The 72,089-nt window shown below is 43.2% G+C and overlaps 2 protein-coding genes across 3 annotated transcripts; both read left to right on the plus strand.

Annotated features, from left to right (window-relative positions):
• The first annotated feature begins 20,641 nt into the window (after positions 1-20,641).
• Positions 20,642-31,333, plus strand: LOC147435701 (omega-hydroxypalmitate O-feruloyl transferase-like). Of its 2 annotated transcripts, XM_086488687.1 has the most exons (3): positions 20,642-21,279; positions 21,388-22,372; positions 31,147-31,333. In XM_086488687.1, the coding sequence occupies exons 1-2, from the start codon at positions 20,830-20,832 to the stop codon at positions 22,324-22,326; spliced, it is 1,389 nt and encodes a 462-aa protein (XP_086344813.1). In that variant the 5' UTR covers positions 20,642-20,829; the 3' UTR covers positions 22,327-22,372; positions 31,147-31,333. The 2 variants fall into 2 exon arrangements, with proteins under 2 accessions (XP_086344813.1, XP_086344812.1); XM_086488686.1 differs by lacking the exon at positions 31,147-31,333 and having other exon boundaries at positions 21,388-22,418.
• A 5,771-nt stretch (positions 31,334-37,104) lies between these two features.
• LOC147435702 (uncharacterized) lies at positions 37,105-37,995 on the plus strand. Its single transcript, XM_086487767.1, has one exon. The coding sequence runs from the start codon at positions 37,105-37,107 to the stop codon at positions 37,993-37,995; it is 891 nt and encodes a 296-aa protein (XP_086343893.1).
• The last annotated feature ends 34,094 nt before the right edge of the window (positions 37,996-72,089 follow it).

Below are 72,089 nucleotides of genomic sequence, written 5' to 3' on the forward strand. Positions count from 1 at the left end.
ACCTCTCTCTTCCTTTATCAACCTCTCTCACGGATCTTTCAAACTCTCTTGCATTGGCACAACTCTTGCTTCTCTCTTCTCTGCGTGCTTTCTTGCCATATCCATGGAAGGTGAGGGAGAGAGTGAGGATGATGGTTTTCTATGTGCCATAGCCATTGCTTGATACCTTGAGTGTGTGTGGGGAGTTTCTTGGTTATGGGAGTCTCTTCTTGCAATTTTCATGGTGAGAGTCCAAGCCTCAAGCATATATTTTGCTGCCTGTAACCCGGGTTGTGTGCATTGACAGCATGGGTGAGAGCCGTGTTCAGAAAGTTAAGGGAGCATGATGCCTTCATCTTTTTTGACCCTAGTTCTACTCTCAACTTCAGATCAATGGAGTTGGCCACCAAGTTGGGCATTCAAACTTTTGAGATGGGAGATGTTGTAACTTCCGATGCAGCTTTCAAGGGACAACAAGCCTTCGTTACTCCCTCGATTGGGAAGTTGAGGCTTCATGTCCAAAGCTATGTAGACAAAGAAGACTTCTTTATCTCTCCTCTCAAACATGAGGATGCTATCCTAGGGGTACCATGGTTCAACCGCATGGCTGCCAGCATGAAGTTCCCTGAATGGAGAATATACTTCACCTACAGGGGAGAGAATATGTATATAGATGCTAATGAGTCTGGTCGTACTATACAACTTGTAAATCCTCTCACCCTTGATAAATCAATGAAAAGCTCAGTTTCTGTGTACATGAATTTTTTCAAAGAATCCCTAAAAGGTCTGAATGTTTCATCAAAGGTGAATGGTAGGAATCAAGAAGAGCTAGACTTGTCTAACTTTCTAAAAGGATTCCAAGATGTGTTCATCGATGATATCCCTATGGACTTACCTCCAAAATGAGGGGATGATGACCATCGAATTGAGCTCCTATCAGGAAGCTCACCGCCTAACAAACCTCCCTATCAAGTTTCACAAGCTCAACAAGAGGAGATCATGAGGCAAGTACAAGAATTGGTAGACAAAGGAATGGTGAGGCCTAGCTCCTCTCCCTTTTGCTCTCCAGCCCTTTTAGTGCAAAAGAAAGATGGTACATACTACATGTGTGTGGACTATCACGCACTAAACCGTATCACTATCAAAAACAGATTTCCCATACCTCGGGTAGAAGATCTCTTTGATAAGCTACGAGGCTCTACCTACTTCAGTAGGATTGACCTTAAAAGTGCCTACCATCAAATAAGGATAGTGAATGAAGATATCCTAAAGACCGTCTTTCGTACAACGTTTGTCCTTTATGAATATCTAGTCATGCCTTTTGGCTTGACTAATGCACCAACTACATTCAATTGATTAATGGAGAAAATTTTTAGACCCTACCGCAAATTCTCTGGAGTAAGGAGCAAAGTGCTTTTGACAAGCTCAAAGTGAAGCTTATCTCCCAACCAGTCCTTATGCTTCCAGATCTCTCAAAGCCATTTGAGGTCCAATGTGATGCTTGTGGTGATTTCGTTGGAGCAGTCTTGATTCAAGAAGGGCATGCCATAGCATATGAGAGCCGAAGGCTCAGCACGGATGAACGGGTCTTAGGCATTTATGAGAAAGAGGTGTTAGTTATTCTAGATGCCCTAGACACATGGAAGCACTATCTATTGGTGACTCCATTCATCTTACAAACAGACCATCAAAGCCTCAAGTACTTCATGACACAAACAAAGCTTTCCGACAAACAAATGAGGTGGGCAAATTTTCTTTCACAATTTAATTTCCACATTGCTCACATTGCTACTAAAGAAAATCAAGTGGTTGATGCACTTTCACGAAGAACAATAGTTAATTCTTTGTCAATAGCAACTCACAATGATCTATCTTCTATGAAAGATGAGTACGCTACTGACCCTGACTTTAAAGACATAATGGCAGCCCTTTCTTTGGGGAAGAAAGAGGAACCATTCACCTTACATGATGGTTATCTTCTCCATGGCAATACGCTATGTGTTACCCACTCCCTTCGTGAGAAAGTCATGTATGAATCCCATGCTCCTCCCTATGCGCGGCATCGAGACATTCAACCTACTCTTCGAGGAGTAGAGACGTACTTTTATTGGCCTACCATGAAAGTGGACATACAAGAGTATGGTTCAAAATGTGTGGGTATGCCAAAAGACAAAGTATAATAGCGGGATGCGACCTTGATTACTCCAGCCATTGCCAATTCCTAATTCACCATGGGAGAGTATATCCATGGATTTTATCTTTGGATTACCAAAATCTATCCATGGGAATACGGGAATATGGACAATAGTCGACAAGTTTAGCAAGCAAGAACACTTTATCCCTGTCAAGAAGACTATTAAGACACACCAAATGGAACTTTCTCTTCATATCACAGATTTTCAAACACCATGGATTGCCAACATCCATCTGTCAGGTAGAGATCCTAGAATAACTAGTAATTTCTGGAAAGGTCTCTTCGAAACTCTAGGTACAAGATTGAATTTCTCTTCGGCCTATACAACACAAACGATGGCCAAAGTGAGATAGCCAATCTTACAATTCTTGATCTACTAAAGACCTATGTTACAGAAGTAGATCAACGCTCACAATGGGAAAAGTACTTACCTCTTGTAGAGTATGCGTATAATAATACTATCCTTACTTCTACGAGAAAAGCACCATGGAGGGAAGACTTAAAAATCCCTTGCTACTTAAGGTACATGGGAAGATCTTCGTTGCCGATGAGTATAGCCGTGACCGGCAAGCATCTTTTCAAAAGATTAAGGAGGCAATATCCATCTCTCAACTAAGGAAAAAAGTTGCTGCTGACAAGCACAGAAGGGCCTTAACGTTCAAAGAAAATGATTGGGTCTTACTTGAGTTTCCTAAGGCTTGATTGAGGCAAACGACGGGGAAAAATCCTACGGGCCATCAAAAGTACTATGCTAAACTAGCAAAAAGATACTATGGTCCTTTTCAAATTTTAAAGCCAATCAATGAGGTGGCTTATCAACTCAAGTTGCGTAACCATTGGCTCATACACAATGCTTTTCATGTGAGCCTACTCAAGCTCTACAAAGGAGAGCCTCCAAAGGAAAACTTTATTGAACACCCTCCCGAAATCGAAGATCAAGAAGATGTACTACAACACGAAGCTATCCTTCAGCATTAAGACAAGGTACTACGACATGGTAAAATTATTTGAAGATATCTCATTAAGTTCAAAAATTATCCTTTTGAAGATGCTAGATGGATGCAAGCAATCCAGTTTAAGGATAGTATGAACCTTGTCAACGCTTACAATGCTACATTAGAGTAAGCAAATGTACATTATTCTTTTTGTGATCAATGTTTTGTATTCTAAGACTAATTCTCTCTTTATTGTGCACAAATTTAAGTAATATGCATACTGAGAATCATGTTTGGGATGACGACGTCTCTCAAACACCATGTAGAATTTGTCACTCTACTTGCGAAGATGAAATGGACTAAAGAGCAGACATGCTTGCGGCAGCTATATCTCTCAAGCACCAAATGGATTAGTCATTCATCTTGGAATGATGTCGTAGGATAAAAAGGAGAGAGAGGTAATGTCATTAAATATCTAATATCTAACCAACCCAAATGATTTTCTCATATTAAATTGATCATTTAATGTGGGATAATAAACGGGAACAAGGGTTAGAATGTAGACATGTGCTTACGGATCTATCTCAACACATGGCCAATGGTAAAGGGGCCCAAATGAGAGATGGTCTGGCAAAGAGCAAGGTTAATTAATGGAGCTTAAAATACCTTAGGGTTAGCTTCATTAAAGAACTCCAATGGTTAGTGTTAAAAGTTCTTTGACCTTAAGCAAGCTAGGTCTTAGCTTGAGGTGGGAACCCGACCTAAACTTGTCTTTGACCTTAAGCAAGCTAGGGGTTTGCTTGAGGTGGGAACCCGACCTAAACTTGTCTCTAACCTTAGGCAAGCTAGGGTTGAGCTAGAGGCGGGAACTCCACCTAAGGTGCTTGTCATGCTTGATGACTAACGTACTTGAGGTACTTGTCATACTTAATGAGGAAGTTGCTTGAGAAGCTTCCTATGCATGGGGGGTAAGATGCTTGAGTCAAAAAGAGACCCTACACACTTAATGAAGAAGTTTCTTGAGAATCTTCATATGCATGGGAGGTAAGATGCTTGAGTCAAAAAGAGACCCTACACACTTAATGAGGAATTTTCTTCAGAAGCTTCCTATGAATGGGAGGTAAGATGCTTGAGTCAAAAAGAGACCCTACACATTTAATGAGGAAGTTTCTTGAGAAGCTTCCTATGCATAAAAGTCCCAAAGTTAGGGGAATCTTTGACTTAGCCTTGCACTCACCAAAGGGGCACCCCTTTTCCAAAAGGGCACATCGGACACATGTCACACTCTCACTAAGCTTAACCGCATGGTGTGCTTGAATGCTATTGGTTGGGCTAAAGAGCGATCCATTTATCTTCTACTTCCATCCAAAAAATATCTAAATATTTTCAAGCTCTCTCTCTCTCTCTAAGGGGTAAGGAGGACACTTGTCAAAAGACTACCCATGTACTTGACTGCATGCTGCATTGGCTAGGGGGAGAGGGGTCGAATGAGCTTGCAGCATGTAGAAAAGTCACCACTCGCCCAAAGCAAGGAGGGGGACACTCATTTTCAAGGGATTCTCACTTGGTGAAAGTTGAGGAACACCACCTCCTTCTCCAAGCTTGTGAGAAGTGAGAGCCTACATCAACACTCTTGGCTATGGAATGCAAATCCACCCAAGATCCATGCTTCAATGCTTAAGCTTACCATCTTCTCCATCTCCATTACTATGCTATTATGTATGCTAGCAAGAAGAGTAATGATAAGTGAGGAACTATTTCTTTCTCTTATGGAATATTTCTTCTTCCTCTTCCCTACCCTCATTCCCCGCTAGCTCTCTCCATGTTTGAAGGTGTTTCAGGCCTTGGAACTGAGGCTTGAGATAGTTAATGCTTTCTACAAGTTTATGTGATGCTTGTGATGCATGAATCTTTCCATCTTCATTGCATCACGTAGGTCACAAGGAACACAAAGATTGTATTGTACCAAGTCTCTCTTGATGGGAGAAACTATAATACAAATACCTATTGGAGGGGGGACCGGCTCCATATAAATCCGGTCCTCAACTATTGTCATGTTCTCTAAACTCTCTCTCTTGCAAAAGTATTTTTCATGCCAAGTTAACTAAGAACCATGTTTATGTTGCTACCATCAATTAAGTTCACCTGCTATGCTTGCAAAGTAATCGCTCAAAAGTGCTTCACCTAATTTTCTAATTCTGATACCGTCAAAGTTTATAAGCCATTTTCATTACACACACACACACACACACACACACACACACACACACACACACATACACACGTAGACTGACAACAGGTTGTCAGGCGTATAGTTTTGACTATTACACGTCGTTGAAAAAGGAAGTAATCGCATAGAATCTAAACTACTTCACTCAATTTTCAAAGGATCTTTAATGTGTCTATGGCAAGGAGGATGACCCAACAGGGACCCAACAACTCAATTTTGGTGTTGATCCAACAGGCCATGAAAAGTGACCCAAATACAACGCATGGAGGCCTTCTCCTTCCTTTAATTTTTCAAACTCCATTATAAAGAGTATAGATAACGGACTATTGAATAATAGAAAAAATCTATTGTGTACCCCAGTGCTCAAGAAAAACCTAGGTTTAGGATAATCCCACCTACAAATTTTCTCAACTATATCTAATGCACCTTGGAGGTCCTTGCCACGTGACATAAGGAAAGGGCTTGGAAGGAGGAGTGGGGGGGGGGGACCAGGGCAAAGAAAGAAAGAGAGTGGATTGGGTGCCAAGAAAAGGGTCTCTCTCTCTCTCTCTCTCTCTCTCTCTCTCTCTCTCTCTCTCTCTCTCCATAGGAAGGGCCACACACTCGTAACATTTGATTTGAATGTTAGGACACCCACAATGATTGGAGGAAAAAAATTAGGCTTAGTATAATCCCATATAATGTTTTTGAGATTTATGTCTAATTGTGAATGCCTTTTATCACGGACGAGGAAGCGGCTTGCTGAGAAAAAGAAGATAGGACCTTGATAGAAATATAGTGTACTTGCCAAAATGTTCAAGTATGTTTTGGGTCACAGTGTGCATATGTTATATTGATTAGAGACCCTTGTGCAAAGGGTATGTCAAGGTCTGCATGTTTTCTTTTTTAGTTAATTCAATCAAGCTCTTAAGAGTATTTTTTAAAAGAAGAAACTACAAAGGTTAGAGAACATAAATTAACGTTTAGAGAATCTACAAAGAGTAGAGAAGTTTAGTGCAAAAATCTTCAAATATAGTAAATTTGCCTCTAAAATGTTTGAAAAAAGGTATGGTGTCGTGCAGCTCCGCTCCCATGCTAAAAAATATGTCAAGAAGATGCAAATCAAGCTTATTGAAAGCCTACTTGATTAATGGTCAGTGATCAGGGCTTGATAACAAGCCAAGTTTAATGATTAATGTATGCCTAATGAGGCTTAAAAAGGCCAACATATGTCTTAATGATGTCAAAAACGAGTATGCTTGAAGTGAGCATAGATGGAAGATTATGATCTAGAACTGCAATGCTTGAAGTGCTCTACCAGCCTGTCTTTACAGCTCGTCGATTGGAGCTACGGTGAAGAAGTTATGGCAGTTTAAAGTTCAAGTCGATTGCAGATCCGTACCAGATTGGGCAACTGCAGCTGAGGTGACAAAAATGGATTGAATGCACGGGCCTGAAGTGCACACTTTGTGGAGAGCATGGGTATTTACAGATCAGCGATCGGAGTTCCGGTTGCCAAGATATTAGCCGAGCCGTTAAAGATTCGTCGGGGGCCGGCTCTGTACCAGTTCGATCCGCTCAATCGGTGTTTCGTCTGGGAATTTTGAGCAGCAACAAGGGTTTTGAATACAACAGAATAAGTCCTTGAGATAGCTGTGCTTTAATCGATATGTACGCCAAATTTGATGCCTACTGCATTACCTTGGCCGATATGTACGCCAATGTCCGCCCAATGTTGGCCGACGGTAGTCGTAATTGGCAATGCCTGGCTAGTATGATACTCTTTGACTGAATGTGATGTGAGACCTTACGTCAAATGCAATCACTTATACTTGAATCTTGTGGGCATGTGGCACTATTCAAGACTTTTACGACATCGAAATTCATGAAGGTATTGTTAGCTAAGGACTACTGGGAGAAATAATCTGTTCTTGGCAATGCTTTGGTCGCCATGTTTGCCCAAATGTGGTGCCTTTATAATATGAAAGCACAAAAAGCTCTTGATGAGCTTATCATCCGAAATGACGTATCATGGAGTGCATTGAGTGTAGAGAATTTGACTTTGCCGGCGCCTTGGTTAAATTGCATGCCAAATGTGGTACCCTTATGAATGAAGGGTCGCCCACCTATGAGCTTAAAGGAGGTTTGGCCGCCCAAGGGTCGCCCAAGAGTTGTTTTATAAGGGTAAGTGGGAAAAAGAACAAGGGGAAAAGAAAGAAAGCGTGCAGCAGTGACGGGCGACGCATGCAAGAGTCGGAGGAGCTCGCGTAGGCTGGCTCGGGCTTCAGACAATGTAGGCCAAGAAGGGAAAAGTGCTTAGAATCTCGGTGCGCTTCATTTCGGGCCAAGTCGCGGCGGATTTTGTGTTGGTCAGCTCCGAGCTTGCCACATCATGGCAGTCGCTCCCATGCCACGTCAGTCATGGCGCCGTGACTGCGCGGTGGGGCAAAAAAAAAAAGAGGGCTATTATAAGGGAGGGCATCAACGAAGGAAAATAAGGCTCGTAAAACGAGTAGAAAGCGAAGAAGAGAAGAGCAGGCAAGAGGGTTACGAGGGGGGAAGGCTCGGGAAAAATATAGCTCCCTCTCTCTCGCTCTCATGCTCGGCAAGCAAAAGCTCTCTCTCTGTCTCCCCCCCTCTCATCCTCGACTAACAAAGAAGGAAGGGAGAAGAAGGGTTTTGGAGGGAGCTCGACAAGACAAAGGAAGCAGAAGGAGCTTGCACAAGGGCGTTCTCTTTCTCTCTCTCTCAAGCTTGAACAAAGGGCTCGTTCTTTCTCTCGGCCATAAGCAGGTAGGAGGTAGGAAGGGAGCTCACTCAAGAGTGGACTCGGGCGACCAAGAAAAAGAGCAAGCAAGGTTCTCGGCATAAATCATTTCGTTCTCTAACCAAGGTATTACGGGAGGATATAGCAAGGGCACATGAAGCAAGCAAGGAAATTTGTGTGACAAGGGATACTTGAAAAGAGGTAATCAAAGGTATACATAGCTTGAAGGCAATAAAAATCAAGTCGATTAAAGAAGAAACTTGAAGCTCGTAAGCGGTAATTAAGGCAGAGTAAAGCATATAAAGCAGGGAGCATGAAAATTGAAGCAGCGAATAGAATTGAAACTTGTAGATTCCAAGGCAATTGAAGAAAATAATTCAAAGACAGTATAAAGTGACAGGAGGACATTTCCAAAACCCTCATCATATAGAGATTGAATTAACATTCTTTTAAGTCCGGTGTCGTTAACGGCCCGGTTAATTCTGTAAAGCAGGAGCCTAAACTCCTAGTTAGCAGATGATCCAAGTGACGGCGCTGTTAACAGCCCGCCTTGGCGTAAGGACTAAGTTGTACTCAAAGTAATATTCAATTAATTGATGATTGCGGTGATTGGCAGAGCTGTCATTGTCTCTTGTTCTCTCTCTTTCACACCTCCCACAGCCAGAGGTCCGGTGCCTGCCCAGCTCACGTAGCGAACACATATGCCCAACTCACGTAGCTCCTACGCCGCCCCCGCCCCCTTGCCCCCCCCCACCCAAGCTGCGGCCTTTGCCCGCCCCCGCCTCCGCTATCCCCTTGCCCCCCCCCGCCCTCCCCCCCCACCCAAGCTGCAGCCTTCGCCCGCCGCCTCCGCCCCCCTGGCACCTTGCCCCGCTCGCCTGCCCCCGTCTCCATTGTCCCCTTGCACCTTGCCCCACCCGCTCCTGCGCCCCCTTGCCCGCCCCCCCCAAAACCTCCGCCCCCACCCAACCTCCACCTCCGTCCCTACTGGCGGCCCAGCACGCAAAACCCGGCCGCCCATTGCCCTGGTCTCTCTCCCTCCGCCCCCCCTTGCGTTAGTGCCTTGCTTCTGTCTACGCAAAACGCTCCAGCCCGTGATCACACACACAGTCACAAATAAATATTTTGTAACCTTTTTTTTTAATATTTCAATGTTTTAATATTAATTTTTTAAATCAATAAAATAATATTAATTTTAAATTTATAACGGCTACTTATCAGACATGAGTATATAATCAATTTGCTTTAGCTTATACAATGTGATCTTGTGCTTAATTATTTGCTTAGCATATTATTATGGCTTGCTCTTTATTTTTCTTGGGTAAAGAGTTTTCTTATCCTTTTTACAATGGTAAATTCATAATATCTGAATCATTTCTTTTAGAATAAATTTCTCCAATGCAATTTACAACTTTAGATGTTGTTATCAAAGTAGGTGATATTGAAATGAATTTGCCTCTTGAGAGGACTCTCAACAATTTGGGTGAATTCATCTATGTATTGGATGAGCAGCTTTCACGTAAATACAAAGTCAACGTATCTCATCAAACACAGTATGCCGGCTCACCTAGCATGATTCCCATTTCCATTGTGGATAGTCCGTCAAAGATGCAATTCGGTCCAAAGGAGTTAATAGATCTATGTACCCCCCCCTCGAGTTTTGCCCTTAAACAGCTTCAAAAGGAGTACAAGACAAAAGCTCTTATAGGCCGAGAAGAAGGGCACATTGACAAAGCTGTTAATGCAAATCAAAGTAGTGGAAAAAGTTACAGAGATTCCAAGGTCTTACAATGGAGATCTCGTTCTAGAATTTCCACCTACCATGGGAAAGTTGCACCATATGGATGCGATGGAGCATAAGTATGATCCTCATTTGTGGTCGAAGCCTACTACATCCAATATTGTATTTGTAGGTGTAGTGCGTCTTAGTCATTGCATAGGATCTCTCAAGTGCATGAATGAAAAATGTGTCCGCTTGGTTAATTACCATATTCCCAATACAAGTCAGTTCAACGGGTACATACAAAAGGAAACTGGACCTGAGGAATATTGTAAGATTGGAGATAAGAGCCTTACATACCATTTTTGTAAGGCAATTTCTTTTTGTATTGCAACATGTGATTGTGTAGTATACTATGTCATGCCATCCGATGAGACTGCCACTAGAGTCATGATTCATTGTGGCACACATCGACACGATGTGCGCAGCGGCACATCCAAAACACTAACGGACAACACCAAGCTGATGGTGCAAAGGATTTTGACTGTTGATCCACACGCAGGAGCCAGGAAGGTTCAAATGTGTTTGACAAAAGAAATTATAAGTACAACACTTCTTCGCAACAACACCAACGAAGGTATTTTAGACGAGCAACAGCTATTTGCAATCACTGAGGAGTTGGGCCCATTGGTGCAAGATAACTGGTATGAGCATTTCCTAGATTCTTATTTCAATGCAAAACTCTATGCTAAATTATTTTTTAATCTAAACACTTTTAACATTGGCAGGTTTCGGAGGTCAGTATCTATTTTACGTAGAGGGGTTGACAAAGAATCTTTTGGCATTGATGCACTCCTAAAACTGAAGCGAGACTGCACATGTGAGTTTTTCCATGGAAGCCGGTTTCCTGGTCAAGGTATGGAGGGGGAGAAATGTTATGTCTTCAAAATGTCCACAATTGGTCCAGCATCTGGTGTGGACCTAGTCAACCGAATGAGACAAGATCGGGATGGTGATCTTCGACATGCATGGATCCAGTTTGATCACACCAGACGTGTTAACGATTGGGTGACTATGGCCTGTCATGTCTATGATCCAAGGTACATGGCCTATCTTAAGAGCTTTGTGGCTTTCCATTTACTCTCTCTAAAACAATTTGTTTGCAGCATGCAGGACCTTTCGACTATTGCAACTTGTGAAATGAAACAGGAAGACATGGAAACGCAATGTTTGTTTTGGGAGTGCCTTAATGATGTAATGATATCATGTGGGTGTGACAAAGCAAATTTCTTTGGCTACATGGCTGATGAAGCTCAAGCAAATTGGAATGCAATTCGAAATGTTTTCAATGGTGGTGACAAGACCAATACAATGAGCGGCCGAGAGCGTTCTTGTCTTTTCCATTGGAAGCAAAGCTTGAATCAACACACAATGAAGTATGTGGTGAAAGCTTCTCAACACACACACAAAGAAATGTGTGGGAAGTGGAGGCAAGCACCAACAAAAGAGGTTGTAGCAGCAGAGGCTCGTCTGATATGCCAATGGTGGCGTAACGGTCATTGCATAGACCGTAACATTCCATACATGGATTCATGGCTTAGTTGGTGGGAAATTCGTATTGCACATTGGGGTGGCATTATGACATGCGTAGAAAGTAGCTCTTATGGACCAAACACTCCATGCACTAACCTTGCGGAGAGAAAGCATGGCAGTTGGCTAGCAGGGGAGGGTTTCCGTAAACGCATATCATTATATGATGCATGTACAACCGACCTTGCACATTCCATCTTACAGAGCACAAAGGCCATTTCATACAGCCATGGAAAACACATTGGGAAGGGTCCATCAATACAAAAGCTTACGGAACGCCATGAAAAACGTCCTAGCCAAGTGATTAGAGCAGTGAATGCGGCTACTGAGGGCACTCCAATGTATAAACAACCAACTCCATTAACAGGAGATAAGGAGACATCAAGGCCAAAACGGAAGCCAAATGAGGTTATCAACATGGAAGATGATGCATCACGTAGGCTTGAGTACAACTCGGTCACCAAAGATCGCAAGAAGTGTGGAAGACCACGTAAGATCAACTTTGCAGAAGAAGGGATATCACAAACCCCAAAACTAAGTATAGGTTCTAGTGGGCAGTATGTAGTTGAGCGCAAGGTCAATGAGGCAATGTGGGCCATACGTCGAACTCCACAAGGTAGTAGGGTCACACGTAGCGGCACACCAAGAGGCGGACGCAGGTGTGGATGCAGTATAGCAGGTTCTAGCCTTGGTATACCAGCCCCATCGTTTGAAGGATATCGAAAACATCCAAATGGTGTGGTGCGTCAATGGTTTTGGTTTTGTCCGGATCATGTCTTGCATTGTCATATAGTAGACCAGAACATTGAGCCGCAGCCTCTTCATCCACCACACACTTGGCCCGTGCATGTGGGCACCAACCTATCGGAGGATGAGGTGCAAATATTGCATGAAGGAGGGTATCAAGTGGAGCTAAGCAAAGAAGGAGTATCTAATGTAACGCCAGTTGCTCAAGAACAAAATATGACAAACTCTCCTTTCAAGTCAAAAGATGCATCCACTCCTGAAGGCAGTGCAAGAGCCACAATGCGAGATGGTCTACGTGTACGGTATCGGACTTCCATTTCCGAGGATGTTGCTCGCAAGATCAGTCTAGCACTAGCCCTGAGAGCGAAGGTCGTAGAAGAGATATGTGCAGCAGATGGTGTTAGTGAGGTCTTCAAACTAGAGACGAACAGTGAAGATGGTCATGTCGGGATGTACAAAGTTTGTATTAGCAACCAGCCATCGTGCACATGCCCAGACTTCATGGAACGGGTGTCAAAGCAAAAACCATATCTTGCATGTAAACATTTGTATTTTATTTATCTGCGTGTGCTAGGGCTAAGCCAAAATGAGAACATGTTTATCCATCAACCAATCCTGGCAGATGTTGATATGTTCAGGGCACTGAGTCGAAGCCGGACTTATCCAGACATGGATGCATAGCATTTGACAATGCTCACTTTTTCTTAGTATGCTTTACCTAAACAATTGTACTACTTTCTAATTTTATCTTAGGATGGTCACATTGGGATACATTCATTTGCAACTTTTTTTCATATTTGAGTACTGGTTGTTTATGTGTCAAATCGTGTATAAAATAATATAGTATTACCACAATAGCTATAAATTGCCATAGCTTGAGTTATTTTTGTGAAAGCGTCCACTAGCTTCCTAGCACACCTCTCCTTCTTTCACGATGTCCGACGACGATCTTGAGAGTAAAATAAAGTCTGCGTGGGATGCCATGGAAGCCATTCCAAACGGAGAGGCATTGTATGGAGCCGACTGGTTTCGTCAGGCTCTCAAGGCAACCATCAACGTGTATCACCTCTATCAATGCCGCAAGGAACTCAATATGCAGAGCTTAATCAATTTGAACGAGACGGGACAACTAGCTTTCTCTTGCTGGAAGAAGATTGGGCTCATCACAGAGGAGGATGAGGAGGAAATGAGGCAGCAGCTAAGCAACGTGGTGAATCTTAATATGCCAATCAAAGGGAGCACATCAACTACTAAAACCGGGCCTTCCAGAAGATGAACACTTTTTGTTTATGTGATGCAAGTTTAATAAAATGTAACTTTTTTATTATTAATGGGAGTTCTTGTTTTAAGTACCCTTGTCTATATTGTTTTTGAAACAATTTGTCTAGCTTCCATACCTTTGACTCTCTCTCTCTCTCTCTCTATCTATCTATCTCAAAGAGAGAGATAGAGATAGTCCACAAAGAGGAAGAGGGAATATTTTTAGGAATCTGCTCACCTGATTCCTACAAAGCGCTTGCCGGAAACTGCTCGCCTAGAAATATCCCCCCCTCTAGCCTGCTCATTTTCAGCCCTTTCCTCATCAAGTACATCATGTACATCTGCATCAATAATAGGCTGATCTAAAACATTTTCAAAAACCCCCATAGGCTGTACATTTGACTCATTGGAATTTACATCCGTATTTCCACCACTGAAAGAGGCAACAAAGTGTCATAAATGTCATGTGAGCTTACATTACTGTCTCTAGTACATGACAGCAAGGGCTGAACAGAATCTTCCACAAACACTACATCCCGTGAAACCAGAATACGTTTTGTTTGCGGATGATACAATCTGTAACCTTTTCTTTCTGCACTATAACCAACAAAAATACATTTGACAGCCTTATCATCCAATTTTCTGCGCGCGCGGCACTTGTTGCACCAAAGCATATGCCAAACATCCAAAAACACGTATGTGCTCAATAGAAGGCTTTCTATCATGCCATGCTTCATATGGAGTAATAGACTGCAAAGCTTTTGTAGGACACCTGTTAAGTACATAAGTGGCACACATGATGGCCTCAAGCCAAAAAGAATGTGGCAAAGGTTGACTTTTGACCATACATCGTGCCATTTCCATCAGTGACCTATTTTTCCTCTCAGCAACACCATTTTGCTGAGGTGTATAAGGCACTATACATTGGTGTTTTATCCCATGACTAGCCAGAAATGCATTAAATTCATGAGACATATAATCCCCCCCTCGATCGGAACGGAGGGTGTCCATAGTACATTTCGAGACATTTTCAGCCATAGCCAAAAATTGTTTGAAGCACATTAAAAATTCGGACTTTGCTTTAAACCGAAATACCCATGCATGCTTGGAGTAATCATCAATGAAAGTCACGAAGTACAGGTAATTGCCCAAGAACGGAGTTTGCATGGGCCCACAAACATCACTATGCACAAGCTGCAACCTGCATGTGGCCCTAACTGAACCATCCTTTGGAAACTTAGAATGCTGCATTTTACCCAGAATACAGCCTTCACAAACATGTTTGACAGGTGCTTCAAGAGGCGGCAAAGAAGCAACCATATCATATTTTTTCAAACGCGGCAAACTGGCAAAATTCAGATGACCAAAACGTGCATGCCAAAGTTTTGCATCTGAAATAGCCCTTGAATCTGTAACAGCATTTGCAAAATTTTGTCCACACTTGTCATACAAAGTGACTTATACAGCCCACGGCACAAAAGCCCAGATGCAACAATTTCATCACCAAAACTGAGATCATGAACTGTACATCTGTCATCCACAAGTTTGACTACAAGTCCAAGTCTAGCAAGCGCGGATACAGACAAGAGATTCTTCTTGATCCCAGGTACATAAAGTGCATCAACCAGTGTGAAGGAACTTTCATTGGCAGCAGTGAACACAATCTTTCCAACTCCCTGAACTGGATAAGAAGCGTTGTTGGCACAAGTGACTGAATTCCCATGAGGGACAGACTCGAGAGAGGTAAACAATTCACTATGTGAGATAATGTGCTTTGTAGCACCACTGTCGAAATACCACACATGTGAATCTGCAGCAACTGACAAGCATGCATCATGGACAGCAGGATTGTAAGTGCACTCTGCGCTAAAAGCCCATTCTGCATCAACATCAGCATTACAGTCTCCTTTCACAGAAGACTCAACAATGGCTGCATTTGTAGTGGAACCACCCTCTTTCTTCTTAGCCTCTTTGGCCTTCAACTTAGGACACGACTTGATCAAGGGATCATTAGCTTTATAATAATGGCAATGCATCTTCTTTTTGCCCTTATCACCAGAATTGCCAGACGAAGTGCTGCCATAGCAGAAGCATTAGGAACAGTATTTTTGCCGCTCGCAGCAGAACCATAAGAAGTGGCTGCATTGCTGTTACCACCCTTTCTTTGAGAAGCAATAAAAGCCTGTTCAACTGCACGCTGCCTAGTCCTGTTTTTTCTGGAAAGTGACTCTTGAAACAGCAATGTGCATAATGCATCAAACTTGACAACTTCAGGATTTCCTTGGGTCATAAGTCTCCAAGTACTAGCAAAAGTCTGGTAAGAATCTGGTAAGGCATCAAGAATATTTTGCACAAGGGAACTGTCTGAAATGACTTCACCTGCAGAAATAAGTTGCTCATTGATATCCTTGGCACTAGCAAGGAAAGTGTCCATATCATCTTCCTCATGCATAATCTTCGACTCCAGCTCTTTACGCAGCAAAGCAATTTTAGCCTCATTGCGACTTGCATAAAGACGAGCCAAAATATCCCAAGCCTGTTTTGCAGATTTTGCTGAATGGATGTGAGGAACAATGGTGCGCTTCACAGACAACGCAATTAATGCATGAGCCTGCGCATCCTTAACATCCCAGCGAGCTTGTTCTGCCGTAGGCAAAATAACTCTAACAGTAGCAGTCCTTGCAGCAAGACCTGCAACATCCTCAACATCGCCTACATCTTCAGAACCAGGACGTACATCAATGCCCTGCACAATGTTCCAGACGCCCTTTGACACAAGAACATGTTGCATCATATAAGTCCACATAGGGTAGTTGTCCGCATCCAACCTCTCCTCAGCAGCAAACATCTTGAACACATCTGTGTTGTTGTTGTCAGCCATGGTAAATGTTGCACCTGATGTGAAAACTGCCCGAAAATAGGAGAAACGGAGCGAGAACAGCACGTGCTATATAGCACAAACCGCAGAAGACTATACGGCACCTGTTTTGCAAAAAATGGCACTGACAGAAATTCTACACAAAATGACAAAATTGCCTGTGCAGACCTGCCTGTAGTGGAAACGAAGGCCGGAACGAGCCCAAATAAAAAATCTGAGCAGACCTGCGAACGCTCGCCAAAGCTCACTGAAATCGGAGAAAGTGAGGAGGTGTGTATTTGGAGCAGCTGGCGACTAAGCCTGGGAGGACGCAACCTGCTCTGATACCAATTGTTGGAATTAGGGTTGTAGAGAAACACACACAGCTTGGAGAAGACAAAGGAAGCTCAAGGCACACAATAAAGAGTGTGTTACTTAGTGTGCAATGGAAAGATAGATAGCCCTAGAGTGATGGGCGTATATACAATGCATGGGGGAAAAAACCTCCTAAAGAGAGAAAAAATGCCCCGACGGTCCTAGTGTGTTCACACACATCACTACCACATGTATATGGTAACATCCATAGCAAGTTTCCGGACTCCTATCGATGAATTGTCAAGCTCAATGTACTTCATTAATGCAATGCAAATCTGAAAAGCCTTTGTGCAATGTGCCAACACCTCGGGAATGGCACATCGACTTTGTCTCTTATATTCACACACATCGAGAGAATGGTCTCTCTCTCTCTCTCTCTCTCTCTCTCTCTCTCTCTCTCTCACACACACACACACACACACACACACACACACACACACACACACACACACACAAATACATGCATTTAGATTTTGAACTTCGAGCATCGAGATCAAAGATCATTTACGACTTAGAAGGTCCGTGTAAACTCTCGAAAGGAGGTTCATTGAGCAACACATGGAGAAAAATTCTTTATGGCCTTCAAAATGTAAAGAAAATCCACCCTTCAAATGATTCTAAAGTAAAAGTCGTTGGTGGTCAGCCTTGAAATTGAGGGTTGGACTCTAGAGTGAAATGGCCTCCCAAAAATTATAGGCTTAAGGCAGGGTTCAGACTGCCGCGCGCAAGAGTCTTTTCGAGTAGGTAGACCAATGAAAATGCACGCCTCACTAGATGCGGTTCAGATTGCACACGCGACTTGGCTTGCTCTTCTCAGTTGGAATGCTGACTCAAGGCCAAGTAAGCTGCTCCATGTTCTGACTGCCCACCTTGCCTGTAGCTTGAGCTGCACTACTCCAGCTAATCAAAAGCCATAGCATCGTACAGCTGCTTTATTTTTCACGTTTGTGTGTGAACAAAGCAAAGGACAATCGAAAAGTTGGCTCTGCTTTCAGAAGGAAAAGGGTTGACGATGTGCAGCACAATGTGAACGATCCCTAAGTATTAAGAATCTAGATAGAGTACTAAGGTATTTTTGACTTTCCACTAGGAAGACTCCCTCATAGAGTCTCATAGAGTCATAAGTCTTTTCATTTTCTACCATCTAGTACTTACCCTTCACTTTTGCGTTTCCAATAAATGTTTTTAAAGGTTCTTTTTGAAATGAATCAAAATGTGACACATCAAGGGTCTCTCCTTACCTTGAAAATTTTAAGCTTGCTTCATATATAGTATAGATAGATGCCCTCTATAATTTCTCATTTGTAGGTTTTCCAAGTGTTTAGAAAGGCGTTTTCTTCGAGCACTTACATCAATGCTTGTTGACCCTCACTCCGCGTCTGATCTCTCTCCCTCTCCATGCCTTCTCGTTGAGACATAGCATTGCACAATACAACCCATACCCCACCTTTGCGTCCGATCTCTCTCCCTCTCTGTGGCTTTGCATTGAGACATGGCGCTCCACAACATGTAGGTGTCGTGGCCTAGTCGATTGTCTCTAGAGATAACCACCTCCTCTCTCTCTCTCTCTCTCTCTCTCTCTCTCTCTCTCTTTTGTTCGGGTGATGGCAGGCCTCAATTGCATTCTATCAGCAACACTCTTATATCTCCTCTTTTTCCCCTAAAAGTCTATGCAACATGTGGGCTCCTTCGTGCCCAGCCCTTGCACGCCTCCCCCGTCAACTTTGCTACTCTGCAACTTCATGCAGTCTCGACATTGATGCCACCTCCATTAGAACGCGCTTGGTCGCTCGCACCATTTCCTACTACCACCTACCAATCGAACGAGTCTCACAAGCTGAAGACGCACCAAAAAAACTCCCCCTTCGACTGTAGAATGCATGCACCCTCCCACCATTGCTTACTTCCATCTATCCATCGCACGCAGGCAGATGCAAGGCTCAAAACTTGAAACACCAAAAAATCTTCCTCTATTGCCTCTCAAACGCACATCTCCCCCCCCCCCCCCCCTCTCTCTCTCTCTCTCTCTCTCTCTCTCTCTCTCTCTCTCGTTTCGAGCTCCCACATGGCATCCCTCTCTCTCTTCCACTTGTTTTCACCTCACTTTTTTCTCCTCCAAGGCATAGGAGGATCTGCCTCGATTCCTCTAAAAACAATGGGTTTCAAAAATTGTGCACACCTATGGTCTACCCTACAGACCCTCGTAGTTGGCAACTGTTGCAAGTTGCCTCAATGCACATTCCCCTCGATTTAAAAATTGTGCACACCTACGGTCTACCCTACTGACCCTCGTATTTGGCAACTGTTGCAAGTTGCAAAGAGATGACTCAATGCACGTTCCCCTCGATTTTTTGGGTTGATCAATAGAATTCACTCACAATTGTGAGTTTTGGAAGGAAAAAAAAAAGTAGATTACTCATCTCTCCCTGTGAAAGGTCCTCGCGATCTTAAAAAAAAGAAGAAAGAAAAGGGCCGTCCGTTAATTTTAAGTTTTAAACGTTATTACTGGGAAATCTGTTATTATATTCGTTTCAGGCTAAGTGGATTCGAACTCAGCTCCAAACTGCGCCAGTCTACATCGTGAAGACGAGAGACCTCAGCGGGGGTTTTAAACATTATATTATATTTGCCACTGAACCTCCCACCACATCAATTCCCTGCGCGCTGTCCTTCTAGATCCTTCCAACTCTTACTGTGACCTGCGCAGGCAATGCTCCTGCTTTCCAGATCGAGGGTATCTCGGTTTGATTCCTCGCCAAAGACGAGAGACCTCAGCGGGGGTTTTAAACATTATATTATATTTGCCACTGAACCTCCCACCACGTCAATTCCCTGCGCGCTCTCCTTCTAGATACTTCCAACTCATACTGTGACCTGCGCAGGCAATGCTCCTGCTTTCCAGATCGAGGGTATCTCGGTTTGATTCCTCGCCAGCCGGCACCCCCTAGCTACTACTCACGTCAATGCCTATTGACGCTTTGATTCCTCCTGCCGGTACCCGCTAGCGACTACTCACGTCAATGCCTATATTGTACCCTATATATGGGTGAATGGGAACCAACGTAGGAGTCGAACCGGGGTTGCTGAGAGATCAATTCATGCCTGGTGATCAGACCATACTAGCACAATGAGCAGGCTGTCCTAGAGGCATCTCTTTTTTTAACAAAAAGAACACTGTCGCCTCTGCTCCCATAGCTTCTGCCGCTCGTCGCTTCACCAATGCTAGGCATGCTCGTCCCTCGCTTTCGCTACGAGCATGCAGTACGGGCCAATTTCATGAAATCGTCAATGCGCACACGCTCTTGAAGGGCATCTCAGTGTCCACCCGGTGCCCCCTACGGTCTACCCTACTGACCCTGGTATTTGGCAACTGTTGCGATGTCCCCTCGATTTAAAATAACGTAGATTACCCATCTCTCCAGGTGAAAGGGTCCTCGCGATCTTCAAAAAAAGAAGAAAGAAAAGTACCGTCCCTTAATTCAAACGTTACTACTGGGAAAGGTATTCTACATACTGGTAGCTTCATCAACGTATTCAATAGTCGGGCATATTCCATCTCCACACAAAAAGTCATGAAACAGTCCCATCCTTCCCCCCGCATGGCGTCGCGCGCAGCTGTGGCTTGCCCTGCTTGTTCAACCAACACATCGTCGAGCTCTTCGCCCATTTCCAAGCTGCCTTGCCTCTCAATAACAGAACAAAATTCAGCCAGCGCATCGCCGAGCTCGTCGCCCATTTCTAGGCTACCGACAGCATTTTGAAAGATTCGGGTTATTACATCTTTTTTCGAAATGTGTACGACATATTGGGAAATCTGTTATGTTATTATATTTGTTTCAGGCTAAGTGGATTCGAACTCAGCCGGCGACGACATCAGCTCCAAACTGCGCCAGTCTACACCGTGAAAGACGACAGACCACAGCTGGCGTTTGAAACATTATATAATATTTGCCACTGAACCTCCCACCACATCAATGCCCTGCGCGCTCTCCTTCTAGATCCTTCCAACTCTTACGACGTCTGCATGTGACCTGCGCACGCCATGCTCCTGCTTTCCAGATCAAGGGTATCTCGTTTTGATTCCTCCAGCCGGTACCCCCTAGCTACTACTCACGTCAATGCCTATTGATGCTCGTTATATATATTGGGTGAATGGGGTGCTATACAGATCCATAACATAGAGCCAAGGTAGGAATATGGCGAAGATTCATATTGTGGAGACTAGTTTGGTGAAGCCCGCCACCCCTACCAAGCGCCATACCCTGGCCTTAAACGGTTTGGATCTCTACTGGAGTGAGTTTGGCTATGCCCGCACCGTCCATTTCTATAGAACTCAGCCAGGCCATCATGACTTTAAGGCCATCGTCCAGAGCCTCAGAAACAGCCTCTCCATGCTCTTAGTCCACTTCTACCCTGTCGCTGGACGTCTGGTACCTCATACTAGTGACGATAATGTCGACTCGGGTGACCCACCCCTTATAGTCCTAGATTGCAATGATACGGGGGTTGAGTTCATAGAGGCCTGCTGTTTGGATGTGGATTTTGGCCAGCTCCAAGGCAAGGGTTTTCGAGTGCAGGATTTCTTTGCGCGGCTCACTCGCACGGAAAGCCGGCTTCGCCCCGAAGATCCGATTATGTCTGTGCAGGTGAGCACTTGCCGCAGCTTGTCGCATGAGCTAATTTAAAAGTCCCAGCTCACTCTCAATTTTATATCGTTGCGTGCTCTATATAACGTATATAGTTTGTGCTTCCAGGTAACGAGCTTTCTGGGCGGTGGCATGGCGATAGGGTGCTCGAGTGATCACACGCTGTTTGATGGCTTCTCCTTCGCGTGCATGATGAAGAGCTGGGCCGAGCTCTGCAACGGAGTGCCTGCACTGTCCGCTCCGCCTCACCACCTGCGCCACCAGCTGGACAGTGTTTCACCACGGCAGTTGCCACGTCTAAGGACACGTGGTCGCCCTGCAATAGCACCCCACGACGACCTGGAGGTGAGGATGGTGCCCGTCACTGCAAACACGGTAGAGAAATTGAAGGCGGAGGCAACTGATGGGGGCCCGTTTACGTCCTTCGAGTGTCTAGCCGCACACGTGTGGAAGGCTCGCACGAGGGCAGACACACTGACTCAGCAAGGCGAGGATGCACGTGCGGCGCTTCGGTTCCGGGTGAATGTAAGGGCGCGCCTGGTTCCCAAGCTTGCGGAAACCTCATTCGGCCCAGGGGTGATTCACGCGCTGGTGGGCCCCGTGACAGCAGGAGAGCTCAATAAGGAGAGCTTGGGGGCAACTGCAAGCCGTATCCATGAGGCTGTTTTATTGTACACAAACCCTACCAAGATCAAGCAGGAGCTTGAGAGGTATGATGCAGGGGAGATGGTGTATGTGTGGGATAATCATGCCGAGCTCCAACATCCTAGTGTGGTGGTCACGGAAATTGTCGACCTTCGAACAATCGGCTTTTATGATGCCGACTTTGGCTGGGGGGAGCTGAAAGCGATCCGACCTGCAACCATGCGTGGTTCCGGAGTCTTCAGCTTGGCCCCTCCTCCTCCTCCTCCACGTCCTCCTCTAATTGGAGGTGGCAGCGTCGAACCGCATTGCAAGCTCGAGCTTATCGTCCGCCTCACCTCCAAAGAGATGGGGGGCTTTCTGCCGAGCCTTCTCTCCGTGCCATGGCCGCCAAATGGAATGTAGAATCGCACGCCTAGCTAGCAAGTACTATAACGTCTCTATTGAGAAGGTTTGTAATTAAAGCTCTCTTCTTTAATTCAGTTATGTTTTTCTCTTCTCTTTTTTAAAACAAGCGAACATGTAGGTGATACAATTTTTGTAAAAGGAATGAAGAGGAGAATAAAATGAGATGCGAGGCCTCTAAATTAGGAGGAGAAGGAGAAGGCGAACTGGACTCTCTCTCTCTCTCTCTCTCTCTCTCTCTCTCTCTCTCTATATATATATATATATATATATATATATATATATATATATATATATATATATATATATCCGGTTCACATCTAGACTCTCTCTCCCTTCTTTCGCATGATAATCAATCTCTCTCTCTCTCTCTCTCTCTCTCTCTCTCTCTCTCTCTCTCTCTCTCTCTCTGTGGCAACCCCTTTCCGTAGGAATTAGGCAAATGTCATCTTTGTGTAGAGATGTAGAAGGTGGGAGAGGTGCAGGTGCAGGGGAGTAGGCCGATCAGCCACAACGGAGATGGGGGAGGATAGGGAAGGTGTGCGGTGCTGTAGGCGAGGGATGACGAAGGGCGAGGGCATAGATTGCGAACGAGGGCTAAGGCGCAGATGACGAATGGTTTTAGGGAGAATCTTAGTGATACTTTTTTAAAAGAGAGAGCCAGTAGGAGAGACCTACAATTTTGCTCTCAATTTTGGAAAAATGTCCAAATAGTGCGAATCTTAGGGGATACTCACGTTTTACTGAAGAGGAAAGACGAAAGGTGAGCAATAATTGGTGGTTGAGCCTGCGAGGTAGACGGACGAAGAAGAGGTGGTGAAAATGACGAGGAGCACTCATAGACAACAAGTCGCACGTGCACTACCTTGGACGAGGAGCGAGAGTAGATTTTACTCTAATACGAAATGTAGATTCTTTGAGCAGCATGCATGGTTGAAACGTAGTGTACTCCGCACGAGATCGATACTTGGATAGCTCAAAGTTTTGAAAATCCATTTAAAATGTGAAGCCATTCAAAATGCAAAAGCGAGATCTCTGCAGATTCTCTGTGCGTTAAATAAAGAACCTACCAGTGAAAGGGTCACGATAGCTTTCTAAAAAATAATCATTAATATATGTATATGTGTATGTTTGTGTATATAAATATAAATATAAATATCTCCAAGTTAAATAAAGAACCTATCAGTGAAAAGGGTCACTATAGCTTTCTATAGTCATTAATATATGTATATGTGTATGTTTGTGTATATAAATATAAATATAAATAATATAATATATAAAAAAACTCATCTACCTATCTATATTATATTATATACGAAGCCGCTTAAATTTTTCAAAGAAGGAAAAACCCTCCATGTGTCACTCACTCTCACTCACTACTTCACTTAATTCACTTAAAGACAACCTTATAATACCTCTATTCTAAAATTCAAAAGTCAAAGGTAGAAAGATTTAAAATGTAAAAGTGAATAGTAACATTGCTAGAAATGAAAAGAAAAGACTTTTGGGAATTGAAAATCAAAACTTTGTACTTTACACAAAGTAACTCAACTTATTTAAGTACACATATCAAAAAGACTTTGGAAAATATAAAATCAAAAGGCTTTTTACTTTACATAAAGTAAATTGTCGAGGTTAAGTGTACATAACAAAAAAAAAAGACAATTGTTGGATATTTTATTATTTAATAAAAATCTAATTTTTAAAGATAAATATGTCTTTGTTTTTTCAAAGGGTTTTTTTTTTAACACCAATATTGATATCTTTTAAAAATTTGGGCAAGTGTATTTTCAAACAATTTTTTTTTGCCAAACTCGCAATAGTAAGTGAATGTATTTAAATCTCAAAAAAATTACAAAACGGTCTCAAGCTTAAGCGGGATCTTTAGGTACTGAAGATTACACATTTTTCCTCTCTCCGAGGCTACTAAGAACACTGTAGATGTACTATAATAACAAACTTTTACTTATCGCAGCTTGCCACAACGGCATCAATGTATTTTGAAAACAAACAAGTGTATTTTCAAATTTTCAAAAATAAAAAAGAGATACACCCTTTCTTAAAGTGCTTGAAAAATTGTTGAGCATTGGGCACCTGTGTTGGTGTCCCTTCTCTCTCAATTTATTGATTAGTATAGTGAGTGCATGTATGTTTGTGCATGCACATGTCAGACATTAACAAAAACTCGAACATTGAGTATATTTTTATGAAGAGAGGAGGGCTTGTCTGCTTACGGCAAAGCTCGACCATCCATGCCATAGCTCTCGATGCAACTCAAGTATGTCACCGAAGAGAGAGAGAGAGAGAGAGAGAGAGAGAGAGAGAGAGAGAGAGAGAGAGAGAGATTTATTGAAGGTAGAACGTATCTTCTTCTTCTTTCTCTCTCTCCCCCCCCCCTCTCTTATTGAAGGTAGAACGTATCTTCTTCTTCTTCCCTCTCTCTCCCCCCCTCTCTCTCTCTCTCTCTCTCTCTCTCTCTCTCTCTCTCTTTGAGAAGAGGCTAAATTATACTATTAAAAAACAACTCTAAGAATTAATACAAATGGTGATCACTCTGAGGGCACTAAAGAAACAACCTAGAACTGTACAACTAACCACATGGAAAATTTGAAAAAACCAAAAACCAAAAACCAAATGAAAATTCTCTCTTGAAGGATTAAAATTTTCCCATGGTAAGGTAAATGGAGAGAGAATGATAGTAGCCTCAGAAAGATAGGCACTTCCATCAAGAGAGCACACTCTACAAACTCTCTCTCTCTCTCTCTCTCTCTCTCTCTCTCTCTCACACACACACACACACACACACACACACATACACACATACACACACGCACATACATAACACACACACAAACACATCCATGGGAAGAATTTCTAATGTATGTGCATATGCATTCCTATACACACACACACACGCACTCATACACGCACACACACACACACATAGAGACATATATATTTATTTATTTATTTATATTATACACATATCATATATATGTGTGTGTGTATGTCACCGGAGAGAGAGAGAGAGAGAGAGAGCGAGAGAGAGGACAAAGAGAGGAGTTTTGTGGATATTCCACTATTAGATTTAGCAAGATTACATCTTCTTGTGTGAATCAGCTTTTGGGATGGTAGATAGGTCAATTTCAATACGTGTATACATGTGTGTGGGGGTGTGTTGGGGTATAGGCGCATGTGCCTTGTCCGGCCGCCCAGAGTCTGGGCGCACTGACTTGTATGCCTTATACATAGCATAAGTGTATAGGGGGCTGCTCACTCTTTGAGTCTCCCCACCCATATCAGTGTGTCGTGTGTCTCCTTCTCTCTCTCACTCTCCGTCTGTGGTGCTCCCCGATCCCCTTCATTTGGTATCAGAGCGACAGGTGTGAGAGCGTAGATGGACGGCTTCACGATGAACTCGTCGGCTATGGCGGAGAGGTCATAGATCTAAGCAAAGAAATAGAGGAGGCTTGTGGACAGCCATACAGAGGCTTGCGGGAGAGCTCTTAGGAGCTTCCTAGTGCTCACAGATCAGTCCACAGTTCCTCTACAGATCAGTCCACTGTGTACAACATCTTCCCTCTTCTCGGCAAGCTTTGCAACGGCTACATCAGCGAAAGATTGGAGCTTGGAGCTTCCATAGACATGGAAGCATTGTGAGATTGATGCATTCAGCTCACGCATTGAGGTGGGAAGTGAGTTTGAGCCTTTCTATGAGCTCAAAGAAACACAGAAGAAAGTCGTTCAGTTTCTTGTAGTTTGACAGCAATCTACTGTTTTGCTCATAACTTGAGCTACAAAGCTCCGATTCCAAAACTTTTTGGTTCAAAACGGAGCTGGCTTCAAGCTCTACGACTTTGTCAAAAGGAATTGTTTTCTGATTCAGAGTGCAGGTGGGTCTGAAATTAAAAACACAGAGACTGTTTTTCAGGACAGTTTTGGGCTCTGTTGTTTTCTTTGCTGCAGACAGCTTACCCGTGCACACTGCATGTAGCAGGCACATATGAGGTGTTACAAGATCGGGTTTGAATCCCAGGTACAGGTTGAGTTTAGTACTCCCACAGGTGTTGCCAGTTGCAGGCAAGTGCAGAGGTTGGTTGTGGATAATATGTATGGTCATCTGTGGTACTCTTTGTGAGCATTTGTTGGACACAGGTTTGCAGAACTTATGCATGTATGTTGAGTATAGTTTGATGCGCATTGATTGCTCATTGTATTGAGCTTGCAGGACAATGGTTATTTTGTGTTGATAGCCATTGTGCATCGAAACTCTGGCGAAATTTTCCCAGGAGTTTTACGCGCATCATTTATGCGATCTAGGTAGAGATTGCGGGTTGCACTCAGCATTTGCGTGCGGTGTTCTCTGCAGGTGGGAGATTTGTGCGTGTATATTCATCGATACCGCACAGTGTGGGCTTGGTGATTAGCTCACGGTTTGACAGGCGTACAGTTATCTTGGCACATTCACATGAGTGAATATTGTGATGTATGCTTGTGTGGCTACGAGCTAGGTAGCCGGATTCGAGCACTAATGGCTTGAGGTTTTTCAATAGGTTTCAGCTACAAGTTTACAAGTTTATAGGCAGGTTTGAGGGCTTATTTGGGCGCTGAATTTTCAGCCATTGTTTCCTCTTTGCAGGTGTCCATGTATGGCTCAGTTGTAGGCTGATCTGGGACATGTTTGTGACTTGTTTATGCAGCTGTTTAAGAGCTGAATTTTGGGGCTGATTTGCAGCCATATTTTACAGCCATACAGGAGCTTGGTTTACTCTACAGGAGCCTCGTACACTTGGCATTTGGGATTTGCATCATTGCCATTTGTGGAGCACAATGTGGTTACACTACTGCGAGAGATTTTATGCGTGGATTCGCATGAGCATTGTAGGTGCTGGTGAGCTCTTTTTTTGAGAGCATTTTCTCGTTGCAGGTTGCTTCTTTTGGATTAGTTGAGTGCATTTCATTGCTACCATACCTAGAGTAGAGTTACAGCTCTTGGTTATTTTTGACATTCACTTATAGTAGTCAATATGTGTGAGACTTTCGAGTCTAGGACAATGACTCATGAGAGACGGCGTTCTCATTCGTGTCGACACTTGAGATGTTGGCATTGTGGTCACACAGGGCACATTAGACGACGATGCTTTCGTCATATGAGACAGCACAAGAGACAGGCTAGTCTCAAGGATGCACTAGATGCTATAGGCTCCGTTGACTTGACAGTTGCAGGATCAGATACAGTGTCTAAGTACCCTAGTGACAGTGAGGTCACATTTTCTTCCTGTATTACTCCTGATTTTTTGACGTCTGAGGATAGTGCACTTCTTTTGCAGTGGGTGCTAGACAAGGACGCTACTTTTCATGTCACTCCGTATCGTGACTGGTTCAGTAGCTATTCTAGCAGAGTGCATGGTAGTGTGCGATTGGCAGATGGGTCACTGCATGAGATTGTTGGTTCAGGAGATGTGAGACTATCATTACCGAGCGGTGCATCATACGTGCTCAGAGATATGCGTTATGTGCCAGATTTGACGATGAGTTTGATCTCCGTTGGTCAGCTCAAGGATAGTGGATGTTGGGTATCGCTGCTTGAGCGATCTTTTGCGTTGCATTTGAGTTCTCTAGTGATTGCGAGAGGTGCTACAGTTGGCACATGGTATCCATTGTGCGAGATACTTCTATGCAGGATAGACAGGTAGAGCGGTCTTGCTCTAGTGAGTCACGACAGGAGGACGCTGTGCAAGAGTCTATGCATATGGAGTTAGAGCATGAGAGTTCTAGTGAGTCACAGCAGATTGAGTGTTCATTTTTGCAGTGGATGATTGCACAGGAGGCTGAGACGTCAACGATTATGCAGTCATTCCTTTCTATTCTCGACAGTGAGCATGGGGATATAGTTGTGTAGGATATGTCTTCCAGCAGACACCTAGAGCAGCGGGTTTGCTCTGAGGTTGCACGACAGGTTGATGAGTTTTTTGCGGACAGTCAGGAGATGCATGTGGCTGACACGCCTTGTCAGTCAGAGATGCCTATTGCCAGGGATATATATGTTGATGCATGCTCTGTAGAGCTAGCAGGCCCCGCTAGCATTGCATCGGCATTCGGTGATCTCATGTATGAGATGCTGATCTTGAGACCGGATATCGCAGCTGCAGTGGGAGCATTTGCAGTTGGGGTTGTCAGTCGTTTGTTGACTGATGATGGCATAGTGCACGCGGGAGATATGTAGGTATTGCGTACATACTTGCAGTTCGTGTGCGGTACATCTGGTGGTGTATGGACTTACACGGGAGCAGGACAGCCGGATGCACACGATCACAGCCAGCCAGTGGGCATCGGTTGAGAGAGATTTTCTCTCGCCTTTTGTAGTCTTTAAACTAGGTTCCCTTGCTTAAAGGCACAGTCACCTTTAAGTGGGAGGTTGTTGGGGTATAGGCGCCTGTGCCTTGCCCGGCCGCCCAGAGTCTAGGCGTCCACTGACTTGTATACCTTATACATAGCATAAGTGTATAGGGGGCTGCTCACTCTTTGAGTCTCCGCACCCATATCTGTGTGTCGTGTGTCTCCTTCTCTCTCGCACTCTCCGTCTGTGGTGCTCCCCGATCCCCTTCAACGTGCGTGTGTGTGTGTGTATGTGTGTGTGTGTGTGTGTGTGTGTGTGTGTGTGTGTGTGTGTGAGAGAGAGAGAGAGAGAGAGAGAGAGAGAGAGAGAGAGAGAGAGAGAGAGATCAGAAAGGCTCTAATCGATGAAAGGAAGATAGGGGGAGAGAGAAAGAGAGACAAAGAGATCAGAGAGAGGTTGACTCTCATAACTGCTCACTTTAAAATATCCTCGAGTTTTGGTAAAAGATAATAAACAGGATTTTCCTTGGGATGAAACAATGGGTCGAGTACACGCACATGTATATAGATACATAGAGGGAAAGAGAGAAGAAGAAGAAGATACGTTCTACCTTCAATAAATCTCTCTCTCTCTCTCTCTCAATCAGAAGAGGCTAAATTATACTATTTAAAAACAACTCTAAGAATTAATACAAATGGTGATGATTCTGAGGGCACTAAAGAAACAACCTAGAACTCTACAACCAGCCACATGGAAAATTTGAAAAAACCAAAAACCAAATGAAAATTCTCTCTTAAAGGATTAAAATTTTCCCATGGTAAGCTAAATGGAGAGAGGATGATAGTAGCCTCAGAAAGATAGGCACTTCCATCAAGAGCACACTTAGCAAAAACTCTCTCTCTCTCTCTCTCTCTCTTACACAGACACACACACATAAGCATATATATAAACTCATGCATCAGCTTTCTTGGCTAAATGAACAACAAAATCTTAGAAATTATGATTCGAATATTATGTGATATGCAAGTCTGCAAATCCTCATAAATTATACACCATGTACACCAAGGTTATACATCCCATCTCTTGATTCTACAACAATTAGGCCATGCTACGAGCAAAAAAAATGTATTACCTCTAAGTCATTTGCCAACCAATGATCATTAAAGAATAACGAGCTCAATGGAACAATAGCAACTTAAAGCAAACAATTACTTTATGTTTTAAAAAGTTTATAAGGATAAACACATTGACGCGGGTGGATTTTCATTGGATTGTCTTCTTAGAGGGTTTAGATGTCATCTCCTCCATTTTTCTATATGAGACGTCACTATTGATAGGTAGTTATTATAGTTGCCTTATCGTAGCTTTGGAGGATGATCTTAGTTAATAAAGAAGCATCCAGGAATATATTTGGCACTATCTCATCGATGCATAGAGAATGTTTGCACATGTTGCCACCTTGGGGAAAGATGAGGGAGGAAAGTGTCATAGACTTATCATGCCTTCTAATTAGCCGCCCGCAACAATGCGCGGGTCACATACTAGTTAACTCATATATATGTATATGTGTGTGCATATATATATATATATATATATATATATATATATATATATATATATGTGTGTGTGTGTGTGTGTGTGTGTGTGTGTGTGTGTGGAATTTACTAGAAGTATGTATATATATGTATATGTGTGTGTGTATTGTGTGTGTGTGTAGAATTTACTAGAAGTATGCAAGGTACAGCTTCACTTTAGCACCCTAAAAGAATAGATTACAAGAGAAGTCAAGCCATGTCACGATGTGAAATGAAAGATGAAATAAAAAAATCTATTTAATATTTTAACTTACAAATAACATTTAAGATAAGTCTCAAAAATCACTGAAAACAATGAAAGTATGCCTAACTCAACTCTTCTCTAAGGTTTCTTTTAGAAAGCCAAGAATATAACACCTCTTGGCACCTGTCGCTTCTTATTAATTCCATGCACTGATCTAAAGGGACCCTCACACGAGGGGGAGTAAATCTTTTGAGTTTTTAACTTTTTACTGTCCTCCCCTCAAATAATGTTATTTTATAGTAATTTAAATCATTGTTGTCTCTTCTTTGGTACACGTTTTGAATTCGTCATTCCGTACACTAATCTATAGTCATTTAAATAATTATATTGAAAGTCAACTAATATTGTGGTATGTGGTCAAATCGGCCTTAGTGTGAACGTCCTTGTAACTACCTCCAACTACCTCTGATGCTAATATAAGGAGGTGCCCTCTCAAGGTAGAGGCGGACTCAGTTTTGATCCTATTTCCCGTTCACACTACATTGGTGGAGACGGCGGGCAGTTAGGGCCGTTTTTTGTTGGGGTTCTTTTGCGCTTCTTTCACCTAGCTATGGTGTTCTTGTTTGATAATGGGTAGAGAGAGAGAGAGAGAGAGAGAGAGAGAGAGAGAAGTTTCTCATACCACTCTTATTTGTGCACAGATGCTGGAAGCTCCTCGATCGACATCAAATGCATCTCTCGCCCTTCACATTCACCTCGCAACAGAATTGTGGCCTTTCTAACCTGCGCTTGCTCAGAGCTCCCTCACCCATGCATTGACCATCATCCACACCTTCCACTTTCTCTGTTTCAAAAGAAGACCTTACACAAGTTTGTTTTACTTGCACCAAGTACTTTCCTCTGTGTGCTCCCAGTGCTTCCCTCTTGCTAAATCTCATGGAGGCGTCCTTACCCTCAGTTGTGGGCTCTTCTTGCATGCGCTGCTACTGGTTATTTTTAACCATAATTCCCTCCTAAGACACCCTTTCCACTTGCTTCTGCAGTCCTTGCTTTTCACACTAAGCCTTCAGAAGAGCTTCTTGTTGATACTCGTTTGTGACTGCTCTGCGCTCTTGATGTTGCAACTTCTTTTCCTCACGCTAGCTATCATGATATCATCTCCCTGGTCTGCGTTGATGTGATGTTGTCGCCTCCATACCCACCCGCCCTTCACAACTGAGATGAGGTTGGCTGCCAAGTCTACAGCAACAATAGCGCTGCACCGGAGAAGAAGAGGGGGTGGCATCCTCAAACAACAAGAATGCCACCATAGAAGCTACCAACTTCCCCTGTCAAGATTGGCGGACGCTCTGGCAAGGATTTTGAGAAGGAGCCCAAGTTTTTAAAGAATGGAGATGTTGGTTTTGTCAAGGTGGTTTTGACCAAGCCCAAAGCAGTTTGCGTCAATCATGCTGCCAGCTTGATTAATGTCCTCAGACCTGGGATGGTTTCATCTCCTAGTACAAGTCAACGCAAAAAAGAGTCCTGCACCAAAACAGTGGCCAATTTACAAAAGTTCTTGGTTCTAGCAAGATCAAAGACACGGGAGTTGCTACATCTTGGTTGCAGAGGTGCCCGATCTTTTCGCTTCCATAGCCATGACGCAAAGTTGTAGCCCTACATCTCATCTTTTCTTTATGTGTTTCGTGGTCGTCTTTTTACCTTTAGCTCATCTCGCAATTTAGTTTTTGTTGAATAACCGTTACCATCACACCAAGCTCCTTCGGGAAGGGATGCATGTCGCAAAAATTTCTCACCCAATCCTCAGTCAGTCCTTCCTCGTCTTGTCCATTTCATTGGGATAGCGACCTAATGTTTGCATAAGCGAGATGTATGAGTTCCATGCCTTGATGATGTTCGGCATGATGATGAGTCTAGCCCCTGAGTTCAGTCACCTAGTCCCTAAGCTCTTGTAAGATCACTCCCCCCACATGAGGCGTTTGAGTTGATCTCTCAGTCCAAGATTATAAAAAGATGTCCATATTTTTCTCCCTAAGGGGGGGGGTGTGGTATGTGGTCAGATCGGCCTTAGTGTGAACGTCCTTGTAACTACCTCCATGCTAATATAAGGAGGTGCCCTCTCAAGGTAGAGACGGACTCACTTTTGAGCCTATTTCCCGTGCACACTACAATATCATCTTCCAACTAATTGACTTTTAAGCAAGTCCAAAATCAAGTCTCTTAATCAAGCTTGCATGATAACCCCACGATTCCTACCCTAAATGAAGACCCCGTGATGGAATCAACGGCTAGGAACAAGGCACCCGAATCTCGAGGTGGACAGACGATAAGTAAAAAGTGAATATTCTATGAGGGTTATTTTTTAATTTACAAGCATTCAAACCTTTCTCTTTGGTTGTCACATTTCACTTTACAACCACTATAGTTTTTTGTGTATAGTAAAATGGAGATTAGTTGTGCCATTCCATTGGCTATCGCAACCAGCGCCTTGATATCTTCTGGAATAGCTGTAAGTGCATCAACAGATGAAGAGAGATACTATCATCTCTTCCTATTTGCAATGTGCGTGCAACAAAGAGAGCAGCTCAAAATGTCAGGAGGAATAGTGCATCAGCTAATGAACGGGAGATATCTCCATCTCTCCGTATTAGCAATGTGCGTGCGGCAAAGAGAGCAGCTCAAAATTTGGAGAGGAATTCTAAAAAGCAAATTATTGAAACCTTGCTAGAGATCAAAGCCTCCTGTAATAGGATGGAGACAATGCAAACCAATGTCTCTGATGTGGTTAAAACTTTAAGCTCTGCATTGGAGATTGAAAGTGGGATACTATGGAAATTGCGAAAAGAGACAAAAGCATCAAACTTGCAGAGACTAGAGAGTCAGGCATACATTACAGAGAAACTTTCCAAAGTTGAGGATTCTCAAAAGATGATAATGGCATCTATTGAGGATCTTCGAAAAGAGGCTTCACGGAGTCAACGTGAATCAAAAGGACAAATTCAAGACAATACTCCACGACAAATGGTGTCAGGATTGAGAAGTATCATCAACAAACTGGGTGCTTTGACAAAGGTTTAAGGTTCAAGACTTTCAGATATCCCAGCTACCTCAAATAAATTAAGTGCTTTGGCTAGATTAGTTCGACCAAGGCAGCGTCAAGTTTCTCAACGACCTAATCCTACTAATGGAAGAAATATGTAATGCTATCCTGTATCTTCATCAAACTGTACTTTTTAATTGAGTCACTATCAATGTTTCAAATATACTTAGTTTAGAGGATATAATTAGATGTCCCAGTTTATATTGATTTATTATGCATAAGAATGCTCTTTTAGTGACTGATCCAAATTATAGCAAGTATACTATATTTATATGAGATCTATTTGCACATGATTTCATAGATGGTATCTGGAACACGTATATATCACCTTGTCATGCGTGACATAGTCGACTGTGTGATGATTCACGAAAGGAAAGGCGCCAAATAGCACGAGAGAGAACAAGGCATTCACTACAAAGTACTATTGAAACTTTATTGGAGTGCAATGAAAGGCAGAGCATGCATGATGTACATGAAGGAAACTCTGAAGCCATGAATGTTGGGACAACAATGAACATAGTAGAGGGAAACTATTCTAAAGTAGAAAAGCACTGTTTGTCCATCCGCTTTGAATATCCAACGTCTCTCCTTTTACATCACAAGTCTACGGCACCATTTCTCTCCAAAAAGTGTGTGTTGCACACTTAGGAAGCTTAGATTATGTTTTCTCCAAATGTGGAGCAAAGGCCTGAAAGGACGAAGGAAAGACTATCAAAACATTTGTGGGTAAATATTGTTGCTCTGATGGAAGAGTTCGATTACTTCCTTTGAATGAGCCACCAAATGAATTGAAAGATTTGATGAGCTCAAACACAACAAGAAGTAGACAGTTCTTACAAAAAATTCAAGGATATAATAATGCATTGGCATTTGTGTCTCTTGGTGTCCATATCGATGAGACTATTAATTATGGTGAGCGAGGTGTATACACTTTTGAGGTTCATGGCTCTGTCTATCATAGCATTGGTTCTTTAACGCCAGCTGCAGGACAAAATGAAGTTCCACGCTTTGCACAATTATATTTTTTTGATATCAAACATGAGTTGAGCAGCAGATTGCATCATGTTTTGAAATTTAGATCATAGTATTCTAGAGTGTTTACAATTGATGATGCATAGAGTAAATCCCTATGCAAATGCTCTACAGTCTGTTGCTTCTTTGTCTAGAGATGCTATTGTACCCAATATGAGGATGGTTATTGCGGAGCATCGTTGTGATGGTTGGAAATATCTTACTCCAAGAGGTTCTAAAGTTGCTGCAATTATGCTAGGACAAGGGGATGATAGAAATATTGGCTATAGCGACATTGTACTGAATTCTCGACACGTGGGCTTGAAAAGAATCTCCAGCATGCATCGAGCTTACATGTCCTTATTGTATATTTTATTATTTCCAAGTGGAGAGGATGGGTGGCATCTTTATTTACAGACTACCTATGGAAAAAGAATGAGTTAAAAGCAATATTATGTCTTTCGCTTACAAATAAGAGATGATACCGTGGAGTTTCTTCTTTGAGGGGATAGGCTATTACAACAGTATGTCGTGGATGCTTATAGTACTCTAGAGGAGTCACGGCTTTTGTGGATACGAAATAACCAAAAAACACTTCGTGGTGAAGTGTACCAAGGATTGCTTGACATGGTTGAGGCTAGAGATGGCTTACAGAGGGCTGAAGGTCAAAATGTTGGCCGTAGAATTGTTTTGCCTTCATCTTTTGTTGGAGGTCCAAGATATATGTGCCAACTATTTCAAGATGCAATGGCAATTGTTTGTAGTAGGTTAAACCGGATCTCTTCATCACACTCACATGTAATCCACGATGGAAGGAAATAGATGATGCATTACTACCTGGACAAAGTACCGTTGATCGTCCTGATTTGACTATAAGAGTGTTTTATCAGAAGTTCCAAGATATGATGCATTTACTTATTAAGCAAGCCATATTTGGGGAGGTGATTGGACATGTTTCAGTGATTGAGTTTCAGAAGAGAGGTCTTTCTCATGCTCATATATTGTTGATACTTGCATCCGAATATAAACCCATATATACATTACACTACGACAAGTTGGTTTGTACAAAGCTCCCTGACAAGAATGTGTTTCCAGAATTATTTGATGTAGTGAGTTGTTGTAATGTTCATGGGCCATGTGGTCCTTTGAACCCAAGTTCTCCATGTATGGTTGATGGAAAGTGTAGATTCAAGTTTGCCACAAGCACTTTCTATGTCTACAAATGTAAACAAAAGTGGATATCTTGTGTATATGAGACGAAATGATGGAAGATTTGTTCCATCTAAAAATTACAATTTAGATAATCGTTGAGTTGTACCTTATAGCCCTCTCGTATCACTAAGATACCAAGTCCATATTAATGTGGAGATCTACTCAACTGTCACTGCCGTGAAATATCTTTATAAGTATGTCTACAAGGGACATGATCGAGCCATTATTGTTCTTCAAGATTGTGAAGGAGCTACTGATGAGATCAATAGTTATCTCAATGCATGTTATATTTTTGCATCTGAGGCAATGTGGAGAATATTTGGCTTTGACATGCATAATGAAAGGCCATATATTCAACGATTGCAAGTACACCTTCCATTCTAGAATATGGTTACATTTCAAGATGGTGATTATGTATCACATTTGCTAGATAATGAGCAAAATAAAAAAACTACCTTGACAGAATGGTTTATTGCAAATCAAACTATCCAAAAGCAAATAGCTTCGCATATACTGACTTTCCAAATGGTTGGGCATGGAATAAAAGTCGAAAGGCATGGTCTCTACGACAACAGGGTGTTTTTATTGGAAGAATGTATAATATTGTCCCTACTGCTGGTGAGGTTTATTACCTACGAATGCTTCTCAATATTTTCAAGGGATGTAAGTCTTTTGAAGACTTGCGGATATATGATGGTCACATTTATGATACATACAAGGAGGCATGTATAGCTAGAGGATTATTGCAAGATGATGAAGAATGGTCACTTTGCCTCCAAGAGGCATCTTTTTTTCAAAATGGAATGCAGTTGAGAAAAATCACAAGAAGATATAGAAATTTTCTCGTGTAGGAAAACGAAGTCTTTCTCAGTGTTTTTCATACAATGCATAACATCATGAGCTTTTGCTCGAGAGGCACCGCATACCTAGCTAGGTATGTGGCGCCTCCCTCACACAAGCTCATGATGTTGAGGTACGTCACAATGTGGGAAATATTGTGAGAATTTGTCCAAAACTTCTTGTGAATGTTTGCAATCATATTAGTATTTTGTGAGCCACTTCATACGGCTGCTCTTTGGGACAGGTTTTGTACCGAATTTTGTGAGGACTATGTTTATGCCCTAAGGATGCGTATTTCAGATGCAAGCGTGCGATTTGATGTGGCAAAAAATCAAGCTTCGCTTCATATAGAATGCTTTTTGCAACAACATGGCAAGAGGTTTTGAGATTATATGTTGCCTGCAAAAGACTCAACAATGGTATCCTTAAGTGAAAATGGTGCTATGGCTGAAGAAATAATGTTCAACGTTGATGAATAGTGTAGTATAGCAGATGCATGGAGACTTCCTTAAATGAGGATCAGCGAGATGCTTACCACCAAGTGCCACAAGCTATTGACACACATTCAAGGAAGGTATTTTTCCTAGATGGTCCTGGTGGCTCAGCAAAACCTTACTTATGTAATGCAATTTTTTCACGAGTGCGAGAAAGTTGTAGAGTTTCTCTTGCATGTGCATCCTCGGGTATTGCAGCTTTGCTTTTGAGTAATGAAAGAAATGCTCATTCTAGGTTTAAGATACCTTTGGAGCTTCACTCTGAAGCAACTTGCAATATAAAGGTAAATAGTCAACTTGCAGAACTTCTAAGGAATGCAGCTTTACTTATATGGGATGAAGCTCCCATGACACATTGCTATGCATTTGAAGTAGTGGACAGAACTTTAAGAGATATTATGCAGCGAGATACTTTGTTTGGTGGAAAAGCCATTTTGTTTGGAGGTGACACTCGACAAATACTACCTGTTGTACCAAAAGGTAGTCGTACAAACATTGTTAATGCTTCGTTGTGGCATTCTCACATATGGAAATATACAAAGATACTGGGGCTTACCAGAAATATGCGTATACTTGATTGCGGTTCATATTCACTTCAACAAAGGTTTTCCCGTTGGGTGCTTGATATTGGCAATGGAGTTATGGATGATGGAGGAGACTTAGACAGAGTCAAAATACCTTCACACATGATGCTTCCAAGAAATAGTTTGGCAGATCTTCTAAGCTTTATATATGGAGATTTGTGTCATGTGCAAGATCATGCAAGTTTTTTCAGAGGTCGAGCAATACTTGCTCCGCGGAATAAAGAGGTGGATTTAATTAATGACTATGCATTGGAAAGAATGCATGGAGATTGCAAAGAGTATTTGACCCTATTAGACTTTGCTAAATAGGTGTTTGAATATATAGTGGCTATGAGCTTTGTATTGAGAAGATAGAGAAAGAGAAGAACAAAGAGATGATATGCAAAGAATGCAACTCCAAAGTGTGTAACATACACAGATAGGATGGTATATATATAGAGGGGATCCAGGGCTATATTTAGAGTAGCTTCATACATAAGCTCAACAACCCCGCTCAAACAGGGGTCTCTAACTGTGGATGAAAAAACCCTTGGGAGCTCAAGGAGAAAACCCATAGCTCTATATATACCCACCGTTATATTAATATATTGTTCAATTTATAAAAAATGGTTTATAAGGAGCTACATCACTCCTGTTACATACAATGATAGGTTCAAAGTCTCAATGAAATGATCTGATTAACTCTTCAATTACTTTAAGGAATGTTTTGGATCATCTTCAGCTTCGATGAATGCATACCATCTCTGAGATACTTCACTTTTTCTTTGATTTGTGTATAATTTGTCAATATCACAAATCAAAGAACACAAGATAGAAATCACATCATTGTTAGAGAACATTAGGAGAAAGTTGGACTCACGTTTGGGCCCTGTAAGAAGTGCCACGTTGGCTTAGAGAGAGAAAATGAAAATGTTAACTTGTGCATTTTATGTGATACTTTTATGCGCAACAAAAAGCCAAAATGACATTCTTTGGTAGGTAGCCGCCGTCTTTATCATTCTTATCCTTCGTTCTCTTGTCAGGAATCCAACTAACCGTATGACTAATGATTTGAAATGCCAACTTACAAGCGTTCCCTCCAGAAACATAAGCCACACGAACTCTATCAACTCTGAATATGGCTTTCCCTCCCAAAACCTGAGACATTTCTCCGTCTTCTTCTCTATCAACTCTAGGAATGGAGAACGCATCTTTTCCTGATGAAAACACTAATTTGAACTTACAATCCTCGGCCCCTTCATCTTTAACACTTACCCAAAGAAATAACACACATCATCTTCATGTTGATGTATTGCAAGAGTACGCACCGTTGTAGAAACGTAGGAGGGAGTCTTTCTTATCTCAATGGGAGAAAGAATTTAGAAGGACAAACAAGGAACATCATTTGGATTTGTGGACCGATGGGTCTATTTATTCAAAGGATCCTACGACAAATGCGCCACTTCCCTTTGCTAATATCACTAACCTCTTACATTTCACAGGCGATGGCAAGGATGGACTATTGGGATACACCGAACATTTGGAAATGAGAGGATTGAATGCAGAAAGGCAAAGAAACTTCCTGGCAATGGAGAACATGCAGCTGAAGAAACTAAATGAAGCATGCTCTCAAAAGATTTCATCAAACAAAGAGACAATCCAAGGCCTTGAGAAGAAGATCACAAGTTTGCGAGAGAAAGACACCGTGCTTGGTAGTCGGAAACGAGATATGTGCAACCTTGAGAACATGAAGGTTGGTAGTGGTGGCCTGAAAAAACGAATACGAGCTTTAAGGTAACTCGAAGTTTGTTTCTTCAATGTGCTTCATTAAGAAGTGGATACACTTACTTTCCTATACATGATCAGAACGCATTGTGCTTTTTTGGCAGGTCTTTACTGCATCCAAACTCGAACGGTGCAGGCTTCAATGCCGGAGTGCATTACAACCGTATAGTTCCAAAAGAAGTAGTTGAAGAGATGATAACTTAGAAAAAATTTCGTAAGTTGAAAGGGAGGCTACTTACCTCCTTCATGAACGAGAATCAGCTGGAACAAATGGAAGTGCAAGCAATACTTGATGAGAGTGGCATCTCGCAGATGGGATACAAGGCACTCTTCAAAGCATTAGCTAAAAAATCTCAAAACAAACTACAGAGAGGATCATTGCTGCCAAAGCCATCACATGTAAAGGATGCTCGCCGGCACGTAAACGATGAGGTGTTTGAGAAACTTGGGTCACCATTCCATATTGAAGCAACGTTCTTAGGCAAAGGCGGCAGAGAGGTACAGTTTAACGAGCACAACAACCTCTTCGTTGATCTTGAAGCATTGCAAAGGTATGCAATTCACTTCTTTGACATCAGTCGAGACGAGTGCGGTGGGATTCTCAAGTTTTTTTTGAAGCTCGACGAGTGCGAGGTCCTGAAGAACAAGAAGTTGGAGAGAGTCACCATTACCCTCATGAACAGAGCTCTGGATCCATCAATAATGAAAGAGGATCCACGATACTTCAACGTGCAATCAGAAAACAATATTCTATCTCTAGGATCATTTCAGGTATACTTCGTTCAATCTCTGATAACAAAAATATTGATTATTTGGTTGTTGATTTTGTGTTTTCATTTTTCACTGGAGGTTGATAAGGAAAATTTTGAAATCCTCGATTGGGTTTTTAGTCAAACCCAAATTCCTTCTATCATCAATGAACAAAGAAAGGGAGCTGTTCTTTCAGTGGAAGGATTTGGCGACTACACAGTGGAATGGCACATGGCAGGTGACTTAAAGACTCTTAAGTGTATGTACAACATAACACACAGAGAAGCTGTGGCAAATCCATGCTTATATTGCATGGCAGATGCACAATCACTTGAGAGTGTGCAATGGATTAGAGCTCCCAACAGACATCTTCAAGATAAAACTTTTAAACCAGTGCTTGATATTCCTCTGAGTAGAGTTCACGTCTGTACACTTCATGCACTCTGTCGAATAATTGAAAAGGTGGTTCATTTGTACATATGTTTTGCATGGACATTAAAGCCAGAGAGTGAGTCGAAAAGAGTGATCAAAGCATTAGAGGGAGTGCTCTCAGACATTGGTTTGCATGGAGGCAATGTCAAAATCGAAGAGGACCCTAAGATGTCTCAAAGTCAGTACAAGGTACCGAGGAAAGCATCGATAGGCGGAGTGAAGGCAAGAAGGTTTCTTCGGTTTAGCCTCAAAGATTCAGATAGAGAAGAAAGCAGAATTGTGTTCAACAATGGAAACAATTACATAAAGTGGTTAAAGACAATGCTGGTGGTGGGGCAATCCAAAATCACAAGGCGAACGTGTGGAAATCACTAGATAAAATTTTTCACTACCTTGAGCAACATTCTTGGGACCAAATTAAGCTCACATCATTTCAAGCAGCCTTGTTGGATTGGAAAAAGGCTTCCCTTACAGGGTGGGGTGGGCAACATATCACACATTACATGGTAGGTTGGCATTCTACGTATACAAAACAAAATTTTAAATTGTACTCAACTGACCATTTTGTTTTATTTCAATGTAGCACATTCTGTTCAACCATGGTCCATATTTTGCCAAGACATACGGCTCACTATCAATATGGTCCACACAAGGCATGGAAAAAACCCACTACATGGCAAGAACAGGTTATTTTAAGCACACTCGACATGGGGGAGGAAAAGAAAAGGCCAATAGCCTATTAGAGTTACACCAATGGACTTATAGACGACTAATTCATAGAGCAAGGCAGAAGGAACTTCTTAAGAGTTCAGAAATTACACGGTCTTTACAACACATCCGCAAAGAGAAGAAACAGATGGCTTGGGGAGCTTCAAATGCGGAAGAGCGCCATTCAAGGTGGCGCCAGTCACGAGTCAGGAGCGGGAGAAGATGGACCTGAGCCCGTCGTTTTTATTCTCTTCGATGCACCTCCTTCCTCCTCACTTTGTATTTCTTCGATGTGCAAGCTCTGACGAGCTCGTTCCTCTGTTGATGGCAGCATCCCCACGGGCATCATGCGTCTTCTTTCCCTCAGAAACAACCGCTTATTGCATGGATCTAATCTTTCCGGGTCTTCAACCCCTGCAGCCAGAGCCTGAGCTGTGTAGGACATGAAATAGGGGGCTCTGAGTGCCTGGCACCCATACCCAATGCCAAATACATGTAGAGCAAAATGCTTTTCAATCAGAATTACTCTTTGTGCGTTTAGTGGGAGGGGGTGCCCACCACACAATCTTGTAATAACTTTCATTGCAAATAGTGGAAACTTTGCATTGTCATCGGAGTATTCCTTGTGGTATATTATGATCTACATAATAATTGCAATGAATTTATGGGCCGTAAGTGAGATGAGTACAATTGTCAAGTACTTGAATTGTTTCTACAAACCTTTTTGTGGTTGAAATGCCCAATGTAGTCAGACAACGTCGTATCCTTGCCTTGGACTCCAGTGACAAGCCCTTGCCATGAGCCTCCCGCTCTTCTAAGGAAACTATCGTCATACACTAGCACCTGGCAGCAAAAAAAAAATGTTCATGATATTTTATCACTCGGCCATCTCTAATACCATCTGAATGCATGACTAAAGTTACCATCTGATTCTCGTCCATTTCTAGCATTGACCTCCCCCACAAGTGAATAGACTGACTATTCATTACATGATATTCGAGTGCCACGTGTCTACCCATGTTTTCCAAGACGAGTTGTTTTGTTGTCAATTCAAACTTCTCATCTGTTGGCAAATTGGCCTCTCCAGACTTCGCCTCATTGAACGTATCTTTAATCAGTTGCGACCCTGAAGTGAACTGTGAGTCGTGGACAGCTGTGTCAGCAATAAGATGTTGGTCCACTCCATCATCGTCCACAAACCCCATGTTTGCCTCACAAAAATTTGCCATTGCCGCTAGGCAGTAGTCCTCCTGTATATTGAGCTCATGCATGATATCTGTGAGCAGAACATACTGGGTGTCGCCCGCCATAGCAAAGCTGGGAGCACAATTCAGAGGCAAAGTCGCTTCCATACTTGGGCGTTCTTGCTTGCACCCTATTGCTGCATCCGCAAGAGAAACAAGAGTTAAGCCCGCATCAAATGTTTCCTTTTGTACCTCTCCCCGCTCTTCTTCTGGGTTGAATTCCACCTCCACATCCTCTACCTCTTCCTCCAGCGCCAATGGACAACTACCGAAAGTTGTTGACTGCGAAGTCTCTGACTCACCATCCGTCTGCAAGTATAAGTAGCAGACAAACCCATGGTAGAATTCCAATAAGCGACATTTTTTTAAGTGCTTCATACACCTCTCTTGTACAAGTAGTGCATTGGAGGGACACTTTTCAAGACAGTGATTCAGTCTCCTTGAAGCACTCTTGTCAGGGTCAAGGTCGGCAGGGTGCACATATCTCATGCCATCAACTGTCATGGAATTGTCACAAGTGACTGCCTCATACTGTTGCAAATGGTTTTGTAGGTACTCAAAGGAGCAATCTATAATCCTCTGTATAGAAAACTTTGTATTGAACATTCCTGATAGTTTTGGTGCACGGTGATGAGCACGGGCGTTATATAAGAATGTGAATAGTTTTTCTTCACATGTATCCTCGCTCACGTCTGTCTCCAGGACTATGATCCCCATGACTAAAAGAAAAAGCAAGCCAAAACTATTTGGTGTCATAACAAAGCGAATGTTGGGCCTCGAGTACCCCTCAATGTCCTATTTTGCTTGGTTCGGCCTCGTGCGCTAATGTCATAAGAGGTGACGTTAGTTGAGTCAGAACCAAGCGAGTAGGGTCCCCAAGAATTTCCGAAGGACCCTCTTCGCTTGCTAATGTCATAAGAATTGACGTTAGTTGATTCAGAACCAAGCGAGTAGGGCCCCCAAGAATTTCCGAAGGACTCTATTCGCTTGGCTCTGTCCCGTGTGCTAATGCCATAAGAGTTGAAGTTAGTTGAGTCAGAACCAATGGAGTAGGGGCCCCAAGAATCACCGAATGGCCCTATCGACGGGTTATGTCCCTTTAGCTAATGTCATAAGTGGTGATGTTAGTTGAGTCAGTACCAAGCGAGTAGGGTCCCCAAGAATCTTCGAAGGGCCCTATTCGCTTGGTTCTGTCTTGTGGCATTCGGAACAGGTGGATAAGAACAAAGGATATTATGTTATCAGTAATAGATTTATAGGCCTACTCACTCACTATGCCCAACCTCAGGAACGATCACATAAGGAGTAATTATTCCGACCATGAATGCAATACGGTCACATAAGGAGTAATTATTCCAACCATGAATGCGATACGGTCACATAATGAGTAATTATTCCAACCATGCATGTGTTTTTACCCTAACGCAGTGGCTTCGGTGCGCACACAATTAACAACACACAGGAAGGGGAGAGGCAGGGAGAAAGAACCTGTCTCTGCAATATCCAATGGCGTCGAGTTGGATGGTGATGTCGTAGGCCACCGACAGCAAGAACCAGAGGGGGGCGATGGCGGCGCGGCAGCAAAGGACTCGACCCAGTGGAGGTCACTCAACGCAGGATCAAGAGAGCTAGCCAAGGGGAAGAGCGCAAAAAATGCAAAGGCGATGGCGAATGCAAGGGCGATCGGCGTCTGACTCTAAACGCAGGATCACGAGAGCTGGCCAAGGGGAAGGGCGCAGAAAAGGCAAAGGTACGAGAGCTGGCCAAGCAGAAGGTGCGAGATGGAGATGGAGATGGCGAATGCAAGGGCAATCGGCGTCTGACTCTAAACGCAGGATCACAAGAGCTAGCCAAGGGGAAGGGCGCAGAAAAGGCAAAGGCACGAGAGCTGGCCAAGCAGAAGGTGCAAGATGGAGATGGAGATGGCGACTGCAAGGGCGATTGGCATCTGTCTAACCCTTAACGGTCACTCAACAAGGCACGTGGACTGCGCTCTCAAGACAACCAGTATTAAATGGTCTCAGATTCCCATGCAGTACGATTTACCAACCACAATCTCACGCATAAGTGAAGTTGTCACCCTCCCCGAGGTAAGCATTCTAAGTTGAGGCATTACCCCCGCCAAACATCTCAAGTTTCAACTATTCTGCCTCTTTTCGCGTCCTCTACTGCGCATCATTCTAATTAACTCTACCCCCATCGACGCTACGCGGTAAGCAAACTCCATCACCTCTTACTCTCGCGCATCCTCCTTCTCTTACTCTTGTTCTGCAGTGCTTCAGCGACGCGGAACTCTAAACACAGTGAAGAGGTATGCTACTTACTACCCTTCTGTGCACTTGTATTTTGTGTAGTTGGTCAGTACCAAGCAAATAAGGTAAGGTCACTTAGTCCGAAGGGCCCTATTCGCTTGGTACTGACCAAAAGAAAAGTTAAGTGATGTCTGCTAGTACAGAGGTCAATACTAAGAAAATAAGGGGAAGGTAACCCCTGCTTGTTGCGGATTTAGGGTTTTCTTTTGCCAAATATGCGTTTTGATTTCGGTCCCGTGCGCTTGTATTTTAGGTAGCTGGTCAGTACCAAGCGAATAAGGTAAGGTCACTTAGTCCGAAGGGTCGTATTCGCTTGGTACTGACCAAAAGAAAATTTTAGTGATGTCTGCTAGTACAGAGGTCAATACTAAGCAAATAAAGGTAACCCCTGCTTGTTGCGGATCTAGGGCTTTCTTTTGCCAAATACGCATTTTGATTTCGATCCTGTGCGCTTGTATTTTGTGTAGTTGGTCAGTACCAAGCGAATAAGGTAAGGTCACTTAGTCCGAAGGTCCCTATTCTCTTGGTACTAACCAAAAGAAAAGTTGAGTGATGTCTGCTAGTACAGAGGTCAATACTAAGCAAATAAGGGGAAGGTAACCCCTGCTTGTTGCAGATTTAGGGTTTTCTTTTGCCAAATACGCCTTTTGATTTTATAAGAAAGAAACAAAATTACAACTGAACACCGGGTTTGAGTTAGAAAACACTACAGACTTTACAAAGAGTGGCCTATTAATTTCTGGGGGTTTCTTCAGATCTAGGCTATCTCTTCGCAAAGCCTGTTTGCAAAGTTAATGGCTTCCTCATATTTACTGGCTAGCTCAAGCACTTCATCCTTCATTTCCTGAAGCCAATTAATGATTACCTCCATAGAGCCATTCTCGGCAAGCAATCGCTGCATGTCTTCAGGCCTTCTTGCTTCCAGAGAGTCTTTAAGGATTGAGACCCTCTGCCTGACGATCAGCATTTGCTGCAGCTTCAGGCTAGCATCCTGCACATAGCATTTAGCAAGTAAGCTCTTCAAACTAGGAGCTTGGAAATTGGGAGTAGAAAGCAAAGAATTACCAGCGGCTTACCTCGAGAATCGACTCTTGTGTTGACAGCAACCACTCCCGAGCTGTGTCGGTCGAGAACATTAAAGGTAACATCGGGGGAGGGCCAAGGGGGGACCTCATGAGGAGGGTCCGGATTCGGTGTTGCTAGCGCTGCGAGAGTATACCTTGGAAAGGCATCGCCACTATCCAAGATTCTTTTAGTTGTTCTGCGAAACCCTGAGGGAGGTTCTGAAACAACTGCTTCATAAATAGACTTCCAGACATGCCTAAAAAGCAGAGCCTGGGCTCTGGCTTATGAGTTAGTGGTTTGTGAGGGGTGGTACTGCCATGAGGTTTCATGAGAGGTGGACGTGGGAGAGAGAATCAATGGTACCATCCCCCCGATATTAGGGGAGGTGATGGGAGGGAACAACATGACAGTTAGAACCGCATCGATTTAAGATCTCCTTCACATTGGTATTTTGTATCAGCGGATGCAAACCTGTTCGCTTGCTTGTACACTTTTCTGAGGTCACTACCCAGCGAATAAGGTATTTTGTTGCAGGGGTTGCAAACCTGTTCGCTTTGTGATCTCAAAAAATGTAAGTGATATCTGCTATTACTTTTTTTGAAGTCACTACCGAGCGAATAAGGCAAGGCAAACTCTTTCCTATGCACCTATTCGCTCGGTAGTGACCTCAAAAAATATAAGTCATGTCTACCATTACTATTTTCTGAGGTCAATACCAAGCGAATAAGGCAAGGCAACTCTTTCCTATGCACCTATTCACTTGGTACTGACCTTTTCTTAAATCTGAAGTCCCTTGTGCTAACAAATGAATTGTCTTTTGGTGTTATTGTATTTGTAGAGATGCCTCATGTAAAGGCCTGCGCTAGGAGGGCAACAGGTGAATCTTTGAATGCTCAAGCAAGAAGACGCCAATATGAGGCGCACAGAGGTGTACTGCAAGAGCTGCGCAGGATAGAATGACACGTTCAACCTGCTATTCCACGTCTCCCTTTCCAGCGAGTAGTGTGGGAGATTTGCGAGCAGTGGAGAGTCGGCATGCGATGGGCCAGCAGTGCACTCCTCTGCCTTCAAGAAATTGCTGAAGACTACCTCGTGGAATTCTTCAGCGATGGATATATCCTGGCTGCCCATGCACACCGCGTCACTATCATGCCACGGGATTTTGATACTCTTCGTAGGCTTTGTTTTCGCTACGATGGGCTGCTTCAGCCAGTGCCTATCCAGGATAGTAGAACCATGGATATTCTCAACATCCCCCCTCTCCATCCTCGTGCATGACAGATAGAGCCGTCTAGGGCTGAAACAAACAGCAGAAGGACCCGATCACGGGTCGAGAGAAACGACACAGATGGGCAGGCTGAGATAGCCGTAGAGGGCCAAGAGCAAGCCAGAGTGGACCCCGAGGCAGTCATGGAAGAAACAGAGACAGTTATCGAGGAGTCAGCTAGACACCAAAATGAGCAAGTCATGGATAATCCGCAGCCCATCGTGGATGATGAGGGACAAGAGCAGGTCAGGGTGGAGCCTGAGGCATCTATGGAGCAACCAATATTGAAGGAAAATGTTTCGGAGCCTGAGGAGCCTGAGGCTATTAGGGAGAATCCTGAGGCAGCCAGGGAGCCAGCTCAAGAAAGGGAAGGGCAAGGCTCTGCATCAGAAGGGCCATCCAACATATCGGATGAGTCAATTATTTTAGAGCAAACCAACAAAGAGAATGAAGAGGAGTTGAGAATTTTGTTGAGCTCAGGGCCTCTGCATGCGCACATACAGCTGCCTGCAAGGTCAGAGGAGGCCTGCATTACCAACCTCGATAATGTAGACTTCATGTGCATGCACAATTTTACCGACTAGATCGCAACAAATGAGGTCGTCAATGTTGCTTTGTGGTAATTCTCATGCTCTTTAATTCTTATGCTCATTAAATGGGTCTCTACCGAGACATGGGTCAATACCAAGCGAAACCGTGGCTAATGAAATTGGATTTTGGTACTTCTCACTCGGTATTGACCCATGTCTTTGTGGCAGTTGCCAAGTTTTTCTTTAAAATGGTTCACTACCTTAAAGACATGGGTCAATACCAAGCGGGTCAGTTGCTTATGGAATTGGAATCCGCCGTTGACTCGCTCGGTATTGACCCATGTCTTTGCGGCATTCATCAAGTTCTTCTTCATTTCAGCCAAGACATGGGTCAATACCAAGCGAATCAGTGGCGTATGGAATTCGATAGCTGCCCCACTCGCTCCGTATTGACTCAATTGATGTTCAAGTCTAATCTTTGCCATTTGTTCATGTTAGCCACGCTGTCTCGCTTCTGCCCCCTGAGGTTCAAGAGAAAGTATACGTAATAGATCCGCTGGTATCGCCTTATCTGTAGAACAACTCAGTTTCCTTTTTGAGTCTGATGAACTGGTTTAGTAGAGTCAACTTTGATCTAGCGCGCTTTCTGGTCACTGCGTACAATCAATCGTGAGTATTTTCTTGCCTTGTAAACAACATCTTGCATTGCGAATTTCTCCTCGTCTTTGATGGTGTCTTTGTAGTGATCATTGGAGTCTGATGTTATTTGACATGGAAGTACACAATCTCCGGGAAAAGCAGGGCGTTTCACGGTCGTGTAAAAACGTAAGGTCCATTTGGGTACATTTGGAAAGCAGTGTAGTGTCTCTTTGCAATGTGTTTCTGATTCAAGTGGTTATGTATGTAGTGCCGCGAAAAAACTTGTATGTTGTGTAGAGCATCTTTTGTTAGAACATGATCTAGGAAATGTAGTCAAGCACGAACGGGTAACCTTGCCCACGCAGACTGATGACTATAGCTGTGGCTGACGAACCTGTTTGAATGCCGTGTTGCTCATCAGTCAAATTATGGATATACCGAACGTAAGTAATCTGCTGTTTTATTGTTTGCTGCAACGTATGTATGAAGCAACAGATGTCTGTATCACACTTCTACAGAAACTTCGATTACATAACTACACCAACAATGATGTGAGACATTTTTCTGTAATGGCCATCCAACATATTATAATCTCGGTAAACAGACGCACAAGAGAGGAAGCGGCGAGAGCTGACGAGTTCGAAGAGGCTCGCATTAACGAAATGACGCAACTTCACAATCAGACTCAAGAAGAAGTTCGAAATATGCAAGAAGCAATACACCAATATTATGCGGACACCGCAGAAGTAGAGGAATGGGCTGCACGTCAACGGCGAGAGTAAGAATAGCGGGAAGCTTCACAGGTGTAAGAAGCATGGGAAGCCATGGGAGAGGCCCATGATTTCGAGTGACGCGAAAGTATGCCCGAGACCAGCGTCCCCAAAGGCAGAGGTAGGAGCAACTGGAGCAGAGGGCAAGGGACGAGTGGCACAAACCGCGGGAGAGGACAGCGGATGAGTGGCACAAACCGGGGGAGAGGACAGTAGCAAGGAAAGGGAGCAAATTACTCTTGACAGAAACAACACAATATGTAAAGTTTTGAAACATTGAAAATGTACATTTTTGAAACATTGTTTGACCGCCAAAAAATATCTCTGCATTAGTCATTTTGAAGAGTACATCATGGTTTGCATGGCATCAAAGCTCTTTGCGTGCACAAGGTATATGACCTAGCTTTCGGTGGAAGCAATTAAGTAAAGTTTATTTGTTAGTGACTCCTTGCACAATGTTGTTTTCTTCTTGCGCCTTGGAATCTGAAAAGAAGAAAAAGTTAGATTCAGTCATAGTGTATTAAAGAAAATCAAAATTTATCGATTTAGTAAGCACCTTTCTATTGTTGAGACTGAATGCATACAATTCCGGCAAAAGTGGAAGTTCTTCACATGTAAGATCTATCCTGAGCTATGCCAGAGTTGTGCTTGACATTGTCTCCATCATAGTAAGTAGGCTGTCTCAAAAGTAGAGCTCCATTGATAAAGGTTTGTTCTCGAGGCTGTTCTCTGTATCTTGGTTGAGTGGAATAAGCTGCCCACTAAGAAGATGATATCTAATATAGTAAAACGATACTAAGAAATTTTGAGATCTTATAATGAACTTGCAAATTATGGACTTCTTTTGCAAAATACAGATTTTGTTCTGTGATTGTTTCCTATCCCAGTTATCATCTAAAAAGTCCAAATAGATCTCAGACTTGCAAATGAACATTGTTGCGGTAGTTCTTATTTGCTCATCCAAGAAAAAATCTGCAAACACTTCAAGAGGCATAAATAGTGCGAGCCGAACTATTTTTGTGGCAATTGAATACTTCAGGGACTTTTGTATATCCTGAAACAACTTATTCCTGAAGCTTTCACTAGTTTGCGAAGTAGGCAGGGACCAATCCTTGCTGTCAAAGGTTGGAAGTGACAAAGGAGCTACACGACCCCAACCAATGGAAGTTCTCGGTTCCACATATGACATATCATAAAAGAAAATTCCATTATCTGCAAGTTCCTTGTGTTGTCTTCCTCGGTACATTTGCTCACCAATAAATGCATGGAAAGCATCAAAAATCCCAACTATACTCTCAACTGGTTGTCAATCTGTCGTATTCGATGGATAAATATCTGAAACATACCAAAGATGATATCCACCACTTAATATTCGAATATAATCATGCACTAAGCGAGATGCTGATATAACTTACAGTTGGGTCGATGCCTTGGAAAACTTGGAGGAGATGTTTGCAACCTTAAGTCTGCATGCTGGAAAGCATGTTGTATGAGGACCTCTTTCACCCGCTTGCTTTGTGCACACACTTTAAACTCTTTAACTTGACCCTTGAAAGCCTCCACGATATCATTGCGTTGCCTCCTCTTCCTCCTCCTAGTTTGCAGTAGAACCCAACTTTCGATAGTTATATGAGATGGAATCCATGCTTGATCTTCTGTAGTATAACTGTTAAAAATGCTAACAGAGTCAATGGTAGTGCTAGGCCTTCGAGAAGTAGACATGGTGTGCAGTAGAATGAATACACAGAAAGGTTAGCGCAAATATGAAAAAGGGAAGAAGTTTTGAGAGGGAAGTAGAGCTACTCAAAGTCATATTTGGGCGGGAACAAAGTACTAGATAGAGTCTTCAATGAAAGTTCTAAAATTCCTCGGTACATAGTTAGTACAACTTACGACATTTATGCCTTGAAAGCGTGAAATTGTGCAATTTGATGAACCAAAATAAAATTTCCTCCCTTTTTTTAAAAAGAGCTTGACTACAAAATGTCGATTTTCAACGTAACATTAGCCTCTTCCTCATTGGTCGAGCTCCACTCTCTCTCTAGAACTGAAAGGCCCAAAAGTGAGTCCAGCTTTCTCCTAATGATAGACGGATATTGTTGAGATATATATATATATATATGTAGAGAGAGAGAGGGGGGAAGGGGGATCAAATGGAAAAATGTGAGCTTGTCCAATCTGCATTTGTGTAGCCCAAAAGAGAGAGAGATTGTATAGAGTCCGATGTTGATTGTTGTTGATAGACCAAACCAAAATTGGTAGTGCCTTTTAAGTATTTCAACACAAGTTTTGTTGTAGACCAATGCTTAAGAGAAAGAAGCGTAAGATGTTGCCCAAAATAATTAGCAACAAACAAAATATTAGGGAGAGTGTTCATTCCAACAAATTGAATACATCTGATCAAGTTAGCATAAGGTTGTTTGTGACAAGCTGACCACCACTTTTAGTAGTATTTTTTGTAGAACTTGCAAGACAAGGAGTATAGACCGGATGTGCAAATTTCATTTAAAACTATAATAAACTTTGACTGTCAAAGGAACAAAATCCCTTTTGTGCGGCTCCTTTGAATCTAAATGGAAAGATACAAGAGAAGCTCTCCAAGATCCACCATATCAAATGCTAGAGACAACAACTTTTTACTTGCTGAAGATATCCAAAACCATTGGAAACAAGGATGGTATCATCCACATAAAGAGCAAGAATCACAAAACTACCACCTTGGCGCTTTATTTATAAGTTGGAGACTGAAGAGCAGGAGATAAATTCTTTGGTGAGAAAAAGATCAAATTTTGTATACCAGGCCCGTGAAGCTCGTTTGAGACCATATAGTGCCTTATGAAACTGAGTAACAAGGTCTTCCTTACCTGGAATAACAAATCCTTCTAGCTGATCCATATAAATTTCCTCACTCAAATGAGATGTGAACAACTGGTGAAAAGTTCTCTTGATAATAAACACCAGCAAGTTGCAAATAACCTTTTGCAAGTGAACGTACCTTGAACTTCTCAAAAGATCCATTTGCTTGTACTTTTGTCTTTTACACGCACTTACACTTAATAATTGTACAACCAAGAGGTAGTTCAATTAGTGTCCATGTACTTTAAGAGATAAGAGAATCATTCTCTGCTGGCATAGCCTCTTTCCGTTGATCCTTTTGTGGAGAAGAGATAGCTTCACTATAAGTAACAGGATCTTCAGAAGTAGAGAAAACATTATGAACAATATCGTCATCATAAACATGACATGAACCATGTTCAAATCAATAGGAAGATCAACCATAATATCAATATCATCAATGGTAACATTGGGAATTGATGGTTGTTTTGAACAGGGAAGCTACTCTATGGGAGAGTTTCATAATATGAAAGAAATAGAAAAGCCTAAAGCAATGATTTCGGATCATCAACATCATCCATAGAACATGAGAATCCCATAAGCTACTCATTAAAATTAGCATCACAATTCACGATTACTTTCTTAGAGGAAGGTTTATAGAGTTTATAGCCTTTAGAAGTGTCAGATTATTTAATAAAATTAACTTTAAGACTAGAAACATCAAGCTTTGTTCGTGTTTCTTTGGGAACATGATTTTAAGCCATACATACAAAGGTTAAATAATGAGATAAAAAAGGAATGTAACATGTCCATGATGTGATGGGTATCTTACAACTAGAACTTATAGTAGTAGGAATATGATTTTGAATAAATACTACTGTCAAAGTAGCTTCAGGCCAAAAAACATGAGATAACCTAGAATGAATCAACATACATCTAACAACATTGAAAAATAGTGTGATTCTTTCTTTCAACAACACCGTTCTATTGAGGAAAATATAGAATAGTATGCTCATGATAAATTCCATTGTCAGCACGTTACTTGAAAAATCTCAAGAAACATATTCGCCTCCATTGTCACCGCAAAGCTTCTTGAGGCGACGATTAGTTTGAAGTTCCGTGAAATTGTTTGAAAACAGATAAGGCCTCAGTTTTTTGTCTAAGCAGAAAAAGAGTGGTATACCATGAGTAATCATCAATAAATGTAATGAAGTAACGATGTTGTGATCTTGATGATGGTAGAGGTCCACATATATCAGTATAAACAAGATCCAATATATCATGAGAAGGAGTTGTATTCACTACAACAAAAAAAGGTGTCATCGACGCAGATACCGATGCACTGCGTCGCTATGTGCGTCGATATCCGCGTCCTTGTGAACCTGTCGCTATTTGCGACGCAGATAGCGACGACCATAACATAAAATAAATTTCTTGGACAGAGGGTAGGTAGCCTGGCTTGTGCCCAGTTAAAAGATGGACACAACCACAGCCAGACTTCCTGCCCTCTGCCCAAGAAAGCAAGCACCACCAAAATCAACCATGCTCCCGCACGCAGAAATTTCGACAGAGTTTCCTTTTTTTTTACATAAACTTTTCAAAAAAAACCATATCATGTATACGCCTCCTACATGCTATCCATGTAGGATCTCACATGAGATTTAAGGCCAATGAAAGAAAAGTACCGTACCAACTGAAAAGCATAACCATAACAAACCATAACCATAACGAACCATAACCATAACTGAAAAGCATAACCATAATGCAGATAACCATAACCATAAACAAAATTAAGAATAACCATAAGCATAACCAGAAAGTTAAACATAACCATTAACAAAACCTGAACCATAACTATGTCTATACAATGACAATGACAATAATCATAACCATAAGGGAAACAATAACTGTCTGAACAATAACTGTCTGTACAAAAAAGAGACACAGAAGCGTGTCTGTGTCTCACAAAGCATATATATGAAATCCGGTCCACTAATGACTAGGCGTCGCAACCTGCACATAGGACAACTCACAAAATTAGTATTGATATTACTTCACATATACTTACTTAATTAAATCAACTCACACATATTAACGTCTCACCTCAAGCGATCAGCGAGACTGTACGGCCTCCCAGTCTACAGGCTCTCCTGAAGCTTCAAGATCATTCAGTACTTCATAGATACCTCTGCGATATCCATATGACTCTTCCTGGCGTGTCGGAGCTCGATGCATCGCAAGATTCTGCGTTTATACAAAAATCAAAGTAATAAGAATACATGATTCATCGCGTTTTTAAAAACGCCATAGTTAAGATTGGATTAGAAACTCACAAACTCATAGCGAAAGGTGTCGAAGCCTCCGCTGCCAAGATGAGATGTCCCCCTGGTCATCTGTCGTACCTGCGTGGCCTCACGCTAATGTCTGAACCGCGTGTCCGCTGTCTGCTCATCCTCCCTGATCTGTAGCCACGTCTCGTGTGGGATGCCCGAAGGCTTCGACGAGCCGGTCCTGAAAGCCTTCCGAGCTGCATCTCGTCGATGTTTCACGGTGTCCCGTGCAACACCCTTGATCCACCTCCTCGGAACAACATAAGAAACCGAAGCAGGCTGGTACTCTCTCAGGATGGTCTCCACTATGTAATTGACTTTGTCCCCATCCTGATCACCCCAAGACGTCAGAAGGCTGGTCAAAAACTGCAGGTCCGTGAGCTGGCGAATCCGCTGTCACATCTCAGTCCTGACTCTATCCATGTCAACAGAACCATCTCCTGTACAATATAGAGCTTGGAGGCACTAGGATCGTGTGCCCCCCAAGGTGTCCGAGGTGTGCCAAGAGGTGTATCGAGGTGTGCCTGGGTAGGACGGGGGTCGTGAGCGAGGAGGGGTCGAAGCATCTGTGGACCCTCCTCCACATAAACCACCACCTCCACCTGACGATCTCCGAGATCTACGAGTGCGCCTGTGCTGCGGAGATGAAGACGTACCCACCTCTGTCTCACCCCTAGGTGTCGAAGCGGCCGTGATGGGAGAGGCAGGCGTCGTACCCATAGGTGTCCTCCCCCCCGTAGACGTCCCCCCCCAGGCGCCGGACCCTCCGGTGTGAAGCCCGGAGGCGTAGTACCCGTGCCTCTGGCTACCTAGTACTGAGAAGCCTCTACCATCTGAGCAGGTGTCATCCGTGTAACGAAGCCCATGAATGCATCTACACTCATGGAAGCGGGATCTGGAATCTCGTCTGCCATACTAAAGTCCTGCACAAAGAAAGTAAAATAAAGCGTCAGAACACAATTTTTTAAATTAACTTTAAGCTTAATTTTAAATCAACGTTTTCACACAAACACTTACAGGCCTAGGCCTCGACGAGTGAGGCATCATCGATAAGATCTTGCACCGTATCATCGTCTATCTCTAATTGCAAACATAAATCTGCCCCAACTCGTTCTGGCAGATTGTCTTCATCCATTGCATCTTCATCTACAAGTGTCAATTCTGGCTCGTCTGCATCATCCCTCGACGTATATCTGTCAGCTTCCTCTGCCATACCTTCGTCCATCTCATCTAATGTCACACTAGTATGGACGTCGTCTGACTGACTTTCCTCCAAGAGATCTTTCCCTTCAAATACTTGTTTATTTCTTGGAGCAACCTGAACCACAAACCACCATTGTCGCTCTCGAGGGTCCGGTACAAAGACCACTTGCTCGCAATGTTCGGAGAGAGCAAATGTGTCGCTCGCATATGTCCAAATCTTTGTAGAATCTATTTGCACAAGTTTGTTTCCATCTCTGCGTACCGTTGCATTGCGACCAGAAGTAATCACCTTGAACCACTTCACATCCAACAAAAACATCTCAAACCGCCTGAAGCTTACTTTCAGGATATTTGACACCAGACCACAGTAATCCAGGTTGTTAGGGCTTTCATTCGTGTCTCTAGCACTGGCCCTGCTCTTTTGCATGAAACTAACCATTACCCCACTGTCAAACGTGTTTCTTCTGCTGTCAATTTGTTGTGTTTTGAAATGCTTTCCATGCGACCAGAGTGCCATGTATGTATGATACTTCCAGTCACATCCAATAGCCAACTCTTCCTCTTCTAGAGATATGGGTTCTCCGATCTGTCGAGCTGCTCTCACTGTCTTGTCCAACCATGCCATTGTAGGGAATTCAGGTAGAGGAGCGAGATAGTCTGGCAAGGGTAAGCCGCTAGTCATTCGACTTCGCCTGAAATCCTGTCGCTCCCTATTGCGTCTCTCTTTCTCTTCTTCATACCTTTCAAGACATTTTTGCATCGGCGCTGAATTTAGTATACAGAACTTCATGATCTTTTCTCCCATGGCCAGGTTCATTTTCTTCGGCACCCCTTGCCCTTGCGGCTCCTCTCCCACCAGTCTTGCATCCTCCTCATCGCTCCACAGTCGAGGCATTTCTGGGTCAGAAACGGATAGAAATTCGGTCGTCAATACAAGAGACTCTTGCACCAGCCATCCTTTTGCCATGCTCCCCTGTGGACGCACTTTTTGGTGAACAAAACCCTTAAGTGTTTTCATGAACTGCTCTAGAAAGAACATCCAACGGCTGTGGACTGTACCTGCCACTGCAACCTCATCTACTACATGGACGAGAAAATGCATTTGGATAGTTAGGCAGCTCGTGGGTAGATACTTCTCAATCATGCAAACTGCCTCCATGGAGTTAGCCCGTGCGACTGCAATAGATTCCTCCCGTATCTCCTTGGAAGAGATCCACCGCACTAGCTCTGAAATCTTATATATGCAGGTCCGCACTTCCTCCGTTAAACATCCAGCAAATGGTTAATTAGTAGATCACCCCAGTACGGCAACGTATGGAGAATGGACAAACGTTTCATTCCTGGAACAGGTTGCCCCTCATGTTGCTCCCATCGGCGACGCCACTCTTGTACATGCATAGTACGACATTCGATGCGACCAAGCTGACCTTCGCGCAAGTGATGGCCATCTGGAAGATAACGGTGGTGGCCTTGATAAATTGTCTTTCGAAGAGAGGCAGAATAGCGCACATCCAAAGACTGCCCGCAAATTGGACATGCATTGTATCTCGAAGTTGTTAGCCCTGCATATATTAAAGCATGAATCAGGCCAAGGCAAAGGGCTTGCGAATAGGGAGAATTTTGTAAATCAATAACCATTACCAGAAGCTTCTCCATATCCTGGCCAATCATGCATAGTCCACATAAGAAGTCCATGGATCCTTGCATGCTGTTGTCCTACTGGCTCAACCGCATCTGCTATGTCGATCCCATGCCATAACTCCTGGAGCTCGTCAACTAGTGGAGCTAGATAAACATCCATGTTTTTTGCCTTGAACTTACCAGGTACAATCAAGCTTAATATCAAATGACCCTTCTTGATGGCAAGCCACGACGGGAGGTTGTAATTGATAAGGCACACAGGCCAAGTGCTCCATGACGAGCTTCTCAAGCCAAATGGATTGACTCCATCCATTGCCATGCCCAAACGCAAATTGCTTGGTTCACTCTTAAAATGTGGCCAGGTATCTTCAATGTGCCTCCAAGCCTTTGAATCAGCGGACACCCTAAATGTTGCGTCAGTGGATCTATTTGTAGAATGCCACCGCATCAACTTTGCAATGGAACCACAACGAAATATGCTTTTTATCCTAGGAATAATAGGGAAATGCCGCAACACTTTAGCTGGCACTGTCTCGTCAACTGCATCTTGTTTGTAGCGCATTGCTCCGCACTTAGGACACGATAGACAATCTGCGAATTCATTGCGAAAAAGAATGCAATCATTTGGACATGCATGAATCTTGTTGTAGTCCAAGCCAACTGAGGTCAGAAGTTGCTTTGCGTCTGGCCTGGAGGGGGGCATTTCATTGCCATCCGGGAGAAGTTGCTCCCGCAATAACCTATTTAAGCCACATTAAATTAAAAAGCTCTCCGAGCACATCACCGTTGCAATCGAAAAATCTCTTTTGTAAATTACGTACCTAAACATAGCAGTGGCACTTGCATTTGACCACCCGTACACTGACTGAAGATTCAAAAACGCCAGACAAGTACGAAGCACATATATTTTGGCGCCTTCATAGATTGGTTGACGTGCCAACTTCCTCAACATGTCTTCAGGAGATAGGCGCACGGCTTCTGGTGCTGCTTCGTTCGCGTTCTCCTCACTTGTCCGGAAGAAGGCATCCAACATCTCCTCCATGCCGTCGTCTTCTGTCTGTAAGCCCTTTTCTGCTTCCATCCGTGGCTCTATATTGGTCGGACCTTCACGCATAATCTTTTCTCTCTCTCTCTCTCTCTCTCTCTCTCTCTCTCTCTCTCTCTCTCTCTCTCTCTCTCTCTCTCTCTCTCTCTCTCTGATGTAGGTGCTATGTCGCAGAAATCAATGCCCTTTCCGTAGGAGTCGTATCGTAGATTCTGTACGGATTCTCTAGCAAACTCTCCGTACTTGTGCACATGCTCATTACATATCCTACGCTTGCACAGGATTTGATACTTGCAGAGCGTGCACGAGCATGCAATCTTTTCCTCCATGTTAGTTGATGACATTTCCATCTACAATGATTATGAATGTTGTTTTAATATATATATATATACTCCTCACAATGTAAACTACCTCTCATTCTCAAGTCTTGCCCAATCTCCGTACACCTCGGTCCAGAGGTGTACGGAGATCAGGACCACCGGGTCAAAATCTCGTCTTTATTGGTCAAATCCTATATGGGTAGACACATACGTGCACTCCCAGGTGTACATGGCAATGCATGTAGCAGGCAAAACCCCTTTGCCTCTTTTAGTTCCATAGTTTCTTCTCTGTCTACGTGCCCTATCTCTCATTCTTTCTCTCTCGATCTCGCTCTCGCTATCTCTCTTTCTCTCTCTCTCTCTCTCGATCTCGCTCTCGCTATCTCTCTTTCTCTCTCTATTTTCCTATTTTCCTATCTCTCTCTGTCTCGCTCTCCACTTCCCTCTCTCTCTCTCTCTCTCTCTCTCTCTATATATATATATATATATATATAAAACTCTCTTTCTCTATCTCTCTATTTCCTCTCTCTCTCTCTACTTACTCTCTCTCTCTCTCTCTCTCTCTCTCTCTCTCTCTCTCTCTCTCTCTCTCTCTCTCTCTCTCTCTCTCTCTCTCTCTCTCTCTCTCTCGCTCTCTACTTCCCTATCTCTCTACTGATAGAATGAGCGACTGAGATCTAGACGCCCACGACTGCGGAGGACTACACAACATCGACAGAGGCTACATAAGAGGATCTAGCTAGTTCACTTTGGCTCGACATGAACAACGCCCGGTCAGACTACTGACCATGGAGGAGATTGATGAGATCCGCCAGCGACAGATGCTGGATCTCCTATGATCTACCTATCCCAGCTAGCTGGTTTAGCCATTTAGTCCACACCCAGCAATTTAGGATTCCATAATATTTTATTTTGTCATCTTCTTACTCTGACTTTGTATCAGATCCATCACATTGTAACTTTATTGTCTCATGTCTCATAGGTCACTTTGGCCATTCGAAGACGTTAATATAACATTTCATTTCATTTCTCTTTAAATTTCTTTCTTTAATTTTAATTTCCTAAGCATACATTAATTCTCTCTCTCTCTCTCTCTCTCTCTCTCTCTCTCTTTGATTACCTACACACACACACATTTCTCTCTCTCTCTCTTTCCTACACACACACACCTCTCTCTCTCTCTCTCTCTCTCTCTCTCTCTCTCTCTCTATTTCCTACACACACACACACACACCTCTCTCTCTCTGTCTCTCTCTCTCTCTCTCTCTCTCTCTCTCTCTCTCTCTCTCTCTCTCTCTCTCTCTCTCTCTCTCTCTCTCTCTCTCTCTCTCTCTCTCTCTCTTTCCTACACACACACACACACACACGATGTAGAGAGAGAGAGAGAGGGAGGGGTTGGGAGGGTGGGGTGGGGGGGGGGGGGGGGGGGGGGCGGGCGGAGATGGACATAATACCTGCGCAGCAGGTTTCGGCCAAGATCTGAGCAGGCGAAAATGGCCCCTGCGCGCGGGTTTCGTTTTTTTCCCCCAATTTTTTTTGCGTCGCTATAAGCGTGGATATACGCGTGGCAAATAAAGCCTTTCCACGCGTATATCAATGCGTATAGCGACGCACACCTATTACGTCGATATACACGTGGAAAAGCATGGCCGTCGATATATACGCGTCGATATCTTCATGTAGTGTTGTAGTGATTTGAAAGAGAAAAGGTTTTACAATTATGTTTCCCAAGAGAACAAAACTCACAGATTCCCATCTAGGGATGAGCTTTAAGATCCATGCCATGGACAAGATCACGATATTAAAGATCAAAGAGTTTTGAGAAATCAGTATGAACAAAGCGGTGATGCGATACCTTGCAATCATGATCACTTGGAGCAGTGAAAACATTTGCTACAACATCATTGAGAGGGAGTTCAAACAGATTATTGTTTCGAGAAGCGATTGCAATAGTTTGTCCATCTTTGTCATTGGTATCACCAAATCCAACAAATAGAAAAAGATCAACAAGTCTAGCAACTGAAAGAAGATTATGTTGTCAAAAAGTACGCATTGCGGCTAGGAAAGCGTCGAGCCTCTGACTGTGGGAGTTCCCAACAAAGTCAAGCAAGCCGCAAAATATTTGAAGCTAAAATTACACTAAAAAGAAACAAAACTCTAGTTATGAAAGCAACACTTTGAAAAAGAACCAAGATTAACTCAAAACTCTTGTGTGTGGGAAGATTAGGTGTAGCCTCGCTCCCAATTGCACAGATGCAGTGCTCCTTCGACCTGTTGCAAACCCTAAATTGATGCTTTGATTCTTTATTGTGACCATTTCATGGAAGCTTCAGAACTTCATTGGAGAAGCCCAAGTATTTAGTTGAGGAGGGGAAACCCTAATTGCTGGCCTCACAGCCTTGAACGCGTAGTGGACGCAGCACGGAACTACACTAGCACCCTGGATTGGAATGGCAGTATCTCCTTGCTTATATGCCCAACTGAGCTCATTCTTGGCTCTATAAGATCCTTCTTAGATTCAAAAATGATGGAATCATCATTGATGTAGCATTTTGTGCCTATTTTCCTATTTTTTGGCTATTTTTTACCATTTTATAGGCATTTTTAGCCCTTTTTTGCCCAAAAATGCCCCTTTTTGTCAGTAAAATGCCCAAACGAGCTCGGAAAACCCCCTAAAGTTGTGGAAAAATACCTCAAATTTCAAATTCAATGTCATTTTTTCACTTGGAAAGCACTTTGGACACGTCTTTTATGGCCATATACAAAAACTGCTATTTTTGGTCAAAATCGCCCGCATTGAACTTTCTAGGCAAAACGAGCGTGCCACTTTGAAACACTTCACATTTTTAAATTGCTAAATCAAATTAGGCATGTTATAATGTGATAAAAGATGCAACGGTGCCACGTCCTAGGCCTCCCAATCGTGGCTTTTTTTTTGCATATATCACACTATGTACATTGTAGCATTTGGTCCCACACATCAGTTACCACACATCCACTCCCTCTAAACCTGTACATGCTCCAGCATGTGCCTCACATTTCTTTTTGCAATAGGTTCAGTCTTCATTTAAGTCAACATACATGTCGATTTCATCATCACTTCCAACAAAATCTAAACACATTGTTCTCTCTTTCTTCATCCTCACCTAACATTTTCATGAGAGTCTTCCTTTTGACTTTCCTGTGAATCAAAGGGATCTACATCACCTCTTTTTTTGAATAACTTGATTATTTTTCCTGCAATGAGAATCTTCATTTATGTCCCATCTGTAAAGTATGAGCTTTCTCTTAAAGTGTCAGTCAAGTGGAGAAGAGTGGAACTATCCCACATGCCGTGGAGCAAAGCTGTAGAGCTATTTAACGCTCATTTCATGAATGTATAAACACAACTCTATTTTGCATTACATCTCCCTTGTTTATGACGAGCTTGTGATGGCTTAGCAAATACTCAAGAGCGTGTTTATGAGTCAAACCTAATTCGCTTGAGTGATAATCTAGCCAACACTCACTCACTTGTGTACACGATGTTTATCTTTCATCCACCCTACCTAGCACGATCCCAACAATTGGTATCAGAGCCATGGAATGTTAGTAGGTTTATTTTGGCATTCATTAGACTTAAATTAGGGTTTAACATTTAGTTTCTTGATTACTATAAGGATAGCTATGTTCACTATGAGCTTGCTACTGTCGTAACTTTGTTGCCTAAACGCTACCTGTAGCCCTTGCAACACTCCTCTCCTTCCTTGGCGATCCTTCTATGGATTTTTTGTTTGTGTGCGAGAATTTTGGTTTTTCATTTAGGCTTTTGGTGGAGCAACTTGCTTGGCAACAAAGTCATGTGTGCTTTTCTAAAACTGTGTACGTGAAGAGAGAGAGAGAGAGAGAGAGAGAGAGAGAGAGAGAGAGAGAGAGAGAGAGAGAGAGAGAAGGCTTGAGATACTGTGTGACCTCACACCATCAAGTTGGAAGTTCTGGATTCTTGAAGAGCTACAAAGAAGAGACATAGGTAGCAAATCAAGCTTCAGATGGCGATGACCAAGGAAATCAAGGACAATAAATTCATGGAATCTCTCTTGCTCTCTATCGTGCAGGCCTGAAGAACCAAATCTTGCAATCAGTTGTTCTCTGAGTGCAAATCTCTATCGGGCAGTGGTGATTCCTCTTGTTGAGCTCCATCAAGTGCAAGTTGCAGAGCATCAAGGGCTGCACAATTTTCTCTTTCCTTGTTGGCTCAATTTGCAAATAGAAGCCATCGCCAGGCCAAAGGGGGGGTAATCCATAGAGGATCGAGTTGTGTAGGGCTAAATTCCCATCAAGTGCTTAAATTCCCATCAGCAGCTGGGAGGCAAGCTCAAAAGGCGATGTTGCAAGGCTCATAGAGCACAGGACACACAATACTGCAAAGTCCACGTTGTCGAAAGTGTGCGGTCTAGCTGGGAAGGTGCAAAACCTCTGGCTGTGAGAGTTCATGATGGGAGTCACAAACACTTTGTGAGAAAGCATTTGTGGAGAATCAGAAACCCTCTTTCTAAGGGTGACAAAAAATCTAAGAGCGTTCGTGACAGCAAAGTCACAAACCCTCTTTTCTATCGTGCTTGGAGTCTGCTTGTTTTTCTAGTCGAGATTATGATGAGAGGATCACCAAATCACATTCAATTTCACTTTAAAAGACCATTGAAAAACACTAATATTTCAGCCATGAAACCTCGATGCTCATACAAGCACTCAATCAAAATTCAAACCTCTTTCATGGTATCATGTAGCCTCGCTGTCGTGCAGCTCCGCTCCCATGCTAAGAAATATACCGAGAAGATGAAGATCAAGCTTATTGAAAGCCTACTTGATTAATGGTCGGTGATGAGGGCTTGTTCACTCACAGGCCAAGTTTAATGCTTAATGTATGCTATATGTGGCTTAAAAGGGCCAACAGATGCCTTAATGATGCCAAAATGAGTATGCTTGAAGGGAGCACATATAGAAGATTATGATCTAGAACTGTAGTGCTTGAAGTGCTCTATCAGCCTGTCTTTACGGCTCATCGATTGGAGTTACGGTGAAGAATTTATGGCAGTTTGAAGTTTGAGTTAATGCAGATCCGCACCGGATTGGGCAACTGCAACTGAGGTGACATAATTGAAGTGAATGCGTCGGGCTGAAGTGCTCAATTTTTGGAGTGCGTCGGTCTTTTCAGATCAGGGATCGGGTTTACGGTTGCCAAGTTATTGGCCGTTAAAGATTTACCGAGGGCCGGTTTCGTACCAGTCCGGTACGCTCCATTGGAGTGCAGCAAAGTAAGTGCTCGAAGAGAATCTTGTCCGAAATATTATCTCCAACAGTGCATTGATAGCAGCTTGTTAACCCTCACGGCACACGGACACCCTATCACCTACGATGGACGCGTATTATGTATTTGGTAGAGTCAGGTACCGGGCTTGTCGGTCCAATAGGGAAAGGTAGAGTGATCGCCGATGAGAGGCGCACTTTAACTTGGACATTCAAGGGATTAGTTGGTTAAGCATGGGCGCCCAAGTGTGAATGGGGTGAGCTCCTATAAAAGCCAACTAAACCTAATTTTTACTCATTCTCTCATTTGTGCAATTGAAGAGTGCTCTTGCTCCATCTCCATCTTCTTCTTCTTCACCTCCTTGTGTGTGTGTGTGAGAGAGAGAGAGAGAGAGGGAGAGTGTGTGTGCGATCGAGCATTACGAAGGCACGACGGCGGCGAAGCGGTTGAGCGCGGCACGACTGCAGCTTCTTCTTCATCGCGGCGAGGAATCCACCACGAAGGCGAGCGGTGAGCGGTGAGTGACACACCCTTTGTTTTCTTGAGCTTGCTAGTTTAGGCTTGTTGTGTGCTTGGAGCCGTTTGTGGCTCGCATACGGTGTATTGGCAAGTCCCTTGCTTCGACAGTGCGGCAAGGAGCGCACAGTGCGGCGCCAAAACTGTGCGCTCCTTGCCGCACTGTCGAAGCAAGGGACTTGCCAATACACCGTATGCGAGCCACAAACGGCTCCAAGCACACAACAAGCCTAAACTAGCAAGCTCAAGAAAACAAAGGGTGTGTCACTCACCGCTCTATGCTCGCCTTCGTGGTGGATTCCTCGCCGCGATGAAGAAGAAGCTGCAGTCGTGCCGCGCTCAACCGCTTCGCCGCCGTCGTACCTTCGTAATGCTCGATCGCACACACACTCTCCCTCTCTCTCTCTCACACACACACACACAAGGAGGTGAAGAAGAAGAAGATGGAGATGGAGCAAGAGCACTCTTCAATTGCACAAATGAGAGAATGAGTAAAAATTAGGTTTAGTTGGCTTTTATAGGAGCTCACCCCATTCACACTTGGGCGCCCATGCTTAACCAACTAATCCCTTGAATGTCCAAGTTAAAGTGCGCCTCTCATCGGCGATCACTCTACCTTTCCCTATTGGACCGACAAGCCCGGTACCTGACTCTACCAAATACATAATACGCGTCCATCGTAGGTGATAGGGTGTCCGTGTGCCGTGAGGGTTAACATGCCCCCCTTCCTGATGTAGATTCCGTCCTCGGAAGCTATTGAGTTGAAGCTGGTTCGTCGAGGTGGAAGAGCATTTGAGATGAATGTCCTTAGCCTTCTTCAGTCACTGCAAAATCAAACAACATTGGCACAGTAATTGCATTCTCTTAAAAAGCATATGCAGTTTTAGGTAGACACATTGATTGGTCAAAGAATTTCAAACAATTTGGTAGCAATGAACATTAAATTTCAATGTAATCAAATGCATAAACAGATGTAAAGGCAAAAAATTAAACAAGTCTGGGGTCGCTAATTTGACGGTCGAAAAGCACTAGAGATCGAATATTAATACCATGGGTAAGCTTCTTAACTTTCTGTGGTCAATTAAGTTGTTTAATCGCGAGAGCCAAGTATTCATGTTCAAGGGCTGACTAGAGGCTATATCTAGAAAACCTTGTAGTTAAGCTACCATAAAAGGAATTTCTCATGAAATCATCGCCTGACTGATTACTTTTTCTTTGACCCCCCAAGGTCTTTTCACATTGATTCAATTTTGAAGTGGGTGCTTATTGTATGCCTTGGGTTTTTTGCTTTTCAAGGAAAAGCGCCCACACTGGGAACCTCTAGGGCTCTAGTACCATAGGCAATACATGTGAGTGAAGTACCAAATCAAGCTGAGATTTCTCTTCCAGCTTAAAATTTTACATTGTGGCACTTTAATTTTTGCTTGTTCATTTTCAGCATTTAAATTTTGTAACTTTGGGGGGTCATATAACACTGTTACACTCCCAGGCTCATCACATTAGTAAACTCCCTTTATAATACTTAAGCTAAAGGTCAATAGGGTCAAGCCCACTAGAAAGCCCTAGTACATTTCATACAATGCTGCCTAAATCGGATTAAGAACCTAAGTAACCATTGTTTATTAAGAAGGCATTCCCCATGGTATTAAGAGAAGATCTCTAACACCTAGCTTGGTCAAACTAGCTTAGTCGGACTGCTTGATTTTTAAACCTAGACAAGTGATTATGACAAAACATTACATTGAATTAAATGTTTAATACTAAGCCAATGCGCTGAATATTATGCTACCAATCACAATCAAAGCAGACAAACATGGATGCAAAAAGATAAGGGCAATGCTAATGGACAAGAAACACCTGTTTGTGTTGATGGTCGCGCTTGATTTGAAGGTTCCATGAAGGTCCAAATCCTATCAATAGCAACAGGTTCTTGTACACACTATGAAACACAAACAATACCTCCAGGAGGCACATTAGTGGGAAAAGAGATCTTTGCTAATCACTCAACTCTAAAACAGAAACACTCCTATCGTACTAATCTTACCTACCCTCCATCACTCAAGTGATGAAGATCAAAGGTGTTTTATGGCATAGGTTTCTGTTTCACTGTACCAGATGTGACATGTGTAGGTCTGAGTCAATGTTTTGACTTTTATTGTGCATACTCGTTTGCTAATTGCTCTTGCTCTTTTTTTTTTTTTTTGTGAGTATAAAGCTTTATATGTACATTCCCTAAGATTGGAATTGAGAGGTCAGGGAAAAAGGTTGAGAGGGAAGCAAGTGAATAATGGATGTCAGCAAACACTCCCCCCTTCCTTGGGTAGATCATACCGTTTGAAATGAGCTTGTCACCCTTTGAAACCAATTGTTCCAGTTGGTAATAGGTGAGGATTTTTGCCAGTAGTTTTCTATTACCCTAGGTGCCTTGTCAAGCTGCAACGGTGGTAAGGTACTCTCCCAGGATCGAACTTGAAGTGGTTCATCAGGTGATTCTTGAACACTGGGAGGTGTGGATTCTTTTGTAGCTTCATGGAGGTCCACTACTATAGATGGAGGCGGTGTAGAAGCTTTTACCTCTATGGATGTATTACATGAGGAGCTAGAATCTTCATGGGACTCCCCCCTTCCTGAGCTAGGTGGAACGAATCGTTCTTTCTTTGGTACCCAAACTAGCTTGGGAGCGGGTGTGTAGCATTCTGTGATTTTTTTCTTTCCAGGATCATTGATTCGTTTTGGAGCTACGGGATTGGGCTCACTTGGGTCAGGTGATAGGTAAGAGCACAATCTACGTTTTGGCACCCAGATTTGATCATTTCCTTGATAGTAGCCTTGGGCTTCCAATAGTCGTTTAGGGATCCATCGCAACATTTTCTTACTTTTCTTGGAGCGAGTGGTACGTTTCTTACAAGGCTTCTGTTTTTTAGCACTAGGTATGGTCACTAAAGAAGCTTTAGGGACCCACTTGTATGTTTTCTTTGTTACATTAGGATGAGTCTTGTCAGAAGCGATATGCATCGCTTGTAGCATATTTAAGGGTACATGCATTTCATCCCCCTCAGGTGTTACCCAAGTCATCCCCCTATTTCCCCAAGTGTCTATGGTTGATGCTAGGTGGACCCAATCCACATTGTCTGATTCCGTCATACCCGGTAACACATCCATGTAAGGAGAATCTTGGCCAATGTCTGTATCCTTCTTACAAGTGTAACAATATTGTAGAGGGGCCGAGTGAACTGTGGTGTCAGAGCGATGATCAATAATGGTTTTACTCCCTAAGGGGTGTACCTTACCAGTCACCAAATCCACTCTAAGGACAGAGTCTTGGAATTGCAAATAGACATGATTTTTAGACCAATCGTGAACCATTTGTGCTTCCCTCATGAATGGTCGTCCTAAAATCATTTCATATGACATAAGGTGTTTAGAGAAATCCATTACAATGAACGTATGTCGTACCTTGTGTCCTAGAACTTTGATCTTAAGATCCTTGAGCATCCCCATAGGTTTGGCTATGGTACCATTTGCCATCTTTACCACAATGTTAGTAACACTGAGGCGGGGTTTTCCCATGGATTCCCAACAATCTTTTGTAACGATGCTAACTCCTGCACCACCATCAAGAATTCCCTTTATAGTTAATCCCTTGGTAGTGATGGGTAGGGTTCGCATTAGACTCGTCGCCTTCAAAATACTGCCCTAATTCGTTAATGGGTACCTCAATCACAGACTCGTGTCCATCTAAGTCAAGTGATTGCACATGATTTTCCTCATCAATCATAATCGAGTTAGGCCTATTTGGTTGCGCAAACTGCGGTAATCCCGTTCGTAGCTCTCCGTTAAGGAATGCTCGAAGTGCAAGGAATAACTCAGGATCTCCATACAGCTTTGCTATGATCGTGGTTCGGACCTCAGAAGACATGAAGTCCACTAGTTTGGCAACATTCATTGGCGTTTTGCAGGGTGTAGGTCCTTGACTAGGAACTGGTGAGGATGGAATCTCATATTCCTCAATGGGATCAGGTATTCCTTCGTTAAACATCCTTTCCAACAAGAAGGGTGTATGCTCACTTTCTGATGTCCTGTCCTCACTCCCTTCTTGGATGATACTAGATATGGCTAACGGTCTATGGTTCATGTGGGGTGGATGAACTTGCGTGGGAAACACTGTGTCATGAATTTTGACCTGCATGGGTTCTGGTTCTAGTTTCCTTTGAGTCTCCTCCACTAAACCTCTTAGATGTTTCACCTGCTCAATCTCGTCTACTGGGTTTGGGTACGTCCCAATCTTCTTTTTACGATTCTTCCCTTTTTGCCCCTGCGGTTTATCTTGGGGGTCTTGGATTGGATTTGGAAACACTTGTGGTGTTTTCAGAGGCTCTTTATGGTTTTCTCTTATTCGGTTTTCATTTGGTTCCATGTTACGGTTTTCTTTGTCGGTCTTTCCCTTTGTGGTATTGGTTCTAGTCTCCATTGTCTCGACTGAATCTGAATCATCCTCGAGGTCATTCATATACACGGGGTCATCTCCTGTTCCTATGTTTGTTTTGGAACTTGGCTTTGAATTTTCCGTATTCTGCGACTTCTTCCTTCGTGTCTTCTTTTTCTTTGCTTGGATAACTGACGCGGTATCTCTCTCTTCGAGGATATGGCCTGGCCCTTGAAGCATGGACCGTGTAATCGCATAAGCGGGTGCGACGGGTGGTATTGGCGATGTCACACTAGCAATTTCGACCAAATTCAGGGGTGTGATTTTAGGCGCATTTGGGTTATAGGGGCATTGGGCAATCAAGTGATCTATGCCACAACGATTACATGTGAGTATTGGCATTGCAGACGTGCTCCCTTGATTCACTTGCATCTGTGCAGCATTCTTTTGCAGCCTAATAGGGCACTCCGCTACTCGATGTGGTCCACCACACTCGTAGCATTGAAGAGGTGGCCTCCTAGCCTGGGTGTTGATATTTTGACCTCTGGATGCGAGAGCAGCAGCTTGATAAACCGGCTTGACTTGTCCCCAACAATCTTCCATGTAGTATATAGGACTCTCTTCCAATGTATCAAGTCCATAGGCAATACTAGTGTCTATTTCCTCCTCACAACCATCTGCATAAGCATTAGATGGCTCGCAACCCACTTGGTTCATAGGGGCGACTCTTGGATGCGGGGGCTGCGGTCCCAGCACAGGAGGTGGTAACGGTGTAGCTTGTACAACATTTTGAGATCTAGGGACCATGTGTTGCGGTAGTTGCTCAATAGGTGGAGTAGGCATCAATACAGGAGCTCGAGGCGCATCCGTCCAGGCTACAGGTGGTGTATTTGCCATCATACGTTTGATCATTAAACAATCCTTAGCTTGGTGACCATACCTACCACATGCGTTGCAAGTTCCATTAAATTTTACTCTAAACGTAGGGCACTCACTAGTGCTATGTGGACCTAAGCAAATAGAACACCATTGTTGCTCCCTTCTTGGATACATGTGACTATTTTGAGGGGGTCGATTATCCTTAAGAGACTCTCGGATTGCCTTGGTGAGGTCTGTCAAGAATGTCTCAAATACCTTTGGCTCATTGGCAATGGGCTTTGCAGTCATGGGTTCATACTCAATGGCTTGTGAGCTAGTGGATCTCGTGTCAGTAGACACCCTCATGCCTGCTATCATCAAGTTGTCCTCTAATTGGATTGCATTGGCAGTGACATCTTCCCAGGTTGTGATACCTCTAATCACTAGTCCATTATAGATTCCTTCATTCCTCAACCCTCGAATGAATCGATCAAGCAGTTGGTTATTGTTGAAGCGCTCATTTACAGGGCAGCGAGAGTTTAAGTGCTTTAGACGACTAATGAAGTCCCTTACTGACTCTCCTTCCTTACGTTCGGCCTTCTGTAGCTGAGATGCTACACCCCAAAGCACACCTTCTCGTATGTACTCCTTTAGAAACAACCTTCGAAGGGTAGGGTAGATTGTTTTCTCGTCCACCCTTAGGGTTCTATACCAATCTCCAGCCTTCCCACTTAATGTCAAGCTTAAGGCATTGCACTTATGTAGTTCGTTGTGTTCCCCTAAGGAATCACATACTTGTTCAAACACTTCAATGTGTTTCCTAGCATCTTCATCCCCATTGAATTTTTGCGTGAGTTTGGCAATTTGTACTGCCTTACTTCTAGGCTCTCTATCAGATGCATGACGCATATTTTCCGCGATAGATCGACCTATGGTTTGAGCAAACGTTGCCAAGTCACCTATGTGAGGAGGCAGGGCCGGTGGAGGTACTCTTGGAATCATATGTGGGAGAGGAACGGGTACCGGTCTTGGCATATGTGTGGATGATGCAGGATATGGAACATAACCGGGCATAGGTCCACTCGGATAAGAGCTAGGGAGCGGCACTCGAGGAGCGTAAGCAAGTGGTACTATTGGAGGTGTGGGGGCCATGTGTGCATAAGGGGCTAGAGGCACATACGGTTGAGGCCCCATATTAGGTACTACGACACTAGGTAGTGGCACTGCGCTAATCGTAGATGTCATCGGTACATTCTCTGTTAGGCTTATCCCTGGAGTGAGCACTATGTTTTCCTTAATAGAGGGTTGAGCCAAGTTAGGGAAGCTAAAGTTTTCGCTCGGAGGCTCAGATTGCATAGAGACCCCAGGTGAAATGACGTAAGATGGGTCCATGGGACTCATTAGAGGAGTCTCCATTTGTGATAGAGTAGGCTGTTGAGCCTTGCTCGTATCCAGAAATCTCATGGGGCCAGTTGAGAGTATATTTACCCCTCGGTTTTGCCTTTCTGATTGAATAATGCCATGGATAACATTACAGATCATTTTCTGTTGATCTTCGATGCTCGTGGCACTAGAGGTGGATTGTACAATCTCTATCCATCCTACATGGTAGGCGTGGCCAGAGTGTAGATCCGTCAACACCTCAGTGTGGAGGTCGTATGTCCAATGATCATTAATGAACAATCCTTCTAGAGTCGACGTGTTAATGGTTTCTTGTGAGGTAGAAGCAATGTTGCTCCCCGTGGTTTTACTTGTCACCAACGGTACTCTAGAGGGAACTTCTGAAGGAGGCAGCTCAACAGGGCCTTCTTGGTAAGAAGTTGGCAGGATATCCACATGGACACTCTTTGGGGGTGTGGGGTCCACGTGCGATGTGAAAGGAGAGTCCACTTCCCCACCCCCTTCGTGTGCTTCATTTGCATCAGGTTCCGAGCGAGTAGCTCTACCTAATGTTTCCATGAAACGGCTAAACATACTAGTACTAGGCTGTGGAGCTTCGGGAGGTGCATGGCCTTCTCTCTGAGTGTTTTGGGTAGGGTATGCTTCCATGATTTCTGAGTCGGAGGAGGAATCACTAGCGGCTATTTTAGGGTCTTGGGTGGTGCTACCTTGTGTCCCCGCTGAGGGTCTAGAGCTTATCGTGGATGGGTAATGGGTGTCCGTATGAACAGAGGCACTCTCAATATGCTCGTGTTCTAACACTCGCCCAGAGCGTAAGTGCATGTGCTTTTGATACCCTAAGGTGTCAAAAAAGCTGCTCTAGGAGGCCTTGTGACTAGTTTTTAGCGTGTTTTTTGTTTGTTTTTTTTGCTAGATTTTTTAGAGCGTGTCGTGGAATGGGCCGTGTGATAGCTCGAAACGAGCGTATCGGTCAGAGGGTCGTGCCGTGCTTTACAGCCCTCCGTTTGGTCACTCTATGCCCTCGGAATCCCTAAAACTGTCAATTTCCAGTAGGGAACTA

This window comes from Adiantum capillus-veneris, chromosome 18 (genome assembly GCF_014529385.1).
Source record: "Adiantum capillus-veneris isolate H3 chromosome 18, ASM1452938v2, whole genome shotgun sequence".
NCBI classification, from domain to species: domain Eukaryota; kingdom Viridiplantae; phylum Streptophyta; class Polypodiopsida; order Polypodiales; family Pteridaceae; genus Adiantum; species Adiantum capillus-veneris.

Bases quoted from the DNA above. Each gene is read 5' to 3' on its own strand.
- LOC147435702 (XM_086487767.1), top strand. From the start codon at position 37,105: ATGGAGACTTCCTTAAATGAGGATCAGCGAGATGCTTACCACCAAGTG.
- LOC147435701 (XM_086488687.1), top strand. From the start codon at position 20,830: ATGGCGAAGATTCATATTGTGGAGACTAGTTTGGTGAAGCCCGCCACC. The intron at 21,280-21,387 runs GTGAGCACTTGC...TTGTGCTTCCAG, and splicing joins ATCCGATTATGTCTGTGCAG to GTAACGAGCTTTCTGGGCGG.